Source organism: Ictidomys tridecemlineatus, chromosome 12 (genome assembly GCF_052094955.1).
Source record: "Ictidomys tridecemlineatus isolate mIctTri1 chromosome 12, mIctTri1.hap1, whole genome shotgun sequence".
In the NCBI taxonomy this organism is placed as follows: domain Eukaryota; kingdom Metazoa; phylum Chordata; class Mammalia; order Rodentia; family Sciuridae; genus Ictidomys; species Ictidomys tridecemlineatus.
The window spans coordinates 47,695,124-47,767,212 of NC_135488.1; positions in this window are offsets into that span (position 1 = coordinate 47,695,124).

Consider the following 72,089-nt stretch of genomic DNA (forward strand, 5'->3'; position numbering starts at 1 on the left):
GAATGGGATCATTGTGAATTTTTAAAATTTATGCATATAGATAGCATACATATGTTTGTAAATAATGAATATTAGTTAAAACTGAAATGAGGAAGTCAGTATAGAGCACTTTTCCTGAATTTATTGAGATGAAAACTAATTTAAAAATTGGGCATCTAAATTATCAGGTAGGAGATAAAACACAATTCAGACTATTAGCTTTATTACTACTAGAACCCAGATTGGAAGACATGGTTCTGTGTGTGATCACCGGGAGCTTCCTAATGTTTACATCAGAACGAAGTGAGCCTACTCAGTTACAAGTTACGAAGCCTGGTCTCTGGGTGGACATCACCCCAGAATGACATTTCTCTGCAGGGAGGTAGCTAGGCAAGAGAGTCCACAACAGACCGCGCCACACCACGATTCCTTTTTCAGTCACCTGTTAGATATCTCACCCACTCCCCTTCCCATGAAGAGAAGTGATGAGCCAGACAGAAAGAGCAAGAAAGCGAAGCTGGTGGATCAGGTCCACGTGGACACAGATCCAGGGAAGTCACAGGAGTTCCGCTCTGTAGTCGCCTCTAATAATGAGGAAAAGCTGCTCAGAAGTTGAGTCAGATCTGAGTGGCGTGTCCCAGATCCCCACTCCTGCTCTTTCCTGTGTGTCAACCGTTTGTGAACACAAGAGTTAAACCCGCAGGCAAAGGCTCTTTCCTCTTGGATCAGCTGAGGAGTCGTTGTGAGTGAGTGTGATTATTATAATTCTTCCACACTGATTTTGTGAAGAGATCTAATCAGGCTGTTGAAAGTCATTGAAAACATACTGGGCTCTAGTTTCTCTGTCTGTCCAAGCAAAGAACTCATTCAGCTCTCTCTTTGCCTATGTGAAGGGATGACGAGCTAGGGAAGGAAAAGAAAACAGACCAAAATAAGAAAATGTGATCTACAAATCCCAATAATGTCCTACACCAATAAAAAAATGAGGGAAGAAAAGAAAATGTGGTCTGCCTACCATCATTATCCACTGAGGAATTATCTAGTCAATTCAAATTTCTTCAGAGGAAATTCCCTTTCTACTTTGAAAACCTGAAGATCATTCTATAAATTCTTCTTCAGCTTAAGCAGACTTAGAAAACGATAAATACGTTTTAATTATTTTTATGAAGTAACTTCATGAGTTTTGTATTCAATTCTGCTTATAAAGATTTTTACAATTTTAAGTGCCCATAATATGGATAAAAAAATAATTCCGATGATAACTCTGAAAGAGGAGAATTCAAAGAAAGAAGAATCATAGAAAATTCTACTTAGGTAAATAGCTCATATATGTCATATGCGATTGCATGGAAACATATCTATAATTTTAGAGAGACAAAAGTAAAAAGCAAAGTACTATGCACGTGTCTTTAGCTGTTTGATATTAAATATTTTTTGACTTAGAGTTGTAAGAGAATCCCAGCTCTACTCTTCACTCAGCCTCCCTTAATGTTAACATCCTAAACAATCATGGTATGTTGACCAAAACTCGGAAATCAACAGTAGCACAATAGGATCAGTCTGCACATCTTGTTTAGATATCTTCTGTTTTTTCAACCATATCCTTATATTGGGGCTTCAACTTGTAGCATTCCTCTCTCCTCTTCCTCCCTCCTCCAGTGTTTGCACTATTCTCTGTCCACTTACCTTTGTCCCCTCTCCTGGCTCCCAACCATCCCCTGTCATACTACCTTCTGGAGAGTCTTGCTGTTCTCCAGTCTTGTTCTAGGGATATTAAAAAATTCATAATTATAGATGGACACAGTACCTTTATTTTATTTGTTTTTTCTTGTGGGACTAAGGATCGAACCCAGTACCTAGGCAAGTGCTCTACCACTGAGCCACAACTCCAGCCCTTGTCCTGGGGACTTTCTGCAGAACTAGAGAAATGAGCAGGGAGGGTCCTGAACAGACTGTTGGAAGGAATGGAGAGAACACTGCCCTGCAGTCCAAAGTCATCTGTGTGGAAAAGAGCTGGGAAGAAGGAAAGGGGCTGGAGAAGCCAGTGAAACATTTCTTGGAGATGTAATTTTGGCAATCCATAATCCCTTGTGGAATATAAGAGAATTAGGTCAAGAGGGGGCTGGGGGCGCAGGTCAGTGCATGAGGCTCTGGGTTCATCTTAGCATGGAAGTGAGGAAGAAAAAGTGAGCGGGGAAGTAAGAAAAAGAATAGGGCGAAGAGAAAAGAAGATAGGAGAAGTGTTAGTGGAAGAGGGTATTAAATCAAATTCATTTAACATTTTTTTTCCTATCAGAGATGCGAGTTAAAGATTGAAATTACGTTTTCCTCTTTCACTTCTGTAGGCTGAGACCAAGCATTTTGGGGAACAGATTTCTAATGAAGACTGGAGCATTTGGACCTATCACTTATATTAGTGATGTATTTAGATTAGTATAAATGGACTGGAATTTCTAGTTGGTTTTTATTTTTCAACATAAGTTTTTCCTTTAGTAAAGTCTCTTAACTCTGCATAAATAAAAATTCAAAAGTAAAAAAATTCAAAGCCATTGGATTAAGAATACCAGTTCCTTACTACAAAGGCAAGGCTAGATGCTTGTGTTTTGAAGATACAGATTTACTTAGCTATAAAAAAACCTGCAACCGGCTGCTTTGAAAAACCTCATGCTTTGTCCTTTTAGGAATCTGTGGGTTAAATGCTATCTTTTGCTCATGGGCTGCATCTAATTCTTCACATCCTGTTTGTTTACGCCACTGTTCACTCTTGTTTCATTAGGAAAAAAAAAAAAACTTCTTATCACCTAACCAATTGTGGGTTTTGCCTTGTTTCAGAGGATTGACTTAAATTTGATGATATTAATTCCTTACCTCCTCCATGTTCTATTAATCTGTTCTTTACAGCTCTGCTCAAAATTAAATATTTCATCTTGTTTAAAACACTTTTGATTACCACAACACCATTTAGCCGCGGAAAATAGTTTCATAAGTACACTCTGGGACCAATATTAAGATGCCTGAAGGTACAGAGGTTCAATTTATGTTCCTCAAATTATTATATCGCCAAATGAAAGCTGAGAGTCCTGGGAGCCCTCACAGCCAATGTAGGTGGCTGCTAATAATTAGCACAGCTTCTAACAATCAGTGTGGTCATCTGTTCTTGGCAGTCAATGTCACTTGCAATAGCAGATTTGATGTTTGTGTTACGGTGTCCTGGGTAATCTGCCAACTGCAAGTCCTAATCCAAAGCATTTGGCCTATCAGCTAAGAAGGGTCAAGAAATCCTGCTGGCGGTAATTTTGCTTCTTCTGCTGCCCTCACCATCTCAACAGGGTTTTAATCAACAGTGTAGTGTAAATATCAGACACTGTCCTGTGGGATCTAGGCTGTATCGATCTCATTTGAATCTCCCAGGTTTCTGATTTCAATCCTCTGCAAAACTCAATAGCATATGAAACTGCTGAACCAATTGCTGGTAGGTGACGTCTTCAACAACATTTGTTTGCATTCTCAGGCAGGTTTCATAATTTCTCTGTGCATCTGCCTCATTGTCTGTGGGATGGAAGCAATTATCATCTCACAGAGCTATTGTGCAGATTAAATCAGACAATCACTTGAAGCATCAAACACAGTGCCCAGCATGGCCACAGTTCCTAGAGATGTGTTGTCTTTCATGGGGTGAGTCAAGGTTCACATTTGGGTATTAGCTCCCTGGCAAGAATTTGCATGGCTTGACCAGTGCAGGTCTTGTTTATCTCTGTGTGGCCCACAATGCCCGACATCAGGCAGTCCATTGGTCATAAAGGTTGCTCAGTGTTTGCTGTATCACTGGTATAATTGAAGTCCAATTAAAATGCTGAGATGAATCTCAAATTATAAAAGGTTTTATTTAGGAAATATAAAAATGAAGATTGCAATACAGGGTCCATACCCGCAAACCAGACATGCCTCTGGTTTGCTGGATGAACAAAGAAAGGCCAGGAGTTTACTGGCAAAGAGAATAAACCAGGTAAGTTGTTTTGAAGGGAAGTGTGTTGGCACTTGTGTTGCTGTGATTGGCGAGTTGGAGGTGTTACTGAGCAGAGCCCAGCCAGTCTTAGGTCTCAGCAGGCAGTTTCACTGCAGCCAGGAGGTTAGACTGTCATCACTAGCTATTTGGATGGAGTTGTCTTGCAGGTTGTCCCTGGAGCTGGCTCACGACCACAGCATTTCCCCTGTGGTCTCTGGTCTCTATTTTAGTTGATATGGCAAAATGACTATATTTGCAAACTATTCATAGTGCCCAGCCTGGTGCCAGGCATAGATTAGACGTGCTATGCTCTTCCTCCTTGGCCCTCTCCGTGGGATACCCAGGCTGAACAGGAGCTACCCTGCCCTGTGAAGGGGGACAGCCCCTAAGCGGCTCCCTCTGTCCTGTCTGCAGAAGAGTGATGTGGCAGGAGAGGAGAAAGTAAAGAGGGACTCCCGAGGCCATCCAGGCCACAACCCCTGACCTCCCAGCCTTGGTGACTAGAGAGCTGACATATGTAAATCACCCTCCATGGGTCAGGCTCACAATAAATTCAAATTGCCTGAAAATTTATACAGCGACAGCAGCTGTTATTAGACTTCAAAGTGACTCAAGGTGCAGGCAAATGTCCCACAGCTACTTTACCATTCCATTAATCAAATTATCCAAACTTACTTTAATGCTTTCGGCTCCCGTGGTAATTGTTGCATTCAAAATTTACTAGATGGCCTGCTCTTTTGGTAACCAAAAGCTCTTACAAGAAATTTACATGCTTACATACACACAAAATTGATATATGAAATTTTGTTGGTCAACGGATACTCTCAAACGAATTTTGGGATTCTTACTTCCATGGATCCTGAGTACACAAAGCTCATGTGACTACTTCACATATTCAGTCCGCACTCAGGTACACAGGAGGCCTAAGGCAAGGTCCTAGAGACACAGACCAACTCCTCCCTCATGGCCTTTTCAGTCAGTTTATTTATCCTTACAATGTGCAAGACCAAATGATGCTAGATGAGTGTGTGGATAAAGGAATTCCCTGGGAAATTTCCATGAACATTCAATTCCCATGAAAAATGAAAGGCAAGTCTAATTAAGAGCAGGACCCTCTGGAGAAAGGTATTCAGTGCACAGGACCCCTCCTCAGATTCTCAGGTGTACTTCAATGTCTGCCCAGAGAAACGCAAGGAGTCTCATGGTAGATGGAGTGGGCATGCATAGAGTGCTGTATACTGATAGTCTTTGCTACCTGTTTTCAGCACTTGTGTTAATGTGATAAACACCTCTTTTCCTAGCACTGAAGATTCTGAAAGAAGCCTCCCCTTATCGGCCCATTGATCCATTTATCTCATGATAAATTAGACTAACGCTATCTTAACATGTAGTCTCAAACCAGCATGTAGGTCTCTTTTATCTCTGTCTCTTGTCTCTTATTTCTACTCATGTTTGTATGCGTCTACCTATACATTTTTAAATCAACTTCTGATTAAGGCATGATACATAGAGAAAACCACAAAGACACAACTCTATTAATTTTTATGAAATAAAAATATTCATTTAAGCTTTCTCAAATTAAAACAAAGAAAGAAAGAATATTACTAGCAGATCAAGAGCATTTCTTGTTGGCTACTCTTTTATTAACCACCACCCTCTTCGACACAAAGGAAAAGTTGGCCCATTTTCATATATGGAAAAGAAGATATCATGGAATCTTAAGTTTTTTTCACTTAACATAAACTTTGTAAGACTCATCTATGTTGGGTATAATGGTAGCTTGTTCTTTTCCACCATGCTATAGTATTTCATTATATCAATATATCACTCTTTATTTCTGATACTATTGATGAATATTTGTATCATTTGCAGTTTATCACATTATGGGTAATTCAGCTATGAACGTATCTGAACATGTCTTTTGGTGAATATAAATATGCATCTTTGTTGGATTTATTTTTAGGAATGGAATTGCTAGTTCACAAAGTAAATATATTTTAATAGATATTGCCAAAGAATATCCAAAGTGGTTTTACCATTTTACATTTCCTGCAACAGTGTATAAATATTCTAATTGTTTTTCATCTTCATCCCTAATATCAAATATTTTTTGTTCTTAAATATTTGCCAATAGCATAGGTGTGAAATGATACCTCATTATGAAGTCATATTTGCACTTGAGAGATTAATAATGAGTTTGAACACAGACCATGTTTATTGGCACTTTGATATCCAGCCATATTTTATATTATTTAGACAGGGTCTCACTGCATTGCTTAGTGCCCTGCTTTTGCTGAGGCTGGCTTTAAACTTGTGATCTTCCTGCCTCAGCCTCCCAAGCCGCTGGGATTACAGGAGTGTGACTCTGCACCCAGCTTTTCTTTATATGTTCTTAGTGGCATCTTTTGACAAAAAGTTCATCATTGTCAGCGTCGTCCAATTTGTTAAACTTTCCCATTATGTTTAGACTTATTTTAAAATTTTATCAAAGAAACATTTGCCTACACCAAAGTCAAGAAGATATCACAAAAATGATGTTATTTTATATTGCCTTCTAGATATTTTATTGTTTTTAACTTTTCATGCTTAGGTATACCGTTCACCTGATGCAAAGCAAGGGTCATAAAGCACCTTTTTCCGTGTGAATAAGCAATTGATTCAATATTCTTTAGTTAGAAGATCTTCCTTTCCTCCATGCACCTTGATTGAGCCTTTGTCATAAAACAAGTGACCACATGTGTCCTTGTCCATGTGTGGACACACTATTTTTGTTCAGTGTTGTTCGGTCTGTCAATTTGTGTCTTTGCATCACTTCCATACTGTCTTGATTGCTGTAGCTTTAATACATCTAAATATTGGTTGATCAAATTCTACATGTGAAATTTGGAATTATTTTATGAATTTCCTAACACAGTTTTATGACAGGAAAAATTGGTATTTTTTTGGAGTTTTTGGAGAGGTATTTGTCACTCTGACACAATAAGTCTTCCAAAACTATGAACCTGTGTATCTTCCCTATAAAAATGTAAGCATCTTTAATTTACTTTTTAAATTAAAAGTTCTCTCTCTTTACTTTTTCTTTCTCTTTTTCTGTGAGGTAGATAGTATTTATTTTTTGACTCCAAGAGGCATTATATATGTTATTAAAGTCAAGCAGGCTGATCTGTTGATAAGTAAATAGTGTCAAGCATGAAATTTGCATAAATTTGCCATAATGGATAATGTTGCAGGAAACACTCTTTTGACAAAACAAAGCTCCGGATAGGGAGTGTCCACAGCTGTGCTATGATGAAGGGTGAATATCAGCCACCACCCATGAATGCCAAGGGCCAGTTTGGCACCAGACTGTTGATATGCAACAATGTAGCTAGAATCAGAGTTGTGTACACAGACTTTTTAGAATCTTTGGATACTCACTAACCAAACATTTCAGAGGCAAACAGGGGAATGGACAGGAATGCTGTGGTTATGTGTGCTTCCCTAAAAAGGTATTGGAGCACTATATATTGCTATGTTTAAGAGAAAGTCCTAAAAACCGTGGAAAGGCTGGTACAGACACACACATTTAAATATCCACATTTTACATACAGATCACTAAAATTATCACAATACTGGCCAGGAGTGGTGGCACACGCCCATAATCCCAGTGACTCAGGAGACTGAGACAGGAGGATCAAAAGTCTGAGGTTAGCCTCAGCAATTTAGCAAGACCCTCAGCGACTTAGTAAGATTCTGTCTCAAAATAAAAAAAAATGAAAAGGACTGAGGATGTGACTCAGTGGTAAAAAATCCCCTGGGTTCAATACTTCCTAACAAGAAAAAAAAAAAGTATGTGAGGGGAAAGAGTCACAGATAAAAAGCTTTGACTCAATTAAACAAAACAAAACAAAACAAAACTCGGAAATTCCTGGAGAGGTGTCTGGCCACCTTTTATAATGTTACTGACAATCACAGCAAGTGACTAGCAGGTAGGAAGGAGGAAGATGCTGTAGTAGCAGAGAAGGGAAATAGCTAAATTTAACAGGAACAGACACATTTAAAAGGGCATTCCCATCCTTTGGCATTGATAGGCTGCCGCAAAGGCAAGGGTTGGGGCCTGCATTATGGAAGCGTGCCAGGTTGCACTTGGCTCTACAGAATGTGCCTGGGTCAACGCAGCACCTCTGGGCTGCAGCTCAGCCTCTCTGCCTCAGGAAGTATGGCTTCTGGCTGTGTAAGGCACCTCTCTGGTATATGAGCACACGTAGGTGCACACACATGTGTCTGTGTGGATAAGTGTTTGGGGAAGACTGTGCTCACGGCTACCAGAGGGAGTCTTTCCTTTTGCTACAGACTTCTTTTGTGGGATTAAGGGGAAGTGAAAATTAAAATGATCCCTCTACCGAAAAAATGTCTGATATCACCTAAACATTCAGTTATGGAAGGATTTAGTCACCTTTAACATGCATCTAGTCAGATGAATGTTTTCTGAAGAAGTACAGCAGATCTACAATCACTAGATAAAAGTAGTAAGTTATAACCAAGCCACTGGCAGTCCATATCTTATTTTCTGTGAACATGTACTCTTGGGGAAGTGTTTATTCAGGTCTTTGCCCCCACTTTTTAATTGGGCATTGTTTTCCTAATATTGTCTTTTGAAAATAGTTTCATCATTTATTACTCTTTCAACAAATACTTATGGAAGGCCTACTATGTGCCAGGCATTCTGCTAAATATGAGAGATCCAATATTCCCATATACTGGAACCAAGATTGGTCATTTGTTTGACTAAATGAGTTGGAAAACCATATTTTGGATCAGAAACATTTTGAGACTCCCATGCTACTCTTTTTAAAAATAAAAAAAATGATTTTTTCCCCTTACTGTTGAGTTTTGAGAGTTCTTTATATAGTCTGGATGCAAAACCTTGTCAGAGACATGATTTACAAATATTTTCTCCCAGTTTGTGACTTGTCAATTGGAAATTGGCAGTAAGACAGTGCTGTTTCATGAATAAGGCTCTCTTTAGAGTCCTATCATTACGACCAATAAAAAAAGGCACAGAATCTTTAAACTCTGTGCTAGAGAAAAACCCAACTGAGGAGTCAGTTCACAGCACTGGACAATCAGAGGAAGGGACCTCCTGGTACCTGGCTCACCTCATGGTCAAGGGCCTTATGGGACAGTAATAGGTTTGGAGGCACAAAGAGAAAGTAGCCAACTGTCATTAGTGACCACAGGCACACAAAATTAATACTCTGGGAGGAAAGTAGCTTAAAATATTTTCAGCACATTATTAGTGCACACTTTTTTCTTTTTCTTTTACACTGGGGACGGCATATTAAATGTACTTTTAACCAATAATTTTACTTGGCTGGAAAACATCAAACTCTGAGGTCAGATGAGAAAAACTACAGCTATTTGCTCTGTATGTGTTTTAAATCAGGAACGTTAGTTCTTTACATAGACATTTTAATATTCAGATGAATGCACCAACATGGTTGCTTTTTCACCATTAGTCAACCTTTCACCTTTCCCACAGGTTCATCAATTATCACCCTTGCCCTGATTTTTGCTGGATCGAAGAACATCATTCTATGAGAGACAACAAACGCCATAAAATAGTATTTTATATTTTTTATACACACTCAATGTTTCTCTGTGTCATTATAAATGGTATAATTTAAAATGTTATCTTATCATTGTCTATTGTACTAATGACAATAGTTTTTTTTTTCTTTTTTCCTTATTGCAGGAGCTAGGGCTGCTAGTTCAATTGTGAGTCTGTGACTTTGCTTGACATTGCTATTTTATGACCCAACTTCTCCACTCTGTCACCTTTTTAACCAGTGGCAGAATGATTGCTTCAGATGTCCTCCCCATTCAACTTTCTTCATATTTTGAACCTCTACTTCATGTGCTAGAGTGGGCCTTACTTGCTGTGTGTAACTACATGCTACACAAAACTGCTTTTTTGATAAGTTTTTGTTGGTATTTTTCTAATTTATCCTTGCCTCTTACTTGCTAGATTATATCCTAATGGTAGTGTTTAAGGTGTGGTATGCTAAGTGTGTATGCAACCATGTGAGTGAGTGTGTGTAGTTGTGTTCACATTTTTTAAGCATCAATTTTATTATTATAAGAATTATGAGAAATGGACATTTATTAAGAACCCTCATTGCTCACTCAGAAACATGGGTGAAAGGACAGAGAAAAGGGCAGGGGGAAGGGTCCCAGCAAAACAGTCCATGGTTTCTCTCTTCATAGGTGAGATGCTGTGGGATTTGTCTGTTTGTCTTTCTCAGCTTTGTTTCTCAATCCAGGGTGTGGCTGCCCTCCATTCATTGAAGTCTGTCTGTTTTTGAATCCGGGATATGTCTTCCGACTGGCAGGCAGCAGCACGTCCACAGCACACAGATGACGGTCCTCCTGGTCACTTTCTTCCAGCCCTGGCTGTGGTTCTACTATGGGGTTGCCCAGTGGATGGGGAGTTTCCTTTTGATGGTGGGAGGGCTTGCTGCTTTCTGCCTCCTATCCACTGCTGCTCATCTAGGAGCTGAGCAGGGAGGGTACAGGGACATCTGGGGAGGGGTTACAATGGGAATGGTGGTCCTCACACACTGGCTGCAAAGAGAAATGGCAGGCAGGCTGGGTCTTCTGATGCCCTTCTTCCCTGGCTGCTTGTCCTCCTCAGACAGCTGATTCTCACAGAGCAAGAAGAAGATGCCAAGTCCAGGCTCCCTGGGACACGTCTTTGGGAAGAGAGTCATCCTGGAAGGATCTGAAGGGGCTGAACTTGGATGATGCGACTTGCTCCCTGGGTTGCCTGGCGCTGGGGCACCAGATATGAGACCATAACCTCACTGAATTGTCTCTCTCCTAAATATAGACAGGTGTCACGTGGGTCATAACCTGTGTCAAACGTGATCCGCATATTGTGGGGTCCGGGTTGTGGGGGGTGGCTCACTAGGATGAGTTGAATGTTCCTTACCAGAGGAAGCATCCTGTGACCACAAAGTAGAGAAAAACACGGGGCTCCAGATGTCCACACTGCGGGCCATTATATCATTCCTACTAGTGGAGTTCTGGGGGCACAGAACTACAGAGTGCCACAGAACCAGACCAGCTTCTGCCCAGCCGTGAACCTGCACCCCAGGCTAATGTCACAGAGTGTGATGTTTCTGCTGCCATCCACCAGGGTGTTCTCTGGCTCTAGATCTCTGTGTGCAATGTGCCTCTAATGGCAGGGCATGGGGCACATGATCTGCCTGAGCACTCTCTGGGCCTCCTCTTCCTGCATGCCAGCAGCTTCCAGGAAGTGGGACAGCAGCTGTCTCCATCATATTCTCCATCACAGTGAAGATGTTTTCAATGGCTTCACCAATGTGAGACCATGTGGTCACACCTGGGTGTTCTCCTCAGCTTTATCACATGTACTTAAGACCTGACAAAGGGCAAGTTCTGTTCTACCTCTGGCAGGACTTTCACTGCCACCTCTGTTCCCAGGGGATATGCTGGGACAGTTTTACCTGGGCAGAGGGGCTCTACCCAATGTCCCTCAGAGCGCTGTGATTGCACATGAGGGTGCCCTCTCGGGAGGAGCAGGTAGAGGAACCCTGCCACACTCCATACCTCACTCTCTGACTGCTCTCACTGTACACCTCCTGGGCAATGACACCAACTAAGGACGCTAGCTAATTAAAAAAAAAAAGAAGAAAGAAAGAAAAAACACAGCCAGCAAAACAAAATACAAAGGCTCAAGGTAACAAAACTAAACAACAATAAAAATGAACATCAAAATAAAAACTCTAAGGTTAAAAGACCCAGACTACCAAATGAGCTAACTATGTGTGAGTCCAACAGCCACCAGCCCAGAGCTTCCTGTGCTTATGTTACAAAACAACAACACAACAACAACAAATCAGCCACAGCCAGGGTCCCGTGAGGTAGTTACTGCAGCTCCCTCACACTGGCTCCTTGTGAGGTCAGAGCTTGAAGTAGCCCTGTCACGGCTAGGTATGAGCCACAGGGTTCTCTCACTTTGGGGCCTCCAGGACTTTTCCCATCTTAATAATAAGGATAAAAAAAAGGAGTCTATAAGTTTTTTGTTTCAGCGGATTGTGGAGACTGATATTTACTTATTTAGAAATTAAAATATAGGGGTTCTCAATGGCCTTTTCATTTTGAGTCTGAAAAATCTGTGATACTGTTGGCTTTTAAAGACCTCATCATAGCATTCCCTTTTCTTCCAACTCAGAATGATCGGTGGCAAAAGGATGGTTGCACTCCACTCGCATCACGACTCTAACAGAATGCTTTGTTCTCTAAGATACTGCAAGGCACGAAACTAACACTTACGGGACTCAGAGCAGGGAAGCTTAATTTCCCCATCAGGTCCTCATTGGATTTCTCATCAGAAATCCTGAAACCCAGAAGGAAGTGTTTTGATATATTCAGAGTGATGAAGGACAAAACTAGTCAGCCAGCAAATTGTGTTTCCCACAGGAGGGAGAGTGGATGCATTATCAGATGCCCAAGACCCTTCACGCTGCTGTAACAAAATACCTTAGACTGGGTGATTCATTGACAACAGGAATTGACTTCTCACAGTTCTGGAGGCTGGTTGAGTGCCAGGTCTTTCAATGTTTGGAGACAGCTAGTGATTTAACATGGAAACTTGTGGCTGTGTCCTAACATGGCAGAAAGGATAGATGGGCTAAATTCACTATCTCAAGCCTATTTATTTCTTTATGGTGCTGGCAATTAAACCCCAGGGCCCCAATACATGCTAGGCAAGTGCTCTGCTACTGTGTTATATGCCCAGTCCTTTTCTGTTTGTTTGTTTGTTTGTTTGCTTGTTTTGACATAGGATCTCACTAAGTTGCTCAGGATAGACTCGAACAAGTGTGTGATGCTCCTACCTTGCTGTCCTAAGTACTAGGATTACAGGTGCATGCCACTATGCTCAGCTTGATAAATGTACTTTTGTGTTTGTGTAGTTCTGGGGATTGAACCAGGAGCTGGTGCATTCTAGATCAGTACTCTTTTCTTAAGGCATACGTTCCAGTCCCGTTCTTGAGGTTGGAGCCTCATGGCCTGGCTCTATCCTGAAGGCCCCTGGGCTCTCTGTACTGTTGCATTAGGGTTGAAGTTTCCCAGGAATTTTGGAGGGACGCACACATTTAAACCGCAGTCCGAGGTAAAGAAGGATCATGGATTTGGTAGCCACGAGATGTGCCCCATGTGAAAGGAATTCTTTGGGTTGAACTGAAAGACGCTTGATAGGAACTTGGAGCTGATGCTCCCAGAGCTTTCAGATTTTTGTGTCTATAGATGAAGTTTCTGTCCAAGGCCAGTGTGACGAAGTCTCCCAGACTGGTTGATGGGCATGATGACGTTGTCTGTGCTGACTCTTAGCTTTGGAGCATCAGTCACGATTCACATCAGCATCCCTGGGGCAAAGGCCACAGGGAGGTGGTTATAAGGCTTCTGGCACACAGCCAGACCACCTTGGCCGAGTTCACTTCCTCCCTAGATACAGTTCTCAGCCAGGGGCCCCACACGGTGGCCTGCACCTTAAGGCTTTCCATGAAACCTGAGTGGCAGAGGGATGTTTATGGATGGTGTCTGGCTCCTGGGCATTCTCTGCAGAAGGAATTGGATCACCTGCAGCTTTTGCTGCTGTTCCTTGCACCCCTACTCCTGCATCTGCTCATGCATGTGTTGCTGGCAGAGCAGGGTATGTGATGTCATGCTGGAGGAGCTTATCAGAGGCTTGGAGGTCCCGGGATGCTCTGCAGAATTGCTGCTGCTCTCTGCTGCTCTGGGCCTGGGCTCCAAGGCAGCGGCAGCCAGGACAGCCATGTAGATGTGGAAACCCTGGGGTGGAGAGTGGTTCTGCGGTCTGGGAGGTCATGAACCAGATGGGGTTGGAAGCAGCAGTGGCCCACTTTCTTCTGTGACCCCTTAGAACAGGGCTTCTCTGGTACCCTGGGCTCCAGGAAGTGCAAGGTAGTTCTCTTCTTGGCTTCTTGGCATCTCTTCAATCATAACTGTTTATTTTTAGCTCTACTAATTATTTTGCAAACAAGAAGTAATGCTGTGAAAACATTTTTATCCTAACACTATAGTTTGCTACTTTTACAAAATATTTTACTGTATTTTCAATATATTTTTGGAAATTGGTTAGAGATTTTGGCTTAACATGTAACATCACAATTTTTCCCATTTAAGATAAAGAAGAAAGATTGCTTGTTTATATTTTTGCAAAGAATGCTCGATCTTTAGGCGTGGACTAATGACACAAAATGAAAGATGCCTGTAGTTTTAAATGTTCCCTTTACTATGTTGAATTAAAAGTCATAGATTAAACAATATAATGAATCCCTAATTTCAAAAAATTAAATCCCTTCATTATAAAATGTAGAGAAATAGAAGAACAGATGACTATAATTATGATATAATGACATATATTTCAGTATATAAGTGCTTAGACACATTATACTAGTTGAAAAATTAGTTAGACTTATGTCTATACATATAATCAAATGATCAAAAAAGTTTCAAATACATAGTACCCAAATTCCAGGGTATATGATCCTCCAAAATAGAACACCTTTTTAAAAGTCCTGAATAAAACTGGAAAGAAAATCCGAAAATTCTTCAACTTATATAGCATTGCATTCCTGGAAAATTCAGTGGATAATAAAAACATATGAAATTTTTATGATTTGTACATAGAAACAGAGTTAGGTTCTAGCTCATATAATTGTAAATAGATTTTTGTTTTACTTATATGGGTTTTCCTTGGAATATTTGAAAGTTGTGCAAGATGCAATATAATTTTTCACTCCATGGGACTGTTCTTTATTGCTCGAGAAGTAGAGCAACCTCGATCTCAATCACTGAATTCTACTAGTGTTTCTCAGTTGTGGTGACTGCCAAAAGTCACCCCTATAAACTCGCTAAGCACCTTATCAAGAATCACAAGTGGAATAGATTATTAAATAGATGATTGTCAATGATCTGATTTATTGTCATATTGTGAGAGTGTAGTCTAAGAACTAAAAATCAAATGACTATTTGCAGCCATAAATGATAAAAGTCTGCATTTTTAGGAATGTGCTGTCATCCTCAGAGTCCCCCTGAATTTCCAGGTTTCTAGGACTGAGGATGCTGGAGAAAGTACCGAAGTTCACAGTTCAGTTCAGAGATCCATTGGCACTTGTCCCTTCAGAGGCTGGACCATCACAGAACTGAAAGTGGACTGTTTCACTAGTTTGGAGTAAATTTTCCAAAAGGTCAACATAGGAGTATTTGTGTTGGGCTGAGCTACATTTCTCTGCTAATTTGTCTGTGGAAGCTCTAACCCGTAGTGTGGCTGTATTTGGAAATAGCGTCTTTAGAGGGGAAATTAAATATAATGTAGTTATAAGGATACAACCCTAATTCTCATAGGAGCAGGAAAAGACACCAGAGAGCTTGCTCTTTTCCCTATGTGCTTAGAGAAAAGGCTAGCTGAGAATTCATGGAGAAGGTGGCTGTCCACCAGCTGCAAAGATAGGCCTCACCTGAAAAATCCGCCCTGCTGACTCCCTGATCCTCAACTTCCAGTAGCCAGACCCTTGATTTCTGTTGTGGAAGGCACACAGCTGTGGCACTTTGCTGGAGCATCCCTAGGAGAGCAATGTGGTGAGCGTATAATTGACGTCTAGTAGATTCCTCACTTCTTATTGGTTTTTCTATTAGAGTGAGGTTGCACAGATGGAAGTCTGTGTTTGAAAATAGTTTTATATCACCCTTTACCTGGCAATCAACATTCTATCTGTGTTAGCTGGGAAAGGGGTGCATCTGGCCTTTCTGACCACTGAGAAGGATCCTACCCATCGCTCTTGCTTGGCTTCTTCCCTGTGACTTGCCTCTCTGATCAGGTGCTCCCCGGGAGGAGCGGGTGTCGCTCTGAAGCATATTTGCATTCGGTGCTCTGTAAGCTTTCTTGTCTCCTCTTGCATGCATTAGCTATCGTTTGAATTTTAATGACGAATTCTCTAAATATGATTTCTTTCCATGTTTCTGTAGCTCCTTGAATTTTAATCGGCTGCTACTGTCAGTTCCAGTCACTCCATTTTACTCCATTTTAAATAGGCTGCTCCATCTGTGCCCCACACTTTTGGCATCACCAGAGGGAAGCTGTGGGTAGCATGTAGTAGTCACCGACAATAAGGATCCACCCATCCCACATATCAGCACTTGAAAGCATGGAGCGTCTTGGAAGCCTGACTCACTCACTGTTTTTAACTTATTTTTAATTGACATATAATAATTGAATGTATTTATGGGACACGATGTGATAATTTGATACACATTTACAACGTGTGATGATCAGATCCGGGTAATTAGCATTTCCATTTCCTTTAACATTTATCATTTCTTTGTTTTTGGAACCAAGAACCCTTACCTTCTAGCTCTTTATAAAATATATAATCAGTTGTTGTAAACTGTAGTCACTCTATAATTATCCATCCTCGGGTAACACGGATACCGTGATGGCTCATCTCTGGACTCACTAGATCAAGGGAAAAGAGGAGCTGCAGGGATCTGGCCACCCGACAGAGTTCATCAGGAGAAGACAGGCTTTTTATGAAATTCAGAAAAGCCCCAAATTTTCTTCAAACCTTCTAAAAAGTTCAAAGGCCAAGAGGCAGAGACTCAAGAGAAAGTCACCAGTCTTTTTTAACAGAAGAATAAGTAAATGCTATTTGAATAGTACCCTCATCCTGAACTTGTGAGTTGGGATCTGTTTGGGAAATGTGACTTTCTATATTAAGTGACAGTGCTAAGGCAGCTAAGGGAGGCACTGAATTGCACATAGGCAACTATCACTTTTTCTTTCTCTTTTTTTTTGCACAGCACAGATGGTAGTGTATAGTAGTCAGTCCATTTTTTTTCTTTTTTAGTAGCAGCCATTTCTCTTGGTTCAGTATTATTTCCAAATGTTTCACCCTATTAATTTGATCAACATGTCTTTATTGACCTTCCCGCCAAATAAGGGTGTAGTGAAAACATGTAGGGAGCTAGGGATGGTACCCTATAAGGGAAGGTAAATCCTAAGCATAAGTAATGGGCTTTGATGGTGTGCAGCATCACATCAGTTTTCCTCACAATGCTTAGAGACTGGACAAGCACAGTCATAACTCCTCAGAATGCGTTAACTAATAAATTGCTTTTGCATTGACAATAGGATTTAGGAGGCTGGGGAGCATGGTCATGATCAAATGTATCTGGAGGAAATATTAATTATGATTCTCATTTTACAGATAAATTAATGTAGGCTGAGAGCGGTAAGTGGTTTATCCCAAGTAATGAAACCGCTCGGTGGCAGATTCACCGAGATCTAATTCACATTCTCTGAGTTATAATTCACATTCCCAACTCTTTATTGTACTTCATATTGCCATAAGAGAACTTCAAACAAAGTAATTTTCAAAACCTACAATTTGGAAATGATATGTGTTCCACACAAGGGAGGTGAGTATGTAAATCATGGTATTGTTCAGTGGTAAAAATCAAGAAGCCATTAAGTATTAGATTACAAAAAGGGATCCTTTGAGACAGCTTAATGCCATCCTACTATGTTTTTGTGTGGGGTGGGCAGAGTAAGAAAAGTGCATGTTTAGAATTATATGCAAATGTAAATTTAACAAGTAAGGAAGATAATCTACCCAAGTCTATGTTTTATGATGGCATTTTTCCTTTTCTTCCTTTTCTACTTATTTTCTTCTCCTTTGTTTTCGTTCTTCTCCTTTTCCTTCCCCTCTTTTTCTTGTTGTCTTTATTTTTTGTTTGTGTTTATTGTTTCCAAATTTTGGATAGCAAGGGTGTATTGTATTGATGAAAAGGAGAAGAAAAATCCCGAAGAAATTACATCCCAGTGAAACGTGCACAAAGAGGAGTCTTCGTGCAGAGGTGTGGCCCCGGGCGGGCTGGGAGGAAGACTGAGCTCCACCAGGAGAGGTCTAGGAAGGTGTGACCTGGAGAAGGAAAGGGACTCGGATGCACATGCTTTGTATGGAGACCCCGGGGTAGCTCAGCTTGTTCAAACAAAAGATTCCATGAGTGACACAGTATGATACCAACAAGGTTGGTGCCACATACAAGTAAGTTAGTAAGTAAACTATGGCTAGCCTGAGCCATCAGGTGGGGACGGCTCTGCCATTGTCTGTGTGGTGACTTGCTTTTACGTGATTGAAAAGGAACCTCATATTTTTAGCACAGTCCTCAGGAACAAACTGGCTAAGTCTGTTCTGTCTGAATGCACAGACGGCAGAAACCTCTTAGTTTTCTCGAAACCAATAAAATAGTGAGAAATAGTCATGTTCACAAGTAGATGTTAAATCTAGGGCAAATTCTTGCCAAAAAACATGGGACACTTGGCAAGCTTGAGCTAGGGCTATTAAACATGAGGGCCTATTACTGAATATTTACGGTCCGCACCATTCTTGAAATGCTGTAATTTGAGAGCCCTCCAGCAGTTTACGGCAGGTATTTCTATACCGATCATGAGCACACTAGCAAGTTCCAGAAACAAGGAAGTCAGCACTATTTTTGCCCTGATTCATTTTCATGCTCCGCCAGCAGCATATGTATGCATTTCAAACGAACGTAGTATAGTGCAGATACTATAAAAATACTGTTTTCAACTTCAAGTAGTTTTACCTGGAATTAACGTTTCTTTGGAGTAATGTTATACTTTTATTAGGTCATAAGATAAAACCATTAATCCCAAATGGTGTTGGAATTGATTTCCATCATGGAACCTACCTCAGCCTTCTCTCTCTGTTCCTGGGGTGTCCCATTCTTTCGTTGTGATTCACTTGGTACCTTTTGTTGTGATTCACAGGAGCCAGGAACATCAGTGTGTATTTTGGGACTTAAAAACACTTATTCCTTTATTTCTTACCTTAATGGAGATGAACTCTTCCACCATTTTCTGTGGCTGTGAGGTCAGCTTATGATTAAGCTTTCCAGATTTTGTTTAGTTCAAACACTGGAATCCATCGAGTAGAATGTTTTGAGGTGCTAGACTGAAATCCTCACAACTTCCCAGCTATTGACCTTGGGCACATTTCTTAAATGTTTATGCCTCCTGTAAGAAGAGAACTAATAATACTTGACTCGTAAGGTTAACAAGAGAATTATTTCAGATGGCATCTGTCAGTAACCCTGCAAGACACAGAGCCTGGATCCAGTCTGATGGCACATCCCCGCTGGACTTGGTAGTACCCATGGTACTATGTTCTCTCTTGCTCTGAATGAACTCTTCACATCCTGTTATGAAGACAAATTGAAATTTCATGAGTTTTCGACTTTCAATCCTAACAAGGCAGTTTACATACTAGTCTAAAAATAGCCTTTTCAAATCATTTATAATTTTTCTTTTATCAGAGTCATTCTTCCAAGGTAATCAATAGCTGCTATCATGCTGGAAAGGATTTCCTAAAGAGCAAACTGGGACTGATGGAAAGGAAATCCAGGACATAGAGAAGTGTTGGCTCTTCAAACTCTTATGATCCCAGGATCATATAGGTAGGCCAAAGACATTATCACATTCCTTTTCAAGCCATTCTTTATATCTTTAATGCCTGGAAGTCCTTCCATTTACTTGAACCTGGCCCTAATAGATGATAGAACTCAAAAGATTTTAAGGATTTCCCCAGAAGTCAAGTAAAAAGTGCCCACATCTTGGTGCAGATTTAGGAGTGACTAACTTGTTGCTATTTATTATGACTTCTTGTAGATTCGATGACTTGAAAATGAGTGGCAGGGTATTATAGAATCTGGCAGGATGTATTGTGTCCTAATGGACATACCTGTGCTATTTATGGGCAACCCATGAGTACTCATTTCCCGAGCATTTCTAATACAGGCACATAAGTGAGTAAAGTCAAGTAATACTCACTTATGTGCCTGTATTAGAAATGACCCAGTTTCAGGAGTTGGTGTTAATCTGAAATGGTGGAGCACAGGGTCAGTTGTAGGGCTGGTGTCAGGTGGCTTAGTAGTGGAGCTTTTGACATCTTGATCATCACCTGCCTCCTTTGCACTTGGCCAGCTGTGGTGCTCAAGTGGCAAGGAAGCATAAATGATTTGTACAAATACAGAGGGTGTGTGCAGGGAAATAATGTGAGGACCTCTCAGAAAATGGCAAAGTAGCAGAGTCTGTAAAGTGTGGCTACTACTACCACCACAACCCCAAATCTGTGTTTTTGCTTCCTGCTTGACTCTCTCTCACACTCTTCCATGTCCCTGTATGCACATACCCACTCAGCAGCCTGTAAGATGTGAAGCTGTCACACTTTATAGAGGGCTTGACAAACAGCACTGAGGGTCTGCAGTCTGGATTAGCAGGGACTTAGCCAGGAGATCTAACTTCCTCTGGACTGCTTCTCTACTCAGGGTCAAGTGTGAGGGATAAGGTGCAGCAGGACACAGAAACCTTGTTATTGGTTGGACTAGTTCTACCATCTCATTGTGTCCTACTTGAGGACTGGCCAGAACAGCAGAGTCTTTTGACATTTATTAGTCGTGATTCTGGGTGGTCCATTTGATTGAATGCAGGACTTCACAAACCCTGGGATCATCAGGAGCCTGGGTTGGGCTCCAAAGACGTGGCAAGGACCTGGCACCTTAGTTTTTCTGAAATATGTTAACAGTGAGTCCATCTCTATAAATCAGTATAAAAAGTTACCACCGTTCTCAATATATATGCACTTATCCTCATATAAATCGTACAAATGTTCCATCATACATCTGAAAATAAAGCACCATCTATGTACCTCATTAAACAGGCACAATGCCTGGCCAGTTTAAAAACAAAAAAAGATGAAGCTGAAAGGTAATTATCAGTAGAAGCTGTATTTTCTTCCTGCTTTTCAACGGATCATTTTGCACAGTCGGCCTCAGACAAGTGAGTTAGGGTCATGGGAGCGTGTGGTGTCTAAGAGACGCTTATTTGGAAACTAAAGGTAATCCCAGTATGAAAACTGAGAAAGCACAGTGTGTGTGTGTGTCAGTGTGGGAGTGTGCAAGGACACTCACGTTTGAGTGGAGACAATGGAGTCCTTAGATCATTCCCAGCAGAATGGACACTGCCTTTACAATAGCAAAAAATGGGTTGTATTTGCCCAAAGGAATCACAGCCAAAATCATATTCTTTTCTTTGGTAAAGACTGCTCTAGAAACTGGATAGAGCTGATCCTGTGGACAGACAGTATGTATATTGATAGTGTAAACCAATATGGCTGACTCAGTTTTTCAATTTACATCCTTCCTGTCAGAGTCTTAGAGATTAACTCTCTCCATTTACTTCCTTTTACCACGTCAGGCTTAAGGAAGTTTAAAAGAAAACAAAAACAAACAACAACAACAACAAAAAAAAACAACCTGGGAAGTCATGAGAGTGACATGATCAACCTCTGAATTTAGAAACCCTCATTCCAGCAAATGAAGTCCCTCTAGAGTGAACTAAAACTCAGCCAGAAGTTTGACCCAAGGGGTTCTGGATGCAAAGAGCATAACTTTTTTTTTTTTTTTATCTTTTTAAGCAAGGAAATCAACATGAGTTTTTATTTAATTTTTTCAACTTTTTAAAAACTTTTTAAATTGGTGCATTATGGTCGTACGTAATGATTTGCTGTTACATGTCCATACACGCATACTGTGTACCAATATAATTTGGCCAATATCACTCCCCAGAATTTCCTCTCTCCCTCCCTTCCCTATTGCCTTGTGATTTTGATTTGTGTTTTCCTAATTATTAGGAAAATGTTGTGCCATTTGTGTATCAAATGTATCATCTGTGCAAAACTCTTTTTTTTTTCCAAGTCATTGAGTCAATTTTTAGTCAAATTTTTTTCCTTACTGTTTTAGGGACTCTATATATTTTGGAAATTAACCTCTTATTGGACATACAATTTCTCAAATACTTTTCCCCATTCTGTAGGTTGTCTCTTTACTGTTGATTATGACTTTTGGTGCACAGATATTGGGGGAGTGTGGTAGTGCGTGCTTTCCCGGATCGTCCCTCCCTCCAGAGCTGGCTTCAAGGGCACCCATCTTTGCAGTTTTATGAGGCCCCACATTGGAAGATCCCTGTTCCTCACGTTCTACTGTGGCTACCTTGAGATTCTTGAACCTTTGAACAAGGGGCTATGCGTTTCTATTTTGCACTGGGTCCCCCAGATTCGTGGCCCTTCCTATTTCCCCTCCACTGGCCTCTAAACTTTTCTTTCTTACTGTCCTCTGATACTCTTGACAGTTTTTCTTTTAATCCTCACTTTTCTCTTAAATAGCTGCTAACCCTAAGCCTTTCTGTTTCACAATCTGACAAATCTGTCTGAACACAGTATTCAAGTCAATGAAAGTCACTGAATCACTCTGACTTAATTTTTAGTCAATGTGGCTATCATAACATTTCAACGTGTGAGAATGACAACAGGTGTAATAAAAACTTTCAGCCTTTATCAAAAAAAACTAAGAAGACTGTGCCAAAAAAAGGAAAAAGCCTGAAAGACTGTGCCTAACACTTGGTTGCATTTTGACTGCATTCTATCTATTTTTCAGAGCAGATGTATTATTTTGAGTCTTTTAATACGTTAGGTACAGCGGCTGAACCAGCCTCACCTTGCTAAGGCTGCCTTGACATAGCATTTGCTATTAAATGAACTGTCAAGATGGTTTTGTTAGAAAATTAGCTCTTTTGTTCCTAGAATACAGGTAAAGCAAATGATGATAAAGAAAAGGGGATTACCAAAGGGTGGAAGAAAACCGAACTTTGGTACTTGCTTTCCTTTAACCCAGTAATTTCCCCTAATTGTGGTGTTGGAGATTCTCTGGAGGAAGAGAGAAACAGAGAATATGTCAAGCTGTGTAACTTTACTCAAATAAATAGCCGAAGCTATCTATCTCTACATTCAGGATGAACTGCCTGCGAATACTAATGGCCGGGGGCTTCGCATCATTGATCTTCGTCAGGCGAGTGTATTATCCTTCGAGAGTGCTCCTGTGCTGCTCGCCTCTGGTGCACCCCACTGCTTCCTCTTTCTCTTGCCTGCAACTTTCATTTTAACCTTTGAATCATTAATCAAGGCAGTGACCTTGACTATGAGAGTCTACACTTGGTGAGTAAATGGAATGGAAATCTGAAGATGTGCGGCCCTCAGTAGCTGGAGACAGAGCATCTTCTCTTGAGGATATCTGAGCAGGATCGCTGAAGAAATGATGCCATTGACTATCAACTTCTTCATCTGCCATCTCAGATTCATGCTGCCCTCCAGGGATGGCATTTAAAAAGATTAGAGTTAGTTGTAAGTGCCTTTTATTATCTCAATTTTGAGACAGTGATTATAAAATTTGCAGATGATATTTTACATAAAAGTGTGAAATGACTCTTCTGTTCATGACTCTCTGTCTCTTCTTCTTCTTCTGGTCCTTAGAGCAGATTTCTGCTCTACAAAATGCATTGATTTTTTTTGGATTCAGGAAGATGTGGATTTGAATCCCAGAGAGGCTGAGCCAATTTTAAGCAGTGGTAGGGACCTGGGGGCTTTGGGAGAGTCTTGGTCTTCCAGCAGACTCTCCCAAAAGAACTACAGAAACAGTCTGTTTGCTGTGTAAATACGTCTTCCTGTAAATCCCCAGCCTGACCTTCAACGAGATCACTGCCCTAAGGCTATCCCAAAGGGAAATTCCTCTGGAGCTTCCAGTAAAGTGGGCTCAATTTTTAACTCTTTTAAGTTTTAGTTTAACTGCTATAAATCTGAGGGGACCTATCTAATAAGATTTCCTGTGATTAAATAGGGAGCATTCATGGAAGGGTGTGGTACAGTCTGTGGGACACTGTTTCTACGCAATAAAATGATGACTTACAAAAATGAAGCATCCAGAATCTGTGAAAGTTGTAATCAGGAAGGTTGTGGTATGTGTCATTCTGAATGGAAGAATATTCTGTAGAACTTGCAATTATTAACCCTCTGTGATCCTATAAGTATTATCAAATTTTTATGAAAATATTTTTTAGATTTACTGTATAATTACTTCTCCCTTTAATATACACTGGATATAATCATGCATGTGTTCCTTGTGTTGATACATATGTGGTGAGGTAGGGTGTATTTTTATGTGTTGGACATGGAGCATGCATGCACATGTGTCCTGTTTGTACATGTGTTGTGGGAAGATGTTTTGATAACCTGTCATCGTTATTAATAGGAGTCATGGCACATTTTCTCTCCAGTTATGAGTTACGTCCCTGAAAACACTTTGGCAGAAAATTTGAAGCTGAAATCTTTATATATTTAATGGGAAAATGGTATTTGGGGGGCCATGTGTATGTCAGAAATTTCTAACATCTCTGAAAATAGTTTTATGTTCATTAAAAGAATAGTCACATGCTAAGAGGCTATCACTAGCATTTTGTATATCTGAAAATTATGATGCTGTGTATGTGAAATCAAATGTAACTTTATCATCTTTTGTTCACTGGATCTTCTACCCGAAAATTCCACTGAAATGATGATTTAGAATTATTTTGGTATAGGCTGATGGGATGCTTCATTGTGTGATCCCCTTTGGGGTCTTTCGGACTTTGGTCTCTAAGCTTTTGACATGTTCTTTCCTGAGTCTGCCAACTTTCCTATGTAGACTGTTAAAAGAAAAACTGAGATCAGTTTTATTTAACTGAAAAAGTTTATATAAGCAAGGAAAAGGTTCTAGAGCCAAATGTCATTCCAAATGATTTAGAATGCTCCAGTTCACACCTTTAAAGTTTTATTTATAGCCAGAAAAAAGAAAGTGATGAACAGAAAGAGCTTAATTGGCTGAAGTCTTCATTTGGGTTGGGGTGGTGAAGCTGTTGGCCTTATATAGACATGGTCTAATCCACTGGCAGCTAGTGAAAGGATGAGGCTCAACTGTTGTGATCAGCTGAGACTCAGTTACATAGTTACAAAGGTATCCACCAAGGTTAGATCACACAACTTGTTTATGCATCAAGCTAGGCACAATTGAATACGATGGAGGCCACTTTTAGCGAAATTTTATCACGGCAAGAATGGAGGCCAATTTAGGCCAAACTTATTTCATTTATCAAGGTTTAGGGCTAGCATTTGAAACATTACACTTAGTGGCACTATAGAGTCTCTCCATTCCTCCATTCCTTATGTTGTATCTTCCCTTCCCTTCCTAATTCTTGGTACTATTTCCTATTAGATATTATTTCCATACATTTAAATAAACATGTTTATGGGGGGGGTTGTAAAAACAATTCTATATTTAATAGTTTATTACCAAAAGATTTGCATTGGGATGGATAACTGCAGTAGCTGTGAGAGATAGTCCTCCTATGAGAAGCTGCCTGCTAAGCTATGTTCTTTTAGCAGTTAGTTCTTTTAGATATATCTTAGCTAAATAATATTCCATTGCATATACATACCACGTTTTGTTTATCCATTCATCTGTCTATGAACAGGTTGACTGCTCACACCTCTTGGTGCATAATCCAAAAAGAACATGAATGAGCAAATATGTCTTTAAGATTCTGTTTTCAACAACAACAACAACAACAACAACAACAACCAGAAATGAGATTGCTAGATCAAAAGGTAATTCCGCTTAGTTTTTTTTCCATAGCAGTTTATGATTTTTATTTCTACCAGTTATGTCAAGGATTCCAGTTTCTTCACATACTTGGCAACACCTGTTATTTTCTGGTTTTATGTTGTTGTGTTCAAGGTGGGTAATCTAATAGGTTTAAGTTACTATCTCCTTGTAGATTACAGTTCACTGTGGGTTTTGTTGGGTGTGTGGGGGACCCCCCTTCTCAGAGAACATCATGGAATCCCTTGCTCCTCCCCCTCCTCTCCAAAGAGCTCCAAGCCAAGAGCACCAAATTCAAAGGTTTCCTCCCCGACCAATCCCACAGGACACAGTGTCCGCTGGCTGTTCCTGAGTCACCCTGCCAATCAGCACCTGCCACGTCCCCTGCGCAACCCTTCTTAAGCCAAAGCTCCTAAGCACAAGCTCTCTTCTCTCCTCTCTGTCCTCTGCCCTCTTCCTCTTCTTTCTCTCCTCTCTCTGCCCTTTTTCTCTCTCTTTCTGCCCTCCTCCTCTTCCCTCTGCTCTCCACCTCTCCTTCAGGCAGCCCCCCAATAAAATCTGTTGGTTGAATCTCTGTCTTGGGGGAGTCACCGCCTTTCAGTTTTGATTTGCATTCCTCAGATGATCAGTGATGTTGAACATGTGTTCATATGCTTTTTGGCCAGTTATATAAAATCTTCAGAAAAATGTCAGTTCAAGTCATGTGCCCATTTAGAAATCAGAAGAATAAAATAGACATTATGATTGCTGTATGTATATAGGTGACTGCATGACCAGTGTGATTCTGCAATCTGTACAATCAGAAAAATGAGAAATTAGACCCCATTTGATTCAAATGTATGAATTGCCAAGATTATTGTAATATCATGTGAGCTAATAAAAAAATTTAAAAAATAAAAATCAGAATACTTGATTTTTCTTGCCATTTTTGAGTTGTAGGTATTCTTCATATATTCTGAATATTCCATTTTTATCAGAAATATAGTTTTCACATTTTTCCCAATTCAATAGGTTGGCTTTTCACTTTGTGTCATTTACCATGCAGAAGTGGTTAAGCTTGATGTAGTCTCATTGGTTTACTTATGTTTTTATATTGTCTGTGCTTTTAGAATCATATCCAAAAATTCATTGTCAAAGCCAATGTCAGGAAGCATTTCTCCTAAATTGTTTTCTGAGAGTTTTATAGGTTCAGGTCTTAGGTTTAGTTTGTTATTCCAACTTGAGTGAATTCCTGTGTATGGTGTAAGGTAGGGGTCCAAATTCATCCTCTTATGTGTGGATATACAATTTCCCTCAGCACCTTTTGTTGAAAACACTGTCTTTTTTCCATTGTGATGTCTTGGATCCTGTTGAAGACCATTTGATGACAGATGTGTTTATTGCTGATTTTGCTGACCTGCTCCATTAGCCTCTTTAGTGATTGATTACATGCCAGTCTACTTCTTTACTGTAAAGTTCTAATATGTTGTGAAATCAGAAAATGTGAGGCCTCCAGATGTGCTTATCTTTCTCAATATAATTTTGGTAATTCAGAGTCCTTTGAGATCAATGTAAATTTTAAGATTTTTTTTCTCTTTTTTTGCAAAAAGAAAAACAGCATTGGGATTTTGATAGGTATTGCATTGTATCTGTGGATCACGTTGGGGACTATGGACATATTAACAATATTAACTTCCAATTCTTGACCACAGAGTGTGTACCCATTGATTCTTCTTAATTCCTTGCAGTGTTTTATAGTTTTCAGTGTAGTGTTCGAGCCTGTCTTCTTGGTGAAGTTATTTTGTTCTGTTTGATGCTATGTTAAGGAATTATTTTCTTAATTTCCTTTTTGTATAGTTCATTTACTCTACAGCAACACAAAGAATTTTTACATGTTGATTTTGTATCTTGCTCCCTTGCTAAATTTGTTTATTAATGCTAACAGTTTTTGTCTTCTTTTGTGATTACATTATTTGTGAGTGGAGATGATTTTACTTCTTTCTAATGTGGATAGCTCTTCTTTCTTTTTCTTGCCCAACTGTTCTGTCTACAACACTGAGGAATACTTTCAACAGAAGTGACAAGGGTGTGCGTCCTGGGGGCCCGGGAGGTAGATCATTTTCTCAGCACAGTTGAGGCCCTGGGTTTGATCCTCAGCCCTGTAGGGGGAAAAAAAGAATGCTTATCTTTTTATTGCTCCTGATCTTAAAGGGAAAATATTCAGTTTTTCACCACTGAGTATGTTGTTTGCTATGAACTTTTTAATATGTGGAATTTCTTACATTGAGATAGTTTCCTTCTGTTCCAAGTTTATCAAGTATTTTTCATCATGAGATGTTGCATTTCGTCAAATGCCTTTTCTCTTTCATTTGAGATGGCCAAGTGACTTTGTTCTTAATTCTGTTCATGGGGTGTCTTTCCACTGGCTGATTTTCTTATGTGTATTTTCACTGCCTTTCATCTTAGGCTTAACTCCAGCTTTCTCATGATGATGTTTTAATGTGTTGAATTTTGTTTGCTAAGATTTCATTGAGGGTCTATGCATTAATATTCATCTGGGAGATATTGATATGTCATTTTATTTTCTCATTGCATCTTCTGACTTAGGTTTTAAGGTAATGTTGGCCTCATACAGTGAGCTTGGGAGTGTTCTCTTCGCTTTAACTTTTTGGAATAGTTTGAGAGGATTTGTATCCATTCTTTTGTAAGTGGTTTAATTCCACTGTGCAGTCAACCTGTCTGGGTTTTTCTTTGCTGAGAGTTTGTTGATTACTGATTCAATCTCCTTTTTAGTTATGGATCTGATCAGCTTTTTTATTTCTTCATGATTCAGTTTTGGTATTTCTTTTAAGCTCTGTGAATAGTTTTTTTCAGTGTTCAACCTACATATTTTTTTTTCCCAGTTCCAAATGTAAAGTATATTAAACTTTCCTGGGTGAGTCAGAATCTCATAAGAAACTGTATCAAAAAGATGTTTCCTGGTGTAATGCAGCAGACTGACTTTCAAGTTCAATTTGGTTTTAACAATTAAGTTTAAAAATCAAAAAGAAATGTTCCAGGACTGGGGATGTAGCTCAGTGGTACAGCGCTTATCTTGTATGCTTGAGGACTTGGATTCAACCCCCAGAATCAAAAAATAAAACAAACAAACAAAAAAAAAAACCAAACAAAACAAAAAAACAAACAGACTAATGAAAAAAGAAATGTTTCAAACATTTTAGTTGTGTTCAACACTTACAATAATATTTATTCCTTTTCATTTAATTAAGAGGACACATAAATAGGTATAAAATGCTTTATTGCCTTGTTTCTAAAGTGACTTTTCTACTACAGATTGCAAACTCATTTAATAAGGGGTAGATTCAATAGAATTGTGATGCCACTTGTATTTTTAATCACCCTTTTCACCACATTTCAGATTCACATTTTACTCATTTTTAAAAAATCTATATTCCCATAACCCACTCTCTACCCATTTATCACAGTAAATTATTGCAAAGGAGTTGATTGTGATATTTTACATTATTCTCACAAAATATGTATATGTTAAGAATATAAATCTTAAATATACATGAATGCAAAATTGATCTGAAATAGATTAATTTGACTCTCAATTTTCTCCCTGAGCTATGCTTTTAAAATCTAACTGTTCCGAGATACCAAGCTAATCTGTTGTTTTTAAGATCTGGCTATACCGAGGTACCCACAAGCTAATCTGTTTTGCTTCTATGCATTTCTTGGAGTTCCACGAGGCGGGACCATGTGGTCCTGGCCCACTCTCCCACCCACAGGTACACAAGCAGCTCACATCTCCCTGCACAGCTGCAGAGAACATCTTTGTTCATCTTCATTCTGATTTTGTAACACTTGAGACTGTTTTATCTGCTGCCATTTTATGCACTTTTGTTAAACTCTTAAAATGTTCTCAAAGAACAGTTTATTTTTGGTCACTTAAGATCTTACCATTCTCCAAAGCAAAACCAGTACATTGAAATTCTGAAGAAATTTTGAAAACAAGTAAGTCAGAATATGGGGAAAAGAACTGAATCAGAATATGTCCATACTCACCCTGAGGATGACTTCATCTGTTCTCAGTCTGTCTCGAAGAGGGAAAAGCTGCTCGCAGCTCGTGAGGCTTAATTGTCAGCTTCTTTACCTGCTGACAATGGGGAGATACGCTTTCCCCAGATGCACAGCCCATTGTTTCCCAGTCACTAACTCGTTCTCCTCCTACACTTCATTGGTTTTATCAGGTCTGTTCCAGGGAATCAGGAACTAGGCTGGCCATGCAAAGTATCTTCTAAACTGGAATGCTCTCAAGGGTGAAAAAGGCACTATTAGTAGTGAACAGAGGCAATAGAGTCCTGAGCTGTTCTAAGCAAATGGAGACGGATAGTGTTTTAGTTAGCTTTTTCATCACTGTGACCAAGAGACCTGATAAGAACCATGTGGAGGGAAAGTTTACTTTGGTTTATGGTTTCAGTGGTTCCATCCATGGTCAGCAGTTCACATCTGTGGGCTCAAGGTGAGGTGGAGAAGGGTGTGGTGGAGGGAAGCATCTCAGGAAGTGGCAAGCAGGAAGCAGAAAACAAGCTTCGCTCACCAGGGACAAAATACAAACCTCAAAGGCATGCCTCCAGTGACCTACTTTGGCCACCATACTTCACCAGCCCAGAGTTACTGCCCAGATGAATCAATAGATTAGATTGCACCTCTCATAATCTAGTCATTTCACCTCTGAAAATCTTGCATTGTCTTACACTTGATCTTTTGGGGGAACACATCATATCTAAACCATAATTTATGACCATTCTCATAAAAGTTAAAAAGCTGGTTCATATATTTAAATTTTAGCAACTTGCCTTCCAGTGGCTTTCCAAACAAAAACGACATAGGAGCAAGTTCTTGTGCTGCGATAAAGCCAGATGGAAGAATATTTTTTGGCAGACACAGAATACCCCTTCAATCACACCATGGAGCAGTTGCCAACTCTCCTGTCTTCTCCGTACTGTCCCTTCCTCCTCCTTCCTTTTCTGTGTCTGCCAGGCTTACGGGGTATAGGATCTGCTTAGGCTCTTCACTCCCCAGGGAGAGCAAGAACAGGCGGTCACCAGAGGTGCACAGCTGCCGAGCTTCGGTGGTCTTGCGTGTAATTTTCTTTGCGTGAGTGGAGTTGCTTGGTTATTGTCTTCACGTATACTCTCTTTGGTCTGATCTCCTTGATTGGAATTGAAGGGAGATTAACAGAGATGTTAGTGGCAATGGATTAGTCTGGGATAGACCTGACTTCTTGTCCCGGTAGTTTCTTCTTTTTTCAGCCAGACTGACTTTCTAAAGGGTCACATGTCTGTTTTCATTCCTTGAAACTCTAGTCTTATCTCAGTTTCTCATTAAAAAAAACTAGGAGAGTAGATTTCTAATAGGTTATTCCTATCTGATTAATCACTCTTCTGATTTATCTAGATTTGTCAAACACCACACACACACACACACACACACACACACACACACACACACACTACCCTACACAGGAGTGTACTTTGTCATCCCCAAGAAAAATGACTTTCCTGTGATGTTTTGAAAACAAGCTTCTTTGTTTAAAAGGAGATTTCTTTTTTCTTTTTCTTTCAATATCTAAGGATATTTATTTGAGACAATGGAGTACAGACAGATGAACAGTGATGTTGGAAAGAACTGGAGAGGGAGGCAGTATCAATGGAGCTGAAGGGTGGTTCTGCTTAAATGTTGATACCTCAAAACAGAGACAAGAGCGGCTTTCTGGCACAGACAAAGATGCACTCTCAGTAAACACATTTGACTTAGACATTTTCATTTCTAATAAGTGAGAGATTTCTGTTTTGATATTGACTTAAGAAATCGGATTTTGCATAACTATGGAAAGAATGCAAAGGGAACCAATATGAAAATTTAAAACATGGAGCATTCAAATTTTATTCTTTTATATGTTATACTCAGAGTATTTTGAATATTAAAAGAGCAAAGAATGTCTATTATGATAAATTCTAGATTGTTGAAGCTCATAATGCCAAGACACTATAAGATTCTGGTCAATCGATCGAAAATATATTGTATCTCTTTTAAATCGATTTTTAAATAACAGTATTACAGTTAGCTGCTATCATCTGATTGCAGAGATTAAAGGAGACATCCTCTGAACAACACCTGTTGTAGAGTGGGGGTGAGACAACACATGACAGCATTTATTCTCACCCATTTCAATTTACATACCTTAAAATATGATGATTTCTTCTGTGGATGGTCAGTACTTACCAGTGTCACCTACAGCAGTCACTGTGGTGTCTTTGGCTTTAAAAAGATGAAGAGATGACAAATAACACAAAGACTTATATGACAGTTTGAAAAATAAAGTGATAGAAAGAAAATCCTCCTGGGTATTCAACTGCTTTTTTTCTTTTCTTTTCTTTTTTTCTTTCTGGAAAGCAGTATGGAGATTCCTCAGAAAACTTGAAATGGAACCACCATTTGACCCAGCTACCCCACTCCTCAGTTTATAACCAAAGGACTTAAAATCAGCATACTATAGTAATGCAGCCACATCAAGGTTTTTAGCAGCTCAATTTATAATAGCCAAGCTAAGGAACCAACATAGGTGCCCTTCAACATATGAACGGATAAAGAAAATGTGCTATATATACACAATGGAATATTACTCAACCATAAAGAAAAAAAATGAAAATATGGCATTCATTGGTAAATGGATGGAATTAGAGAACATCACACTAAGTGAAATAAGCCAGTCCCCCAAAACAAAAGTTTGATGTTATCTCTGATATGTGGATGCTAACTCCTAACAAGGGAGGATAGTGAGGGGAAGTACAGAAGGACATCGGATTAGACAAAGGGGAATAAGGGAAGGGAGGGGAGATGGGAATAGGAAAGACAGTAGAAAGAATCTGACATAACTTTTCTATGCTCATATGTAAATACACAACTAGTGTAAGTTCACGTCATGTTCAACCACAAGAATGGGATCAAAATTGTAATGGGTTGCACCCCAGGTGTGTCTAATACATCCTACTGTCACAAACATCTAAGAACAACAAATGAAAGGCGATTTTATTTCCATTGAGAAAGTCCTTTGGATAATATTATATCTGTCATTTTCTCTGATAATTTAGAGACCCAAATCTTTATCAGCTGTCTCCAATCTTATGACTAAAGACTTGTTTGTGAGACTTTCACACTGGATTGGAGAGTAGACAGGCAGTGATTTCCTTGGTTCTCTTGAGAAGAAGAGACCGCGCACAGTGGACACATGTGGGGTGGGACGGCAGTGACACAGAAGAGACCGCGCACAGTGGACACATGTGGGGTGGGACGGCAGTGACACAGAAGAGACCGCGCACAGTGGACACATGTGGGGTGGGACGGCTGTGACACAGAAGAGACCGCGCACAGTGGACACATGTGGGGTGGGACGGCAGTGACACAGAAGAGACCGCGCACAGTGGACACATGTGGGGTGGGACGGCAGTGACACAGAAGAGACCGCGCACAGTGGACACATGTGGGGTGGGACGGCTGTGACACAGAAGAGACCGCGCACAGTGGACACATGTGGGGTGGGACGGCAGTGACACAGAAGAGACCGCGCACAGTGGACACATGTGGGGTGGGATGGCTGTGACACAGAAGAGACCGCGCACAGTGGACACATGTGGGGTGGGACGGCAGTGACAAAGAAGAGACCGTGCACAGTGGACACATGTGGGGTGGGACGGCTGTGACACAGAAGAGACCGTGCACAGTGGACACATGTGGAACTGGACAGCAGTGACACAGAAGAGACCGTGCACAGTGGACACATGTGGGGTGGGACGGCTGTGACACAGAAGAGACCGTGCACAGTGGACACATGTGGGGTGGGACGGCTGTGACACAGAAGAGACCGCGCACAGTGGACACATGTGGGGTGGGACGACAGTGACACAGAAGAGACCGCGCACAGTGGACACATGTGGGGTGGGACGGCTGTGACACAGAAGAGACCGCGCACAGTGGACACATGTGGGGTGGGACGGCAGTGACACAGAAGAGACCGCGCACAGTGGACACATGTGGGGTGGGACGACAGTGACACAGAAGAGACCGCGCACAGTGGACACATGTGGGGTGGGACGGCTGTGACACAGAAGAGACCGCGCACAGTGGACACATGTGGGGTGGGACGGCAGTGACAAAGAAGAGACCGTGCACAGTGGACACATGTGGGGTGGGACGGCTGTGACACAGAAGAGACCGTGCACAGTGGACACATGTGGGGTGGGACGGCTGTGACACAGAAGAGACCGCGCACAGTGGACACATGTGGGGTGGGACGGCAGTGACAAAGAAGAGACCGTGCACAGTGGACACATGTGGGGTGGGACGGCTGTGACACAGAAGAGACCGTGCACAGTGGACACATGTGGAACTGGACAGCAGTGACACAGAAGAGACCGCGCACAGTGGACACATGTGGGGTGGGACGACAGTGACACAGAAGAGACCGCGCACAGTGGACACATGTGGGGTGGGACGGCTGTGACACAGAAGAGACCGCGCACAGTGGACACATGTGGGGTGGGACGGCAGTGACAAAGAAGAGACCGTGCACAGTGGACACATGTGGGGTGGGACGGCTGTGACACAGAAGAGACCGTGCACAGTGGACACATGTGGGGTGGGACGGCAGTGACACAGAAGAGACCGTGCACAGTGGACACATGTGGGGTGGGACGACAGTGACACAGAAGAGACCGCGCACAGTGGACACATGTGGGGTGGGACGGCTGTGACACAGAAGAGACCGCGCACAGTGGACACATGTGGGGTGGGACGGCAGTGACAAAGAAGAGACCGTGCACAGTGGACACATGTGGGGTGGGACAGCTGTGACACAGAAGAGACCGTGCACAGTGGACACATGTGGAACTGGACAGCAGTGACACAGAAGAGACCCTGCACAGTGGACACATGTGGGGTGGGACGGCAGTGACAAAGAAGAGACCGTGCACAGTGGACACATGTGGGGTGGGACGGCTGTGACACAGAAGAGACCGTGCACAGTGGACACATGTGGGGTGGGACGGCTGTGACACAGAAGAGACCGCGCACAGTGGACACATGTGGGGTGGGACGGCAGTGACAAAGAAGAGACCGTGCACAGTGGACACATGTGGGGTGGGACGGCTGTGACACAGAAGAGACCGTGCACAGTGGACACATGTGGAACTGGACAGCAGTGACACAGAAGAGACCGTGCACAGTGGACACATGTGGGGTGGGACGGCTGTGACACAGAAGAGACCGCGCACAGTGGACACATGTGGGGTGGGACGACAGTGACACAGAAGAGACCGCGCACAGTGGACACATGTGGGGTGGGACGGCTGTGACACAGAAGAGACCGCGCACAGTGGACACATGTGGGGTGGGACGGCAGTGACACAGAAGAGACCGCGCACAGTGGACACATGTGGGGTGGGACGACAGTGACACAGAAGAGACCGCGCACAGTGGACACATGTGGGGTGGGACGGCTGTGACACAGAAGAGACCGCGCACAGTGGACACATGTGGGGTGGGACGGCAGTGACAAAGAAGAGACCGTGCACAGTGGACACATGTGGGGTGGGACGGCTGTGACACAGAAGAGACCGTGCACAGTGGACACATGTGGGGTGGGACGGCTGTGACACAGAAGAGACCGCGCACAGTGGACACATGTGGGGTGGGACGGCAGTGACAAAGAAGAGACCGTGCACAGTGGACACATGTGGGGTGGGACGGCTGTGACACAGAAGAGACCGCGCACAGTGGACACATGTGGGGTGGGACGGCTGTGACACAGAAGAGACCGTGCACAGTGGACACATGTGGAACTGGACAGCAGTGACACAGAAGAGACCGTGCACAGTGGACACATGTGGGGTGGGACGGCTGTGACACAGAAGAGACCGTGCACAGTGGACACATGTGGGGTGGGACGGCTGTGACACAGAAGAGACCGCGCACAGTGGACACATGTGGGGTGAGACGACAGTGATACAGAAGAGACCGCGCACAGTGGACACATGTGGGGTGGGACGGCAGTGACACAGAAGAGACCGCGCACAGTGGACACATGTGGGGTGGGACGGCAGTGACACAGAAGAGACCGCGCACAGTGGACACATGTGGGGTGGGACGACAGTGACACAGAAGAGACCGCGCACAGTGGACACATGTGGGGTGGGACGGCTGTGACACAGAAGAGACCGCGCACAGTGGACACATGTGGGGTGGGACGGCAGTGACAAAGAAGAGACCGTGCACAGTGGACACATGTGGGGTGGGACGGCTGTGACACAGAAGAGACCGTGCACAGTGGACACATGTGGGGTGGGACGGCTGTGACACAGAAGAGACCGCGCACAGTGGACACATGTGGGGTGGGACGGCAGTGACAAAGAAGAGACCGTGCACAGTGGACACATGTGGGGTGGGACGGCTGTGACACAGAAGAGACCGTGCACAGTGGACACATGTGGAACTGGACAGCAGTGACACAGAAGAGACCGTGCACAGTGGACACATGTGGGGTGGGACGGCTGTGACACAGAAGAGACCGTGCACAGTGGACACATGTGGGGTGGGACGGCTGTGACACAGAAGAGACCGCGCACAGTGGACACATGTGGGGTGGGACGACAGTGACACAGAAGAGACCGCGCACAGTGGACACATGTGGGGTGGGACGGCTGTGACACAGAAGAGACCGCGCACAGTGGACACATGTGGGGTGGGACGGCAGTGACACAGAAGAGACCGCGCACAGTGGACACATGTGGGGTGGGACGACAGTGACACAGAAGAGACCGCGCACAGTGGACACATGTGGGGTGGGACGGCTGTGACACAGAAGAGACCGCGCACAGTGGACACATGTGGGGTGGGACGGCAGTGACAAAGAAGAGACCGTGCACAGTGGACACATGTGGGGTGGGACGGCTGTGACACAGAAGAGACCGTGCACAGTGGACACATGTGGGGTGGGACGGCTGTGACACAGAAGAGACCGCGCACAGTGGACACATGTGGGGTGGGACGGCAGTGACAAAGAAGAGACCGTGCACAGTGGACACATGTGGGGTGGGACGGCTGTGACACAGAAGAGACCGTGCACAGTGGACACATGTGGAACTGGACAGCAGTGACACAGAAGAGACCGTGCACAGTGGACACATGTGGGGTGGGACGGCTGTGACACAGAAGAGACCGTGCACAGTGGACACATGTGGGGTGGGACGGCTGTGACACAGAAGAGACCGCGCACAGTGGACACACGTGGAACTGGACAGCAGTATGATACTGACTAAAGTGGGTGGAATAGATGCTTTCTGGCTGCTGTCTTGTGACCCTTTGTCTTACCTGCCAACATCTTCCCATGTACTTCATGCTTTGTATGAACTTCCCAAGTAACTTCCCGTGGACTTTGGGCATCATGCGAAGCCCCTGGCCCCTGACCTTTGTGGATGTCATCTGCTGATCTCTGAGGATGCCTGTCACCCCACTGTGGCTGGTGCCGTCTCCACCTCCTCAGTGCTTCTTGTGGGGGCTTCTGAGCAGGAACTCTCTGACACCTCTGTGGTTTGTGGAGAGTCCTCCTTTCCAACACAGATACGGCATGTTTATATCGTCCTGTTACCAGGACCCAAAGGAAGTTTGTTAATAATCAAAGTCTCAAAGGTTTTCAGGTTTTCTTTACAGTCATTCTCAGGGAGATCAGATGCAAGTTAGCAGAGGGCCAGGGTTTCTGAAGGACACACCGGTGGTGTCCTCAACTTTTGGCTTTCGAACACAGATGTGCACATACACAACGATGTACATGACTTCTGTTGTAAGTTATTCTCCTGGCTTTGGGCCACAGTGATGATCTATAAAGAGTCTTAGGAACTGACTTCACACCTGGGTCTGCTGCTTACTCCCTGTTTGGCTTAGGGTGAGCACTGTCACCATTCTGGGCCTGAGTTTCCCTCTTGGTACAAATGCATAATAGTAATACTTACCTTAGGTGGTTGTGGCAAATTTTAAATCGCTTACAATATATAGGGTACTGAGAGAAATACCAGCTTTGTTGCAAACCCTCAGTGAACATCAGCCCTTATTGTTTTCTTACATGCTTCAACTTTCTCCTTGAGTTCTAAAATAAACCAATTTGTATTATAATATCATCAAAACAGAACTTGTATTGATAATATGAAGCCTGGAGAATTTGACTATGAGATATTTGGCTAAAACCCAAATCAATTGAAAGTATCACTTTTGAAGAGGTCTCAGTTAGTTTCAGAACAGCAGAAAAAGGAAAAGTATGGAATGATATTGGCCAAATGATATTGCTTTATTATGTGCATGTATGAATACTTAACAACGAATACCATCATATGTAATCAGTGATAATGCACCAATTAAAAATTATTTTAAAAAGAAAAAATTGAACAAAGGAGAATGACATCTTTCTCAGCAAATACTATCAAGAGCATGACAGCCAAGTTTTGTAGAAGATGAATAACATCACGCACGGCAACGACTTCTTATTCATTTATTTTTAAATGTAAATGCCAGGAATTGAACCCAGGTCCTCACACATGGTAGGCAAGCACACTACCGCCAAGTTACACCCCTAATGATGATTTTCAAAACTTTAATGGAATGAAAATGTTAACAACTAAACCAACAAACACTGGTGAAATCTAGAACCACACTTTTGCCATATTTTTTTTTTTAATCCACAAAGCAAATCCTACAAGATGGACCATCAGGACACGTGACATTAGTGAATTATGTCACTTGATACTTTTGCCACAAGGACAAAGCACTTTGTTTCTCTAAATTTTCTTCTGAAATTTGGAGACAATTGCTCTACAGACCTCCCAAACAGGTTGTGCACACCAAAGGAGATCACACATAGAAGGGTGCTTCGTAGACATCTAAGTTCCACTAGAAGGACTGCCACAAAAGTCACCCTTCTCACTTGTGACTTCTTCATTAGAAACATTCTGCAATCTCCTTCATTATTTTTTTAATCAAGTCTTACCCTGGCCTCTAAGACCTTCAATAATCTGACTTTCCCTATCAAACCACTCATCCTATTACTCCATCTCACTCCTTTAAAAAATGGCTATGAAGTGCTTACTTTGTGCCCCATTGGTTTTGAGTCCTTATTTTTTCTCTCTAGAATGTCCTCTTCCCTACTCAGCATAATCACCTTGCTAACTGTCAGTCATACTAAGGGTTTATGTGCTTTATGATAGGAGTGTGTTTTTATCAACGACGCTTTGTTATTAAGGAAGCTGAGGCTCAGAGAAGCCACGCTGGTCTTGTTGGTGGTAGTCAGAGCTGGGGCCCCCACGCAGGCCTCTTGGAGTCAGGGGGACGCAACTCAACCACCACCTCTTGTTGCCTACCTGGTTTCCCCAGAACATGAGACTGCCCTTGATTTCCATTCACTCCATATTGGCTGAGCCTCTATCCTCCACCAGGTGGAAGGGATCCCAAAGGTCACCAAGCTCCTCTGAGTGCTGGAGACTCTTCTAACGTGAGAGGTTCACCATATCTCAAGGCAGCATCAGATTATTGGGCTTCAATAACCACAGAAAAGGGTTTCTGTCTGTGGGATGCACAGCTTTCTTTGCTAATAGCTCCTAGACATGGAGCCAGGTGCAGTGGTGCTCACCTGTAAGCCAAGCTACCTTAGAGGTTGAGGCAGGAGGATCACTGGAACCTAGGAGTTTGAACCCAGCCTGGGCAAAATGGAGAGCCTCATCACAACAACAACAGCGGCAACAACAACAACACCCTGCGCTCACAAGGACCAAGTAAGAATTTAAACTAATTCATTAGTATGGGCCAGTTTTCTCAGAGCATGAGTGACTTATTTTTTAACTGTACTAATTGCTTGGTAGCGTTTTAGAAGAGAGGTGCTAATGAGTTGCTATTCAGACTCAAAAATAATTTCCTTACCACTGCTTTGTGTAGCTCAGCTTTGTAAATAGTTGAAAGGTCTCATTCTTTCCTTATTAGATATGCTTTCATATTTGGAATGTTACATCGAACCAGATACTCTACTAAATAACAACAAAGATAGCAAATAGAGTTTACTGAGTGTGTACTGTGTGCCAGGAATCTGCCGGTAGCTTCTCATGCACTGGTTTATTGAATCCTTAGCTCACTGTGGGCACTGACCACCCGGTGTGCTTTGTCACCAGTGCTTCTCATAGGTCAGCAGAAGATGAATGCAATACTAGATACAAGAAGAGACTCCATGGCAGATGGTGTCCACTCTCCCCTCGTGCTGGACTCTATAGGCTAATTTTCCAACCAAGGGTCCATGGCATGCATCTACCAAAGCTGTGTTCTTGCACTGTGCTCCAGCCAACATTCTTAATGATCGGGCATTGTGCTAGGAGTGTCTTCCACGTAGTTTCTCAAAGCTTGAATTTGACAAATGAATTTTAAAAAGACTCTGGGAAAGGAAGGACATAGTTCAAGGTGATGTTGTAAATTGCAGATCTGGAGTGGGAAGCCTAACCTCCCAGCCGGGCTAAGGAGCCTGTCATCTGCCCCGCCCTGCTCTGCTGAGCTGTCAAGCTTAATAATGATGCACCCAGCATAAGCCTTCTGTTGTTTTCTAATCACTTCCTGGATGTAAACACTTCCATATAATCTCAGACAGGCTTCCTCTTCTTGCAGAGTTGCTTTGATGGTATTCCTTTGAATAATCCATGATAAGCACACCAGGGGCATGACACAAAGACACATAAGCATCTGTTGGTTTGTATTGATGATATAGCATCCTTTCCCATATCCTTTCTTCTTATGTGCAGGGCAAGGACACCATTTCAATCTTGAGCTCAAAAATTCATGCTTAGAAGGACAAAGTGAAAAAAACATTAATTTGTTAGTATGGGTCAGTTTCTTCAGAACATGAGTGGTCTCATTTTTTATTACTGTATTAATTGCTTGCTAGCATTTTAGAAGAAAAGAGAGGTGCTAATGAGGCACTAATCACCCCCCCACACACACCCTTTTAAGCAACTAATTATGACTAACAGCTATGAATCTATATCAGCTTTAAAACCTAATGAATTCAACCTTATGAAGAAAAATGATTAATGAATAGGGTCTGTATGTAGCTTAACAAGAAAAGGTCATGGTAACTACTGAGAGTAAGATGTTGAAAATGTTGCAAATTGCAGAATGGTTTTATCCTAATCTGTTATTTGAAATAAGAAGGGGTGTCTCCCTATCTTGTTTTTGTAAGCAATCTGGAGGTTCAGTGAGTATTCTTAACTCCCTCCTGGGCCAAGGGAACCTTTGAAAATTTAAGCAGTTTTCTCCTTGGAACAGTCAAGGATATCTTTCTCTCTATAGGGTTGGTGCCTCATTTGCAAGTTTTAAGAAAGCTTTGCAAGCTTGAAGGATTTGAGACTCCAGGGCAGGAATGAACCAGGAGCTCACATCTGTCCCTTTTGGTACTGCTGTCTAGATTCTGTGCCTGTTTAATGTCCTTTTCAATGACTGGCTGTGTAACTGCCCTTTGGCTACATATTAACTATTTTTTTTTCCACAGTACAATTTCTCCTGGTTTCAGACACAAGTTCGCGTTTAAGTTTTTACAATGTTCTTGAATGATAACAGAACTAGAATACAAAAATTAATAGGAAATAACCTTTAAAAATGGAATGAATGAGTTTATTCTTATTTTCAGCCCTGGGTTTTGTAATAGCTTTCCCATCAGGGTGGTTTTGAAAGATAATTCACACAGCTAATATATGTATGCGCCTAGGGCTCCCAACACAGAGTAACTCCATCCCTGACATCTCACTCCAACCTGCAGCAATTCAAATTCCACTCAGTGTTATCAACACTGGCTAATGGGGTTCTCCAACCACCAAAGTATGGGGCCTTGAATGAGTTCAGTGTCTGCCAGGGACTGTCACAGTTTGGCCAGTCACTCTTGAGGGCTTGGCGCTCCACCGTGCTGAAGTTGTGCCGTCTCTGGACTCTGCTGATGGGACAGAAAGCAACCCTACTTTGCACGAACCCTCTGTTAGATGACAGCAAAGCCATGTTTCTTGTGTCCTTATGTTATAAAGAGTTGCAGTTTCTCCAGTTTTGACTCACATATTTTTCTCTCAAAGTTCTAAAAATATAATCACAGAATTGAAGGGCAGAAAGAGAGAAAATAGGTAGTCTCGGTCCTCTAATAGTAATGGTACTAATTTCTGTGCCTGGACTTTTCCAAAGGATAAGAAAATGAATGTCACTTTCTCCACAAGTGTTCAGGGAGCAGACTTTTAGCCAGATTAATAAGATACCCAAACCAGTTAGTTTCCACTCAAAAACATTTTCTCCATAACCTTGAAATCACTTAGCTATAACTCCCAGATCGGGTGTTTGCCATAGTTGAAAATATCTGGCTTCGGCTGATGGGACAGAAAGCAACCCCACTTTGGGCTATCAACTATCCATTAACTTTCTGACTCTCCTTTATGATCTGGTAGCTTTGTTATATTCATAATCATACTTGACTTCTACTTTACTTTATTCCTCTTACATGTTCACCTGAAAGATTTTGGTGATTCACATGTATTTGCTACTTGGTCACAGTTCAAGCATATCATGGTCAGCATTTATATAAATATTGTCTTCAGAGTAGTTAAACATATTTAATTGAGATTACTCTCCTTCCTTTTACCAGCATAATCTACTTTTACATCATTAGGATAACTAGAATAATTACCAAATCTGGGATCTTTCAAAAATTGATCCACATATATTGGAGTGGCTGCATATTTGTGTGCGCATGTGCACATACAAGATGCCCTGTTTATCAAAGTATGACAGCCTTGTCTTTAACCTCAAGGCTTAATATTTTTCTGTCAATCATATTGGTAAATTCTTGAAGGTGAATGCTATGCTTAGCCCTTCAAAATTTCTTCTCACAGCACCCAGCACAGTGTTAGCACTAGACTATTATATAAAAATGATGTCAAGTGAATCCTTCAACTATCCGTCAACTTTATGACTTAAAAAAATTCAAATTTTGTTACTATAATAATATTTAAGAGCATGAGTTACAATCACATCCTATCTGTGAATCTTGGTTTTGCCTCACAGTAAATACATGACCTTGAACAAATTACATACAATAGGTCTTTTTGCTTCTGTTTTCTCATTTATAAAATTATAATAAAAATAGAAAAAAAACTCATGTCAAAATTACACTAGTTAAGCCAACATTTACATGTATTTTGTCTCTTCCTTATACAGAATAAGAACCAACAGAATGTCAGCTTTTGTGTTCCTAATTCTCATTTCATGATATGGATCATTTGAAGGGAATCACTCTTGTTTTTTTTTTTTCCAGAAATTGGAGCTAAACATTACACACACACAGACACACACAACTAAACATGAGGTAAAACAAGAATTAGAAACCAGTATCAGGGTCATAATTTGAGCAGCATGGTAGGGAAATATAATGCTAGTTGATTTGTACTCTTCCTGTAATAAATATATCTAAAACTATGTGCCCTAAGATTGCATCTATAGAAAACTTAAGATCCAAATCATGAGCAGAGTCAGGATCAGGAATTATATTTGAACAAACTATAATGAGGATGCTGAACTAAATTCATCCCTTTAAAGGAGATTAAACCCCTCAAGTCAACAACAGCATAGGCAGACTGGGGTAAACCCAACAAAGTTCTCCCTTCCTTTTTATTGTTGGGGGATGGTATTAATCATTAGCCAGGCCAGCAGGCTGCAAATCAGCAAGTGTCTTTCACCTTAATGGTCAAAAGCAAGGAATTCATGAGGCAGACAGACTTTGGCAGGCAGACTCTACTCACATCCTAAGCCTCTGCTCCCTACCAGAGATTGTCTCACTATCTCCCAACCAACCTTCCTATTAACAACAGTATCGTAGGAAATAGTTAAATATTTAGAAATGAAAATCTTTTTTATTTAAAAAGTGGAAACCTGTATCCTTTTCTATCTTATACTTTTATCGGGCAAGGAGTGGCTGCTGTTTTCTTCCCATCATATACTTTCTGCATCAAAGCCACTAATCCAGAATCCTGAAAGTCTGAAAAATCTATCCTGACATGGGAAGCTAAAATAATCAACTTCTTTTGGAGCAAAATCAGTGGAGTGCAGACTAATGCATATTTTATATCTTAGTTTAATCCATCTGATGTAAACCCTTAATCCTCAGTACCCCCTCTTGTTTAGGCAAAGCTTGTGGAAAGTCTTCAAAATCAGGATTATAGAGCCTAATGCTAAAGCAGCCGACGTTCGAAAAGCATTTAGTTATTTGTGCTGTGAAAGAATTGGGTTGCACTAAGTACGCAGTAAGTGAGAGATCCTAGCGATTGCAGCCACATTTTATTGGGCCGTTAAGTAGGAGATTGGTTCTCACTTTTCCTGAAGGCTCTACTTGTAATTATTTTTAAAAAGCTTTACCTTCTGAGAATTAATGTGACAGTTTGTAATATTTCAGTGTCCAACATTTTATCCCTCCAGATTAAAGCAAATTGTTAAGAAAGGCTCATGGGCAGGCTCTGTTGCGTAAGGTAGATGGATGTATCCATAGAGACTCTCCAACTCAACACCTTCTTGCTTCCCATCAATAAGGAAAGCTAATTTCACAGTACGGACTTGAAATGTCTTTGGCTCTTTTGTTTGGAATAATTCATCATGGAACATCTGGCTCACTCATAAAAGCTTTCCTATTTCAAATAACTTTCTAGCCTAAATTGTTCCCGATGTATCAGCATTTCTTTTGGTTATTAATATGATGGACAAGTTTTGTACCGCTCAGTGCCAACATGAAGACTCTGTGACAAGTGAAATTTGTTCTCCACGTGTCTAATGATGCACAAGTGAGGTCCCCTCTTCCCCTTTTCCCGAGAGCTGTGTCTCCCCTTTCAGTGAGTGTGTCCACACAAGCGTCTGGTCCTCATGAGTAGAGCATCACGGTGGAATTATTCAGTTCTTCATCGAGCTGTTGGAGGGTTTCCTTTAAGTGTTTATTTATTGGATGTTTGTTTCCATGTATTGTTATTGTTATTATTATTGCACACCCATAAAAACGAGTTTATAGTTGATTTCAATTCGAGAGAAAAGCAATATATGCTAACCACACCAATTCTGATGTAATTTGATAAGCAAATCAATCTTCCATGAAGAAATGAGCTCTGCAATTTTGGGACTGGCATCTATTAGAAAATAACCCACATTGCTTATAAAAACATGCCTGATATGGAATTTCCAAATATTAAAACAATTAGTTTGTATATTACATGTTGCCCAAATCCTCAACACTTTGGAGTCATTTAAAAGAACATAAAATAACAACATCAAAATTGGATTATAATGTGGGAAATGAAGAAAAATAATGAAGAAAGTGAAGCATTTTGATTGCAATTATTAATAGTAGCTATATCCAAGCAACAAAAAAAAAAAAACCCCACTAAACTTTAGGACTTGAGCTTCCTTTTAAATTATCTCATTCTCATGGTCAGTAAGACGGAAACATATTTTCTTTGAGAGAGAAACAAATTTCCTCAGTCAGTTCTGTGTAGACACAGAGAATTTAAATCTTAACAAACACATACTTATATAAATATGTACATTTAATTCCCAGATTTATCCCTCCAACAAATGCCTCTATTGCCAAAAGGTGTTTCAGAGGAGCTGATTGAAACAAGTTGGCATATGATATTTTGTTTCTAATCTTCTTTATGAACTAAGTGGTAAGGGTTGTTAGTTATGATATTATCATCTAATTAAGGCACACTTATTGCATAGTCATTATAATAAATATGTAAATATAATGGCAATTGCAGCTTTAAGCTCAGGTCATAAATGTGGGTATGAATTTATAGGGAGTGCCTAGAATAATTCATGGTAAAGTATTCAGCCCAGGTTTAAAATGGGGATCATTACTGGGAATTATATTGGCCCAATTATACTGTTAAGTTGTGTACATGTATAAATATAAAACAACAAACCCCACCATTATGTACACCTCTAATGGACCAATACAAATATGGAAAGTTAAAAAAACAAGATGGGAATCATCATCAAGAAGGAGACAAGGAACCCAGACAATATAAACTTATTAATAATCCATTTAATTGCACATAGAAACTTTGTCAATCTCAATGGAGCTTATGTAACATGACCATGGGGGAACTTCAGACTAACAAGCAAACCTGGACTATGTAAAAGGCTCATCACTGAATCAGGATTCCAGTCCCTAGAGCCATCTCTCACCCTCTCTCATCTACTGCGTATCCCAGAATTAGGTAGTTAGTCATCTATGAAGGGTGACAGGTGACTGAAAACCACAGGGAGTCTTACCTGACAGATAAGCACTTGGAAGATGGGGTTGGGTATGGCCAATCATAATTACAGCCCCTTAAGAAAAACTATTGTTTTAAGATCACATCACACCCTACCAGGTGGTCTTGACCCTGCCTGACAGGGAAACTCTTACAACCCCCAGTCAGCTGGTCAACCGAAACAGGAAGAAAGCTTGCTGAAGGCTAGCAAGCATACAGCTAAGAGGTGAAAGGCACACTATCAGTCAGGGCCATTTTTGTAATAACAATGCTAAAAGTTTTATTTTGTTAGTTACCTAGCATCAGAGGAATTTTAAATGAGAGAAAGTTCTCAAGGCAGGAAGCATCTTTTAAAATAAAACATACACCATTCCAAGCAACTAAACATCCATTGCACACACAGCAGTTCAGAAAGTCCTGGTGAAAACAAGGTGAGTTTTTACATATTGTCCAGTTTTGAACTAGACTGTCTGGAATTGAAGTTTATACTGGGGAAAAAGTTTTGAAAGGACTTGGCATCTGATGTTTGGCATTTTCAAATTAAGAAAGTTTTTATTGGTATACTTTAATATCGCCTGGGTGTTGACTTTACTGCTTACTCTCTTGACTTTCACCCTTTGCTCTTATGACAATTTGCTCATTAAGTACAACCGGCACATAATGAACCTTTACAAACATGCCAGGTATTGTTGTTAGAACCATCTGGCAACCCTACAGCACATCTCATTTGGAATTATGCCAGCTACTGAAAATTGTGGGAGGCATCACCTACTTCTACTAATCTCTTCTAGTGTTTCCCGTCCCTACTTAACCATTGCCATTCATTTCTCTCTTTCCTTTTATAGCAGAGACCTTTCATTCCACATCATCACCTCTTTTGCTTCTCATGGAACATCACTGCCCAGACTTTGGTCCCCAGCAGTCACCTACCATTTTTCTTGTGAAGGTCACCAGCAACTTATCTGCTGCCCTATCAGAGATCACCACTCAGCCTTGTCTATGCAACCTATCAACCATCTAATATACAGAATCACTCTTTTCTGGGAATAGTTTCTAACATGGTGTCTTCATCCATCTTTTGTTGCTTTACAAAAAATACCTGGAAGTGGACACTTGACACTGAAGAAAGGTATATTTAGATCCTGAGATCCAAGGTCATGACACCAATATCAACACAGTCCTGGCGAGGGATTCTATAACTATGTCCTACCTGGCAGAGAAAAGGGAACAAGCAAAAGGTGCCAAGCACGTAGGGTAGCCTTGCCTTACAGCAACCCATTCTTGAGAAACTTAATCCAGTCATACAAGACTTGATCCGCTAGGAAACAGCATAAATGTATTCATGAGAGTTGGTCCCTCATGATCTGATGACCTTCCATGAGGTCCTGCCTCTTAAGGTTTCTGCAACTGTAATACCACCACGACTTGGTGGCCAAGGCTCCAGTCCATGAACCTTTGGAGGGCACACTCAAACCTTATCCAAATTATAGCATGTGGCACTCACATTTTCTTTTTTTTCCCCTCCTGCCTCATTGTCTACTTCTTCTGGATCTAATTCAGAGGATTCCTCTGATGTGAAAAAGTGCAGGACCTCAGAGCTCAGTTCCTGAATTCTCTGCTGGTCTTCACTGTTCAGTTCCATGTCTTTAAATGGCATCTCTAGCTCAAGGGATCCCAAATTCATAGCTCCATCTCCATCTTCTGCCTTCAGCTCCAGATTCTCATGTGTAGTTGTCCTCTCTGAGTTTCTATGAGGCATCTCAAATTCATCCAGCATGCTCCAAAACAACATTCTTTTCTTCCCTGCAAATCTCTTCTTCCCAAGGCTTTCTGTTCTCAATAAATAGTACCAAAAACCTAGATGTCATTCTTAATTCGTTTCTTTCATAACTTCCCTTACTCCATCAGCGATAGCTCCACTTTGTATACATTCTGAATCTGGTCACTTCCCCTTGAAGCCCCTGCTTACCTTGGGCATTCAACTTGATGTACCTTCACCTGAACTATTGTACCGACCATGTGGTCAGTTTCCTCTTTGACTGCAGTCTTCTCTCTAATCAACAGCCACAGTGACTTTCTCACAGGAAGACCATGCTATGCCACACCTTTGCTTTGAATTGTGCAGTATCTTATTTTCATACTGGAAGGAAATGTCAACATCTTCACCACTGAAAGAAACCATAACTCCTTGGAGAACTGGTTGGATCTAGGTACTAAGTAGAAAAAATTATAGATAAGGCTGAAATATCTCTGTAGATCAGAAAGCAAAACTGCTTTCTGGTTATTTCCAACAAAACAGAGGTGCCATGTGGCCAAGTTTAAAGAAGTCAGAGAGGGCTGGGGATGTGGCTCAAGCGGTAGCGCACTCACCTGGCATTCAAGCGGTGCTGGGTTCGATCCTCAGCACCACATACACATAAAGATGTTGTGTCCCCAAAAATTAAAAAAAAATAAATAATTAAATTCTCTCTCTCTCTCTCTCTCTCTCTCTCTCTCAAAAAAAAAAAAAGAAGTCAGAAGAAGAAAAGATAATAGTATCTACTGAAACTTATTCAAGGCATGCGTATGCATTCATATGTATGAAGAGAAAGAAGGAATATTTTTTGAGAGAAAAAATATTTTTATAATTATTTTTGCATCAGAATCTAATCAAGTTTCATGCATTGTGTTTGTTAATTAAAATAATGTAAAAAAAGATGAAGTGCAGAAAGGGTTTCCTATATGAGGACTTGAACAGGTAATTCTAGGACTGGCTGAACTGCAATCTTCATTCCCCAGTACAATGAATTCTAGGGGTAGATCACCTACATGTGGTAGTCCTCTGTAGGGTCTGAAAACATTAGGATTAGCAGGACAGGGAGCAACAGTGAGAAGAAAGTGAAAGTTGCTGTTGGAGTCGGAAGAAGGTAGGGTGAAGTTCAGGAGGTTAGGTCTGATGATTGAACACTCACTGCCATTGAGACCCATATCACCTGAGGCTCAACCTGCCACGCTGATGGCGATGCTGAAAACAGGGAATTTCAGGTGGCATTTTGTCATGGCATATCATTAATATACAAGACTAGTGCATATATGGCTAAGACTTGGAGGGAAGAGGAAATATTTTTCCATATGCACTATTTCTCAAAATCCTGGATTGCAGAGAGAGCTTGAGGAAGCTCATTGTTGGACAGGCCCCGAGTGGCAATAATTAGGCTCCCTCCCCAAGGTTTCTGGCAAGCTATGTTTTCAGTGTGTAGTCAAGGTCATGAACACCCTGATTCAGCATATGTACTCAAGGTCATAAACATTTGCTTGTGAGCAAGTGCCCACTTATGTAACTGTTGGCAATGTGCCTTCTTTGTCTGGCCTGCTTTTAAAAAAGCCTATGGAAATGGCTCATGGAGATATATGAAATTAGCTGGGAGCTGGCTAGTGGCTATTGCTGCCCCCAAATAAAGAATGTCTATAATCCCAACTGTGTCTTTCACCTGCTGGAATCTTAAACATATTTCCTGGGTCTAAGCTTCAGCCTCAACATGACACTCATGTTGGTGACAAAGGAGCTGCCCGAGTTACAGCTATAGGTAACAGTGTGTCCCCACCACCATCTGGGTGAATTTAAAGTGTTGGCAATTTACTCCTTTCTTCCTTGTCTGTAATTCAAAGAACAAACTCCTAGATTCATACATCTTTTAAAATTGAGGGACCAAAAATAACCCAGGGTATAACCAAACAAAGAAAGTAAAGATTATTAAGAATTATTTCCTCCCTCTACATGAGGTTATCATTAAAAAAAGGGGTGGGGAGAAAAAATGAACTTTTTTCCACCAGTAATTAAAAATAGTTATTTTAATGGCATGGAACACCATTTAGGCAAATTTGTAGGACTAAAGAAAATGACAGAACTGAATAAATGCTCACACATCTTTATAATATAATCTAAAGCTTGCATGAATGTTTTAAAAAGCATTTAGTAGGAAAAACTCTAAATTCCTCTTATCTGTACTTAAACATGCATCAAAATCACAGTGAAGTGAAATTCTCAGGATGCAAGTTTGTCTCTTATTGAATACATTGGTAAACAGAATCTATTTATTTTATATCTTTCTATTTCTCTTTGTAGTTTGATGACCACTGGAGAGAACATTAGTGCGCTTCTGTGTATGTGCTGAAGTGTCCGTGGACTCATTCTGTGGTGGCTCAGGCTTTTGTAGAGCCCTAGGGTTATGATTGCTAGTATTCTCTGGGAAGTAAATATGCAAGGTCATGTGATTCTGGAAGGTGTGGGACACAAAACCAAAGGGCCATTAAACTCAGGACAGATCACATTCGTTCCTCCCACAAACTGGTTTACTTGTCATTTATCTCTTTCTTCGTATGTGTCAGATAATTAAATCACTTTTGCTAAAATATTACTTTTCTGTGTTTCTTTCTAATCCTGCTCATTCCACCCTGTCCTGAGACATTTTATTACCTGCTAATCACAGGTCATCTCCAGGAGCACCTGTTTCTCTTTAATTATCCTTCACATTTAGTTCCAATGTCAATGACATCCACCTCACTCTAAATCCCTGATTTAAAGAAAAAAATCTGCACTGCTTTGAAATAGATTCAAGTTGATTGCAAGAAAAAAAAAAGCCTATTTAAGTCCATTTGTTAGGTAATGATATGTCAAAACTTACTGGAATAGGTAATAAATCGTTACTGAGCTCCGGGTTGTTACACATTATTAATAACGAGAGTCGTCATTATTTTTCAGCAGGGACATAGATATACAGAGTCACCTTCCTGTGTTGTTTTAGGCTCAGAGTCCCTTTCCAGAGGATTTTAAAGGGTGGCAATCATGCAGCAATCAAAGACCACAACCTTGTCATCTGAAGTCACTGGTTCCTTGTTGATTAAGCTTCAGTTTGCCGTTAAGTTTTATGAGACCATAGGGACTCTTTTAGTGAAACGACAGCTTTTATATATTAACACTCTGCCCCAACTGCTGGCTCTACTGCAGAGACACTACCACCCTCTCTTTTCTTTCAATAATCTCACTGACACCATGGTTACTGTGATGTCATCGCAGTTAACCTTCCATGCCAGCAGGTTCTGTGTCTGAAGATTCAGCAAACCAGACTACAAATATTCACAATGAAAAGCTGTGTCTTGACTAAAAGTGCTCCATATCCCCGTAATAATACCAACAATATTTTTCTCAGAACTAGAAAAGCAATCTTAAAATTCATATGGAGGAACGAAGACCCAGAATAGACAAAACAATTCTGAGCCAAAAGACAAAGCTGAAGGCATCACAGTATCCAACTTCAAAATATACTACAGACACATAGTAACTAGCACTGCAAGTACTGGCATAAAACCAGACACATAGGCCAACGGAACAGAATACATGACACAGAGACAAAACCACAGGGCTACAGTCATCTGATTTTTTATAAAGGTGCCAAAAACATACATTTCAGAAAATAGAGCCTCTTTAACAAATAGCACCAGGAAAACTGGATTTCCTATTTAAAATATTGAAACTAGATCTTTAACTCTCACCTTGCACAAAAGTCAACTCAAAATGGATCAAAGACTTAGAAATAATACCAGAAACCTTGCAACTACTAGAAGAAAATAAGGGAAATGCTCTAAAAAATAAGGTGTAGTCAAGAACTTCATCAATAAGACTCCTATATCTTAGGAAATAATACCAAGAATTAATATATAGGATGGCATCAAACTAAGAAACTTCTGCACAGCAAAGTAAACAAGAGCATGAAGAGAGAACCTATAAAGTAGGAAAAAATCCTTGCCAGCTAGTCTTCTAAAAGAGGATGATGAATTTCCAGGATAAAGAACTAAAAAAACTCAACACCAAAAAACTGAAATAATCCATTTAGTAAAAAGGTAAATGAACAAAACAGACACTTCTCAAAAGAAGTACAAATGACCAATAATTATATGAAAAATATTCAACAGCTTTATCCATCAGGGAAATGCAAATCAAAACTATACTGAGATTCCATCTCATTACACTCAGAATGACAATCATCAAGAATACAAATCATAATAAAAGCTGGTGAGGACTCAGGGCAAAAGGAACCCAATGCACTGTTGGTATGGATGTAAATTAATACAATCAATGTGGAAATTAGTATGCAGTTTCATAAAAAAAATGAAAATGGTACGACCATATGATCCAAATACACATCTTCTGAAAAGAGAGCATACTTTAGAGATGCATGCATGCCCATGTTTATAGGCGCACAGTTCACAATGACAAAGTTATGGAACCACCCTAGGTGTCTGTCAACAGCTAAAGGGCAAGAAATCTTGATAAATATACACAATGGAGTTTTACTTAGTCATAAAGAAGAGTGAAATAATATCAACTTGCAGGAAAATGGGTGGAACTGGAGAGAATCATGTTAAATGAAATAAACCAGACTCAGAAAAACAAAGGATGTATGTTTTCTCTCATATGTGGGAGCTAGAGAGAAGAAAGTGAAAAAAGGGGGATTTCATAAAAATAGAAGGGAGACCATGAGGGTAAAGGAAGTTGGGACAGAGAAGAGGGAACGTGCCGGGGGTGAAATTTATCATTATCCTATGTTATGTGCATGTATAAATATGCCATGATGAAACCCACTACTCTGTGTAATAAATATGCACCATTCAAAAATTTTAAAAATTGCTCCCATACTTAACATGTTCAGACTATTTTCTCTTGTCATTTTTCCTAATGTCATAATAACTATTCTCCTAGCATTTATTTGTATCGAGCATTATAAATCATCTATAGAGAATTTAAATATGGAAGGATGTACATCGGTTCCCTGAAGATACTATTGACATTTTATGCAAGAAACTTACTCATCTAATACCAGCTTTGGGTATACAGGGTGTCCTTGAACAATCTCCTGCAGATACTGAAGGACCAGTGTAGTCTGATTGCTCATCTAGACTCATAATTAGAATTAGTCCAGAAAAAATAGACTTAGAGAGTACATGTTTTGTATGCACAACATCCTGGATTGGATACCTTAACTCCAAAAAAAGAAAGAAGAGAAGAAATAAAATGGAACTGGGTGAAATTTTCACATGGTATCTTCTGTTTACTTCTGTGTTCCTCTTTGTCTCCACTCTGAGACCCATACCTTTTCTAACCTTTGGTTATTAAAAAATTTCCCACCCTGTCTCTTTGCTGAGCTCCCATGATTATATCTGTGTGCTCATGCCTTCCTTATTATTTCTCATCAAAACATCCTCATTTATGTTCCATACGTTTAGAAACCTGCTGGGTAGCTGGCTTAATGTTTTCTGACCAAGATAACTAATTCAAATTTAACTTTGCCAAACACTTATTAAGCACTTATTCTGCAAAACAACAGAAGAAAGGACTTGCAGTATTTGTCACTGTGTGCTTGAGGTTTTTTCTTAATGTAATGTCCTTCAGTACTGTTCATGATTTAGCAAATTACAGAATGTCATTCTTTGTTATGGCTGAATAATGTTCCATTCTGTGTGCATTTTCTTTATTCATTCACCTGTGAATGGGCGCCTAAGTTAATTCCATATCTTATAATACTATATGTTCTCACTTATATGAGGAAGCTAAAATGCTGATCCCATAGAAATAGAAAACAGAATGTTGGCTACTAGAAGCTGGGAAGAGTGAAGAGGAGGAGGATGGAGAGATAATGGTTAAAGGGTATAAGGTTGCATTTGGATAGGAGACATAACTTCTAATGTGTAACAGCAAAGGAGGGCAAGCAACCATGGTTGAAAATAACCAGTTGTGAAGTTTGAAATAACCAGTGGAGAGGATTTTGGTATTGACCAAGAAATGGCAAATGTTTGGGGTGACAGAGATGCTCGTTACTCTGATCTTATTGTACACATGTGTTGAAATAATTATTATTTGTCAATTTAAAATAAAAATATTTTTAAAACATATACACAAAACATATAAATGATTAATAATGATAATGATAATAATAGAAAAAAGTTATGAACTTTGGAGGTGGACAGATCTGCTTTTATATCTCCACTTGATACTTACTAGCTGGGCCATCACAATATATAAGGATGAGGATCTTAAGTAAAAAAATTCGTGAATATTATCTTATTGAAGTGGAAGTGCTGGGAGTTCTACGTTATACCTAGAAAGGAGTTCGGCATAGACTGAGTGCCTCATAAATATTTGATCTGCCTAGTGTTATATGCCACTGACTATACTACATGCTGAGAATTCAATGGCATAGTGGAAAAATCCAAGCTGGCAAAGGATGTGTTGTTTTGTCCAAGCCTGTCACTCTGCTGGGACTTTTGGGGAGACATGGACACTGCTCCCTTCTGCTGGGAGCTGTCTATTCCCTGGGTGCCCCATTCTGTGCAGTGACCCCTTTACCCAGGAACAGGCTGTCAGGTAAGGTGTGGGTGTCTCACCCACCTTGAAGATGCTCAGAGGCCTAAGAATTGTTGTGATTCATTAACTCTGCAAGACGGGCTTCTGTCTGCTGGAGCAGGGGTCACCAAATTTTGCTATAAACAATTGGATAGTAAATATCTTAGGTTTTGTGAAGATGTTAAAGAGAGGATGTCATGCCAGCACTTCAGTGTAGGAGGGAAAATTGACCGACTTTCCCTGCCCGGTTAGTCTGGGGTGGGCCATCCCAGGTGGTCAGCACCCAGAGGCCTGTGCTGGAAAAAGAGTGACCACGAAGGGGTTGGGGCCTGGCAGACGGGGGCAGGAGAAGTTTTGAGGAAACGATGTGGGAAAAATGGTCAATTTCATTTTATATCTCTGTGACACCCAGCCCTGGTGGGACTCCCTGAGGGTCTGTCTTGGGCAACTTGGCTGGAGAGAGGCAGCACCCTGAGTCACTGACTCCAGAACCACACATCACCCCTCCCCATGAGCACTTGTCAATAATAGGGTCCCTGGGGGAACCAGTACAGATGGCAGGCTGAGCAGGGAGGCGGCTGGGCAGAAAGGGAAGGTGGTGCTGATTCTCTATCTGTAGCTCACCTTGCTCACTGGACAGTGCCCTGGGTGGCACTTGTTGGGAGTCGCCCGGCTCCAAAGACTAACTTCCCCATCCCCCAAGAAGAGCCATCCAATTGTGAGCCCTGCTGGCTCACCTGATCCTTACCCACCAATCAGACTAGCCCTGCTGGCTCACATGATCCTTACCCACCAATCAGACTAGCCCTGCTGGCTCACCTGATCCTTACCCACCAATCAGACTAGCCCTGCTGGCTCACATGATCCTTACCCACCAATCAGACTAGCCCTGCTGGCTCACCTGATCCTTACCCACCAATCAGACTAGCCCTGCTGGCTCACCTGATCCTTACCCACCAATCAAAAAGCACCCCATGCCAACTGTCAAACAGCCCCTGGCTCTATAAATATGCAGAGCTGTTCCTCAATAAACAGGCATTTTCTCCGACACAAGCCTTGATGTTCTTTCAGCACTGTAGTATGGTAGCCAGATTGGGCCTGCAGGCATGGTTTGAAGAGCCTGGCACTGGGTAATGGCTGGATAAACCATCACACACTGATTCTTGGGGGATCTGAAGTTAAGGCATGGAAAGAGGGATTCAGTATTTCTTTTCTCCAGGAGAAAAGAGTCACGGTGAGGGGCAGATGCTGGGTCAGGGACATGAACTCCCGTACCGAAGGCTGTCAGGCCCTTTCCTTCCTGCACAGTGTTTCAGCTGCAGTGTGCTGTGGCAGGGGCGCCTAGCTGGCAGGTAGCTGAAACTGACTTTCCTGGATCCCCTGATTCTTAAATCTTTGTAGGACTAACAACACAGTGTTTGTCCTTCCGGGGTACTATGGGTGTCCTTTTCTCTTGCTGTTCCCTTCCCTCCAGAGAGGGAAGACTGTATAGAATTGTTGGATCTTTTATAAGTATCCCTGAGACCAGGCTCTGGCAGAATAAATGTGCTTCCTCTCCCACCTGAGAGTGAGATGGGTTTGCTTTTCCAAACCTGAAAGTTTCATAATGTTTTCTGTATGATAACCTCTAGCTTGGTGCTTTTCATATGCAATAGTCTTGCCCAGCTAGTATACTTATTGATTTGTTTAATTGTTATTTTTCTCATATATATTTTGTTTATTTATCAGAAGTTTCCGAGGGAAGCAGATATGACAAATGCTGCTTGACCTTGGTAACACAGATGCTGCCAAAGTTTCCCAAGACCACGTCTCGCTTTAGTCACTTGACAAGTAATGACAGGATTCAGTACAGCTACCTGTGTCTGTTCTTTTGGGGACACTAAGTGTTTAGGGTGTGTCCTCATCAGTCATAGATACAGATCTGATGTGACAGTTTAACTATGGGCAATCAGGCCTTGGAGAAATGGATCACCAACCAAATGCATAGGAATTAGGTAAATAAAATGAGAAATTAAATTCAAATTGAATAAACTGACAGGTAGTTAGAGATACTCTGACCCGAATGCCTCATTCCTCTCCTGGGGACACTGCAGAAGGATCCACATACTTGGTACCAACTCTGGAGCCCCCGGGCAATGTTGACAGCACACTGAGAAATCCCCACCACTTACCTTCCAGAAATGTTTCTGACACATCACCACCTCTGGATTTTTTTTAAAAGACAAATTCAATTAATCGTGTCACCGCTCATCTTGTATTTTTCATATTTGTTCACTTGTGGAAGTTGGGAAGATACTTCACTATGGGAGTTCTTACACTTTTTGTATGTGCAAATGGCCAAAATATATATATATATATATATATATATATATATATATATATATATATGGAAGAACGTTCAATATCTCTAGCAATCAGGGAAATGCAAATCAAAGCTACACTGTGATTTCATCTCACTTTAGTCAGAATGGCAAATATCAAGAATACAAATAATAATAAATGCTGGCAAGCAGATGGGGAAAAAGGTACACTTATACATGGCTGGTGGGACTGTAAATTAAGGCAACCACTCTGGAAAGTAGTATGGAGAGTCCTCACAAAACTGAGAATAGAACCATTGTAATGACCCAGCTATCCCACTCCTTGGTATTTATTCAAAAGGACTAAAATCAGAATACTATAGAGATACAACCATATCAATGTTTATAGCAGCATAATTCACCATAGCCAAGATATGGAACCAGCCCAGGTGCCTAGATGGATAGATTAGGAAACTGTGGTGTATACACATGGTGGAGTTTTATTCAACCATAAACAAGAATGAAATTATGGCGTTTTTGTTGGTAAATGGATGAAACTGGAGAACATTATGCTGAGTGAAATAGGCCAGACTATGACCATCAAGGGTTGAATGTTTTCTCTCATATGTGGAAGCTAGAGCCAAGTAAGGAGGAACAAAGAGGGGTATTATATATGGTAAAGACAGAGAGGAGATCAGTGGAGTAGAATGAGATTGAAGGGGAAAGAGAAGGGGTGGGAAAGGGGAGGAAATGCAGAATGAATTAGGCAAAATTAAACTAAGTGCATGTCCACATATACCGCAGTGAACTATATCTCCATGTGTATCTGTACAGCAGCAATTTAAAATTTTATATATAAAATGAATGGAAGATAGACCAGTAGAGTAAAAGAATGGGAGTAGATGGAGAAGGAGGGAAGGAAAGGGGTGGGGGTCTGAAAAGGAGTAAATTAAATTCCATGCATGTATGATTATGTCAAAATGAACCCAACGATTATACAGGACTGTGATGCATCAATAAAAGTCAAGAAATTATTTATTTTGTGTGTGGCACCTCTTGGAGTCTGGTGGAAACTGCTCTCCCAGTTGAGTGGCCCAGTGTGTATCCATTCCAATACAAGCACAGAGTCCAGAGGGTTCTTCTGCGGACCCCCATCTCTCCCAGTCTAACTCTTTTTATGCTTTGTGGCAAGATATTTATCACTGGTAAATGATCCATAAGAAAAATCGCATACTAAAAATTTTGAGAATTTGTCAGTTTAAACTGAGATTCAGTCTCTGTTCTCAGAATGAATAAATCTAATGAGTTATATTTGAATGTTAATGCTTTATTTTTAATATTGGCAATTTATAATGGACAACAGTTGACAGTGCCGTAAGTGGATGGCTGAGAATAGTGCACTCGACTGGCATATTTCTATTTTTTGATTTCTCTTGTTTGCTTGCTGTAATGTCAGAAACGTCTAAGGAAGAAGAGAGCCAGAATTTAGCTTGGGTGGCTGCATTGCACATAATACAATTAACTGACATTCGATGCAGGCTCACCTGATCCCAGGCCCTGTGTGTGCTTTAACAGGCGCCATGTTTTATTTCATTTTACCCCTCCAACAGCCTATGAGCAGGGAGTGCAAGCTCCACCGAGCAGGGATTTGCGCTTGTTTTCTTTGCATGTGATCCTCATTTCAAGTAGACCCCCTGGCTCAAGGAGGTATTGTGGAGACGTTTTTGTTGAATAAATGAATCTTTCCAGTGAAAGTAAGGCTGGGAGAGTTTGAGGGATTTACAGAAAGCCAAACAATAAATAAGTGCTAGAGCAATGTCCAAATCCAGACTCAAGTGCTTAACCACCAGGTCATAGCTCCTGTAACTAGGCCATGAGAACAGTGGCCCCAGCTCTTCCTTCTGTGGTGCTCAATTCCCCTGGCCTGGGATGCACTGTGTCTTTAGATCTTCCTACTGTTAGATCAGATGCCATCACCTGAGGTGAGGAAACTGAGGGTGGAGGGTTGAGCAAGGGTCTACAGCTAGGGTGGTGCCCAGAAATAGAACTAAGCTAGGCCAGGTTAGCGCACCTTCATGAGAAGAGAAGGGAAGGTTTTGATAGTTGAATCCAATCTGCCAGGAGCTGGGACAACAAAGAGCCAATTTGGTTTCTCTGATCCATGAATGCTGGTCATCTTCAAGCCCTTGGTTTCAATAATGTTGAAGTTCTCCCTTATGACCACACTTACCTCCTGCTTTCCACATACACCTACAAGCTAATACCTCCAAAATCTGTGTCCCAGAATCTGTCCCTTGAGGCACAGTCTCATATTTCTAGACAGCGCCTAGGGATGTTTCTTATTTGAGTGACACGCAGTCATTGCAACTCCTCCTGTCCCCTGTTGAACTTATTATAAAATATTTGGTCTCTTTACACTCTGTCACCAAGTTTAACCCCAACCTACATTTGCTACTGATGCCAACCACATCCCTCCAGGCTTCCAAAATTAAATCACCGATTCTCCACTCATCCAAATAGTTGCCAAGGCTTGCTCAGTTCACCTCCAAATATCGCCCACACCTCTGCACCTCCAGGGCCTGGACTAATCCAGGCTGTTTTCAACTCCTGCAGATATATTGCAAGGATCCTAACCAGTGAATCTGTATGCAAATATCCTCTCCTCACCTGACCTCCATATACCGCATTCCACAAACAATCTGACCAAGCCTCAGACTGAAAGACCATGGCTGGGGTCTGGGTTTCTGCATAACAGAGTTTAAGTCCCACTTTTGGGATTTCTTGCAACAGTCCCCAAATACCTTACCAGACACCGTGGACCCTGACTTGGGTTTGCTCTAGACTCCTGGGTGTCACTGTCTTTTTGTGTCTTATTTCTGTTTCCTTCTCTTTTGCCATTTGCTTTCCTTTACAATTCCTTTTCCTTTGCTCTTTGAGATTAAGCCCAAATATCAGCTTCTCAGTGCAAAGCTTTCCCTATGCAGATATAAGCATTCTCTCCAGTATTTGCTGAAAGTTCTTTTTACACACAGACACATACACACACATGCATGAACAGTCATATGTGATTTAACGACGGGGATATATTCTCAGAAATGCCTTGTTTGGTGATTTCATCATTGTGCACACATCAGAGAGTATACTTAGGCAAACCTATTGTACCCCCAGGTTATGTTACCTACCATACATATGTGGTCCATCAATGACTGAAATGTCATCATGTGGCGTATGGCTCTATGTATGTGTGTGTGCAGTTTTTAATCACTCATGTCATTGGAACTGCTATTTTATAAGTCAATTTCTTTTCTTTTTTTTCTCTTGCTTCTGTTTCTTGATATGTCTAGACATATTTTTCTTAATACTGTGCATTTTATAGAAGTCATAGAGGTTCTGGATTGCCTCATCCTACTCCGAGAGAGTCCTGTCTGTCATCTGGAGGACAGGTAGTTTAGGGACGGATCATTGTAAGCCAAACAAACTGAGCAGACTGAGACTTGGGTATAGGTTTTGCCCCCGCCTATCTCTATACGCTCTCCAGGAGCTCGACTCTAGATTTGGAGCTGCCTACTAGGTTTGCTCTTTGGTGATGTTTACCTCAGTACCTGCAAACACAAAAATGCTTCCTTCTGCTTTAAGTGGCTTCTGCCTATTTTTTTTTTTATCCTCTTGCCCTTTGTAATTCCAGATGTCAGCAAATAGCTGAAGGGGAGTGACTGTGGCAGGATCACTTTCCACGCCTATTCTATCACCTAGATTTGGCTTTTCCAGTCTTGCTGACTTGACCTGCTCAAATTCTAATTTGTGTCTTTCCATCATCATGAGATTGCCAAAGTTCCACCTGTGTCTTGTCTGAGTCCCTCTGCCAGCATTCTTAGCAAATCACCAAAACCATCAGATATTTTTATTCTTTCTTTTCTTCTTTTTGCACATAATCCAGTTTTTCTAGTTGTTCTTGGGAGTGATGGTGTGCTACAACTACTTCATTGCAGCCACAAATGGAACCTGAAATCAATTCTTTTAAGCTATAGTATTTCAAACCAGATTGTGCTACATTTTTAAAGTTGCTTTTGAAACAGTCTGCTACTCAGTTTTATAGACTGAAGTTCTCTCTTCATAAATCTGTCGTGGATGAATGCTGAGAAACTAGACGAATGGTCAAAATTATGTATTTCTTTATGATGTGCTTTATTTTATATTAATCTGGAAGTCTTTTGTGTTTGCATACCATGTTACATTTCCCAGAAGCCACAGAGACAAGTCAGAAAAATAAGCCTACTGAAATTCTGTTTGTATATTGAAATCTACTGCATCACACAGCTATAAAACCCTCATGCCTCGTAAAATCTTATAGCAGCTCACATATACACGTCTCCACATGCATATATACATATAAATGTATAGACACACATGTGATTATCATAGTATATAGTAGGAAATATTCTTCATCTATTAAAAATTGTGGTTTGAATATTTATTTGGGGGAGGATTCAAGTTTTAAAATCCATCAGTCAAATAAGACAAAGTTCTTATTATTCAGTTTTAATGCTCTGCTCATTATACCAGCTTAAAGGAAGAAATATGAAGAAATATCTGGATTTCTGGGATAAAATTCTGAAAACCTGGATTTATTATTCTTGTTACTTGGCCCTAAGCAAGTATCATTTTCCCTAGGTCCATTTTCTCCTGTGTAAAATGGGCCAATGTTATTTATACTCCTCTTATCACATGGCTGTTTAGAGAAGAAAATTAGGTCATATATATAAAAGTCCTATGAAAAGTTAAATGCATACATAAATATGTGTTATTATTAGTGTTTAAAGGCTGCTAAAGATTAGCGATACATGAATAGAGAAATTCAGATAAATTCACAGCTGTGAGCCAGACTGAGGTAATGATGTTTTAGAAAAAGCAAGCTGGGGCACAAAGCAGAATAGACTCCTGGGCCAGAGGAGTGGCCATGGATCTGTTTGAATTTCAGAGGAGCCGGGGACATTTTTGCTTCTCCACACGTGGCCCTCTTTCCTCTCTGTTCATCCCCAACCTTCCCGACACACACACACACACACACACACACACACACACACACACACACACCCCACTTGGTCTTCTCAAGGACTAAAGCCTAAAACTGCATCCTAATATTGTTGTATCACCAATTCTGTGAGGACAAGCACATGTGGGAAGGATAGTGTTTCAAGGTGCTGTAGTCATTTCCATCCTTCAAATGAGCAAGACGTGCCTTCGTCCCAAGATCACCATCGGTGAGACTGGAGGATTCAACAGGCCTGAGAGTGCTGGGTCTGCAGGAGGGGTAGGCTGGAGCACCCCCGATGTAAGGAGTGCAGAGCAAGAAGGGATCTGCTGACCTTGACATTAGGCCTGGGCCAGCCTCAGGGGTGTGGAGAAGGGAAAGTGCTGCAGTCTGGCTGGGCACAATCAGGAGCCACTTGTCAAGCAGAAACGAACTTTATTTTTAGAACACACAGGGCACCACACAGCTCTTCAGGAAAACCCTCAGAGCCCACTGCCACCACCGGCTTCCCACAAGCCTCTCAACCCCCCTCCCCACTCCTCCTGCTCTTGAGGCCGATTGGCTGGGTCGTGTGGGCAGAGCCAAAGGAGTCCCCCAATGAGCAGCTCTGTGGTCTGAAAGGGCAGGGAAACAGCCCAATGAGCATCACCGCAGAGGAGCCAATCAGCGGGCAGCTGGAAGTTTGCCGGGGCCCCTTGGGCTATGGCTCTCAACAGGAAAGGAGCAGGAACACCTGAGAAGGGTTGCTTTAGTCCTGCCTGAAGGGTTGTGGAGAGATAAATATCAGCCACTCTCTGTGGTTTGGGTAATTGTCCATCAGGTGTCCACATGTTAACTGTTGGTCACCAGCCTTTAGTGCTATTCAGAGGTGGTGGAACCTTTGGGAAGTGTGTCCTACTAGAAGGAAATTAGGTCACTGGGAGGCATGACCTTGAAGGTGGTATTAGGACCGGCCCCTTTCACTACTCTCTCTTTTATTACTGGTCAGGTGAGCAGCTTTTTCTACCATGTGCTCCCACCAGGGTGTATCTATCACCTTTTCCCAGGCCAAAAAGTAAGGGGCCAAAAAATAATGATGAACTGAAAACACCCGAACTGTGTACTGAAATACACTTTTCCTTCTCTTAAGTTGATTTATCTCAGCTATTTGTTACAGTAATGCAAACCTGAGACAGTCACTGTGCCAACTTCTCTGCCAGGTGCTCTCTCATTTACATCAATTTTTTTCCTATCTTCTCGGTGACCCATGATCTAAACTGCATGTGATGAATCATGTTCCCCTGAAAATGCTGATGCTAAAGCTCCAATCCCCAAAACTCTCAGAATGTGACTGTATTTGGAGACAGGGTCTTCACAAAGGTAATTAATTAAAAACAAGGTCATTAGGCTGGTCCTAATCCAATTTGATTGGTGTCCTTGTAAGAAGGGGATATTAGGATATAGACAAGCACAGGGGGAGGACCACACAGAAACACAGGGACATGATAATCTGTAAGTCAAGATGAGAGGCCTTGGGAGAAACCAGGGTGTCACCCGTGCAAGGATCTGGGTTTGAGTCCCAGACCTGTGAGAGCAAGATAAATCAACTCTGCTAAGGTCACCTGGATCTTGGGTTTTCAGACAATAAGCATCTGGGTTTAAGACCCCGGGCTGGGACTTTTTGAATAGCTGGCCTTGGGAAACTGATAAACCAGAGTATATAGCAGACAATGGAGCTCAGTTCTAGAGGAGGAGACGGAGACTCTTGCTGTGGCCTTTTTAGTTCTTTTCTGGCACTACATATGAATTTCCAAAAAGTGCTTCATTTGATTGTCAATTTTGAATAGACACTTCTATTTAAGTTTCGTAAAGAAAAGAGAGTAGGTTTTCTCTTTTCTCATCCTTTTATTTTATGCGTGCTCTGTAAACCAGCTTCAGTATTACTGGTTATTCTTTTTTTTTTCTTTTAATTTAGTTCTCTAACTTTAAAATCAATAGAGAAGGTTCACAAAGGAATCTTCTTAATCCTATAATCATTACTATAAAAACTGAGCTTTTATCTAAGACTTCTTTTATTACAATAATAGTGACTGTAGTAGAAACCAATATTATCGAGTAGCTATTTCCTGTGTAAAGAACTTAAAATATATATGACTTTGTTTTTTAATAAAATATATTTATTTTAGAACAGGTTTATATTTACAGAAAAATTGTGGAAATGGTACTAAGAGGTTCCCTATATCCTAGCCTCATTTCCTCTATGAGTAAATTTTATCTGGATGGACATTTGTTTCAACTCCTGAACTAATATTGAGACGTCATTATTAGCTAAAGTTTATAATTATTCCCATATCTTCAGTTTTAACCTGATGCTCTTTTTCTGTCCAGAGTCCAAACCAGGGTAACATATTACACCGAGTTGTCAAGTCCCTTGGCTGTGACAATTTCTCAGACTCTCCTTGTTTTTGATGGCCTTGAAAGTTTTAAGGATACTACAGGTATTTTGCAGAATGTTCTCCAACTGGGACTCCTCTGATGTTTTTTCTCACGATGAGGCTGGCGTTCTGTGTCTTTGGGAGGAAGACCATCCAGGCAGGTGTCATTTCATCACACCATATCGAGGCTACCAACATGAGTTGTCACTGTGAGCACTGGCCATGCTCACCTGGACGAGCAAGTGGTTGTCAGTTTCCTCCACATCCAACGCCTCCCTCTTTCCATGATATATTCTTTGGAAGAAAATTTTTCAGCAGAGTTCACAGTTAAAACATGAGGCATTATATTCTATGTAAATTATTTGCAAGTTTTGTTCATTGGAAATTTGTTATTTTTCTTCCATTTATGTTAGAATGAATCCATAGAGATGGATATGTATTCATAACACTTATTTTACTCATAATGTTTATTTTAAAATTTTTAATACCTTTTTTTGTGGCTCAACTATTAGGAACTCTCTCAATAGGTTTCTGTGTCCCACTCATGACTATGATTTTTCAAAATTGCTTTTTTTCTACTTGTTTTCTTTTAGTATATCTTTACTTTCTGATTCCCCAAGATGCGTCCTACTAAGGGCATATATTTTTTCTTTGGTCATCCATTCTACATTTTCTCTGAGGATCCCTGATTGCTTTTACAATAATACTAGAAACTGAAATGGGATGGTGCTACTAGAGACTCATTGTTTCTATTTCAACTAGTGGAGTCAGGCAGTGGATTCCTGTGTACTAACCCTGGAATCCACTCCTATCTGTAACTGTTTCTTTAGGTAGCCATCTACATATGCATGGATCTAAACATGAGTTCACATGATTGACTGACTCTACTCCATTATCACGTAGATCATTCTCACCTCCTTCCCTTACTCATCTGTAAATCCCTACCTTCTGCTCTCCATGTACATCCCAGTATACACGTGGACAGAGTAGCCTGCTTATGTGTAGCTTCCTTTGCTTTGATCCTTTCAGAACCCGATGTCTCTTAGGTCAGCACCTTTTCCCTTTGTCGTGCATTCATAAAACAGATTGTTCCATAATATTTAGCACTCTGTCCTGGGATCTTGTGATTTTATCTTTATTCCTGTATTAAACTTCTCAAGTAGGAATTTTAATTATGCTCATTTTATACTTGAGGAAATGGAGGCACAGAGAGTTCAACTTGCCCAAACATTTCTCAGGTAATAATTAGTGGAGGTTAAATTTGTGGTGAGATTTATATTTCTTAGTTTGAAGGTTATAGTCTCCAAAAAAGGTAAACACTTATTACTTTTAAAAAAAGCCAAATATGTTTTATTCTACGAAGGGGAGGCTGGAGATGAAGACACCCAAAGCCCACACCAATGATACAGAGCTCACTACCTCATACAAAATCAAATGCCAGAAGTATTTGTCTTGGGTGAGTGTGTGGTTTATAGATATTTATATTTGAAGCAAGGGTCTGAGGTGGTAAAGTAGGAGACGTGAGCTTTCAAGGCAGATCACCCATTGCCTTCCCCGATGTATTTGGGGAAGCAGAGAAGCAGAACAAATAGGATATATACATACAAATGTAGATAGATATAGATCTATCCCATGTGTATATTTGTGAATAATTAGAAGGAGAGACCCACTTCCCAGTTGCTATGTTTTGAATGTGGCTTGTCCTTTTCAAAACTCATGTTGAAATGAATCCTCATTATTGAGAGGTGGGACTGATAAGATATAACCAGGCCTCGACCCTTATGAATGGATTTATCCATTGATGTAATTAATAGGTTGATGGGGAACTCTAGATTGGATCCTGAATAAGTGCCAGTTTGGCTGGTTCTCTCTTGAACTCCGTAGTGCTTACCATGTGATGATGCTCTGCACTATCTTAGGATTTTTCCAGCAAGTAGCCATCACCAGTGGTGGCCCCTTGATTTGGTCCAGAACTGTGAGCAAAAATGAGCCTCTTTCCTTTATAGCTTGTCTAGTCTGTGGTATAGAAAACAGAAAACAGACTAAGACATCAATTTATTTATTTGTTTGTTTTTAACCCTGTAGTTCTGTAAGGTCATACGTTTCTATTTTTTGCTAAGGAGAATTAGGATTTTACACACACATAGATGTGTGTTATATATATATATATAACAAATATATTATTTGTTATATATATTTATATCATACATTTGGTATTTATAATATATTATCATGGATTACAGAGAGACTAGGAAATATAAAGTCTGCAGCATGGGTTAGTAGGCTGGAGACCCAGGAGACCGAATGGTGCAGGAAAGAGGTTGGTCTTTTTTCCTATTGGGGCCTCCACCTGAGTGAATGAGGTCCACACATACAATGAAGGGCAATCTGTTTTACCCAATGATCACCAATTTAGATGTTATTCTCATCCAAACACACCCTCCAGGTTGACACAGAAAACTCATCATCACACAGCCTCTCCACCTGCTGCAGGGAGCATGCACCCTCTTCTAGAAGCAGAAGAAAAGCATCCGGAAGGAAGGACCAGATTTCTCATCATCTATCAGAACAGATCCTGAGGAGGGGGCGCTAACACATGCTTAATTGCAGCTGCCTGGGGGCCCTCAGAAAGGTTTGAATCAGAAGCTGCCAGGTTAAGCTGTTTGTGAAGGAAGAAAATTCTTTTCAAGGAAATGCACCATGTTCCCGCGGTGCCTAAGCAGCTGTGGTTTCTATTCTTAGCGGACAAGTGGATAATTTACTAAACAAAAACACGTCCCGGCATCCACGCTTCACAAGGTGAAGCATTACTGCATTGACAACTTCATTACCCTTTCCCCCTCACCCTGAAATGAGTTTCCTGAGGAAGAAGGCTAAGGCCTTCGGTTCACCAGCTGCCCTGCGCTCTGTCATGCTGCTGATGATTAAGGTCCCCTGGAAAACCTTGGCAAGCACACCGCAATGTGACTTATTCATTCGGGGGATGGGTGAAAATATTCAAATTTCCAGTGATTTAGGGCGAGGCTGCCAACCTGGTGGGCTCCCAGGCAGCCTAGGTTCCAGTGGATTACGATCAGGGTTGCTGAATGAATGACTTCAGAGAAGTGGCTACCACCAAGAATCTACCCTGTAGTGGCTACATGTAATAAATCTGCATACTGCAGTTCAGAATCTCCTGGGCCTTTTTGGTACAGTATGGCTTTGCATGGATGATTTGCTTTGTTATTATTATTTCCATTTATATCAACAAAATTCTCAGACGTCCAAAAGTAGAAGATAGTTTAATCAAGTCCGTGTACCCATTGCCCACTTCAACAATTCATTTTGCTAATTTTGTTGCATTTATAACTCTTCCATTACTCCCCAGGCCCTGAAATGTTTTTAAGCAGATCTCAGACATAGTATCATAGTGTTTATAAATACTACAGTATACTTCGTTAACAGGAGAGATTTTAAAACAACTTGAATCACAATTTCAGACCCAACAAAAATTAATTCCTTAGTATTAACCAATACCCAGTCTTTGTATAAATTTCTACTATTCAGAAAAAAAAATCTCTTTTAGAATTTATTTGTTTGAATTAGAACTGCAAAGATAGCATTGGTTGGCTCCTCCCTTTCTCTCTCTCTCTCTCTCTCTCTCATAGTCCCTTCTTCCTTCTCTCCCTCTTTTCTCCCAGGCCACAGGCAGTCTTCCCTAATAGGAACCTGATTATTTAAATACGAAGGAATTAACTACTTTATGCTCTGGTGATGAATTCTGTGGGGTTTCATGCTTGTGCTGTGATTCAATGAGGCTGGATAAGAAGGAAACACTTTCTTACTGAGGGGTTCCTGTGCACCTCTGACTGCATTACGACTGAAGGCTCATGGTGCCCTCCACTGAGGTGTGGGTGAGCTGGGGTTCCCAGGCACTCGACCTAACCCAGTGCTCAAAGTGGACAGTGACTTTTCCCTTAGTATTTTTCCTAGTCACTAACAACCATCGCAGAAGTCCCTTATCACATTAAAGACTACAAAGTGATGCTTTCCTAATCCGGTCACTTAATAATCAGGATTCCTTCATCAGGAATTTCCCACCTTAGATGCTTATATGGAAAAAGTAGAATATGTTCTTATTCTTTCTCTTTATTTGACAATTTGCAAATCATCCATGCAAAGCCATACTGTACCAAAAAGGCCCAGGAGATTCTGAACTGCAGTATGCAGATTTATTACGTGTAGCTACTACAGGGTAGACACTTGGTGGTAACCACTTCTCTGACATCATTCATTCAGCAACCCTGATCGTAATCCACTGGAACCTAGACTGCTTCTGAGCCCACCAGGTTGCCAGCCTCGCCCTAAATCACTGGAAATTTGAATATTTTCACCAATCCCCCAAATGAGTGAGCTCAGACCTTAGCAACCTCCATGAATAACCAGTGATTTCCTGTTTAGATAATAATAAACACCTGCATTTTACGGATTTGATGTTTTACTCCATTACAGAGATTATTTTATTTAATTCATTTTGTGATGCTCAGAATGACTCTGGATTTTGGGGAACTTCTCTCTGATGTGACCCTCACGGTTGCTTGGGAGTTTATCTTGTACCTCTCTTTCCTTGGGCTTAGGTCATGGTTGTTTTAGTGGGGAATGGTACTCAGAGGCCACATTTCTGTGTGGAATGGTGAGTAAAAGCTGAAAGATTGTCATAGCTTTTACCTGGCCTTTCTCATGGACAGAGCTAGAAAATATTTTTGTGTCATAAGAACAAGAAAATAATTCAAGACCCTATAGTGGTATTTCTAATTCAATTTTAAGATGATAGAGTTCTTTCTGATGTGACGTATTTTTTCTTATACTAAGAACTAAAAACTTTGTTAGCTACATTAACTATTTGTTTAAAAATTTAAAAGTCATTTGCAAAAATCACATTTTCTCATACATGTCCATATTAATTTCAAAAGAACACCAGTACTATTAAAAATCACAATTTCCCAATGGAGCTGAGTATTCCTTTGTGTGTGTATGGAAGAGTGAAAGAAAAAGAATATACCATAAAATTCCTGTATTTTAGAGTCATTGGAAATATTTTCTTTCAATATGGATATGTCACTAACTTGATGTACACTTAGAAACATTTGTATTATTTACAAATTGTAATTTCATTTACATTTTAGATCATATTGTGGGAGAGGGAAGGCACAGCTCTCTCATTTCCAGTCACACGTCCCCCAGGATGAGTTTCCCCGGTCCCTCGGTCACCTCTTCCCTCTACTCCAGGACCCCTTGGGATTCAGGAGGCGGGGTGGGAAGGTGGTGGGCTCAGTAGAGATTCTCTACTTTCTTATCCTGTGCAGGCAAAGTCCCAAATGTATTTCCCATTGCATTTCATGCTTAGTCCCATGTTCACAACCAAGCCCAGGTCAGATGGAAATCTCAGGCTTTCACAGAGCATCACCAATGTGACTTGCTGCCTGCCTTGGAATCGGTCAGCTCATGTTTCTGTATCTGTCCAACGGCTGGCTCTGTTTTCTCAACAACCTGAACCGAAGTCCACCTCAGAATTTCTATGGGCTGGACACAGCCCTGTGGGCCTCTAAACTGGTTCATCTCCCCCAAGCCTCTGTTTTCCTCTAGGCTACCCCTTTGCTGAGGCCAAGTTGACAGCAGGTCAGCATTGTTCTTGGGATTCTTCCTCACTCTGAGGGTGGAGGGAGGTTTGCTGGCCTGGAGTTGGAAGGGGTGTGAGATCATACACATACATCTTCCTACTGGAGGCGTGCTTCTTCCCTCAACTTTATGCCAAACAGCAACAGTGTTTTGTTTTGTTGCAATGTTGTACACTTCAACCATTTTCCAGCACAGTATCTTAGTGACCCAGGGGCATCCTTAGTCATCCAGACCCAAGGTTAACAGAGACCCAAAGGCAGCTCTGCCTCAGCCCTGCTGGTGCATGGACACTCTCTGGGCATCTGGATTATCTTTGTAAAACCCTGACAGGAGTGAGCAGAGATGAGAACCGTGGCGTAGCTGGTACAGTGCCGAGATTGCCATGAAAACCAATTTGTTTCTACCCCCCAGTTGAGAATCTTAGGCATTTTTGCTGGGCATAGAAACCTTGGGTGATAAACAACCCTTTAAATGATCCAACTTTGCATGATTCCTATCACAGGAGAATAACTGTGTGAGCTGAGTAGCTACCAGTTTCCTGGCTGGCTTCCCTTGGCCATAGGTAGGAAACATTCATCATTTGTTATCGTTAGACCCTCTCCCTCCTGTCCCAGCTCTAGAAATATATTTCAGCAAAGAGCTGTCCAGGTAAATGGATGATGTGGCTCTGTGTTAAATTTATGACTCAATTACAATCAATCTTACGCTATCAGCTTCCAGTGTCTGTATGTAATTAATATAAACAAGGTAGTGAACCATCATCTTTAATGCCGTCTGGTTTCATGCTGGGAGAAAAGAATGGAATCAATGCTTGCTTTATAAGTAATTGGCTTTGGCATATGATTTTAGATCGTCCAGCTAGGCATAATGGCAAAGAGAATTATTCCTTTGGGTATAATTTATTCCAGTTTTGTAAGTTTATAAGTGATGTTCACCTTACTTAAATTAACAGTTCAGATCCTTGCTTTTTGCTCTACCTTCTACTATTCCTGGCAGGTTACTTGGGTCAGGAGAATCAAACCTGCAGAGGTCAGCTTCTACAGCTTCCTCGTGCAGTATGGAAAGGAAGTCTAGTAGCCAGGTGAGCTGTGTGATTTGAAAATATCCAGAACAAACAAAATGACTATCTGCTTCTGTACAGCCAAGGTCACTCCTGGAAAATTTTGGATTAGCATCTATATTTTGCTAAATGTCTGTCATAATAAATCATTAAAGCAAAGCCTTGTAAATATTTGCCTTTTAGACCAAAATAGTTACATTCTTTAAGCCTATTTATAAGAAGGCCATTCAATTAAAACAAAATGGATCATATGAAGTGACTTCCTGGCATGTAGACATTTAGCATCCCAGATTAGATACACAGTTCAGCCTAGCTGTTTATCACTTATAGTCCATGGCACGTTCAAGTTTGTTGAAGATATTGGGCCCTAATTTCTCCACTGAAAACTTTATTAAATGTTCATTTGTTTGGCCAGATAGACATCTGTGTTTCCAGATTAATGTATTAGGCATTTTTAAATCCTGGAAACACGTTTAGCTGCTTTGCAGAAATTTCAATATGTGCCCAAAGGATTATTGCAAATCTATTGAGAGCATTATTATGTATATTCATCTGCTTGTCCTGCAAAAGACTGAGCCTTACAGCAAATCTTATATATTAAAAAAAACACAGCAGAATTGATGTATTTTGGCAAAGCTCCAGATTCTTTGATAATAGGTGTCACCTTGGTACTTCATTCTGAGATTTCTTCTCAAAATGTATTTCTTTTTGAAATTAAGTTACTCATATATGCAGGTTGACTATATTCATTTTACTTTAAAGCATAGCAAATTATTTAATGGTATAAATTAAACAATTTAGACTTAACATAATTATATGAAGATAGGAGTCAAATGAAAAACCATCATCAAATTATAACACATCAAGTCATGTGTTAACATTTCTAACACATGACTATGTATAAATTGAAGTGTACGTGCAAATTAAAAAAGTGATGTGCATCATAGTTAGATTTTGGGTGAAAGCACAAATGGATAGTTTATAAAATCAGTACAGATAGGCAATAGACATAAAAAATTATTAGGCTCATTACTAACTTGGAAAAGACTAATTAAAAAGTTAGAATCAATTGTTTCCTTGTAAGACGAAGATGAAAATGGAAGTAGAGCTCACCAGGGGAAGAGAGTGGAAACTCACATCCACATTAATATAGCTGGTGGGTGTTGAGCAGAGAGCCCTTCTGGAGAGACAGTTAACATTATGTGCATTACAGGCTCTAAACTAGTGAATGTTT